General features: G+C 35.1%; 6 protein-coding genes, 1 long non-coding RNA gene and 1 other non-coding gene across 10 annotated transcripts in view; 2 read left to right on the forward strand and 6 right to left on the reverse strand.

Moving 5' to 3' along the window:
- LOC136799562 (uncharacterized) overlaps positions 1–2,688 on the reverse strand; it is a 4,610-nt gene extending 1,922 nt beyond the window's left edge. The window contains exons 1-2 of the long non-coding RNA XR_010845535.1: positions 2,256–2,688; positions 763–2,058 (exon numbers count right to left, since the gene is read on the reverse strand). This is a non-coding gene — a long non-coding RNA (uncharacterized lncRNA). The remainder of the gene's footprint in view (positions 1–762; positions 2,059–2,255) is intronic.
- Positions 2,689–12,542: 9,854 nt separating this feature from the next.
- Positions 12,543–14,694, forward strand: LOC136799563 (uncharacterized). The gene has a single exon (XM_067056283.1). It carries the CDS (start codon positions 12,656–12,658, stop codon positions 14,396–14,398), a length of 1,743 nt encoding a protein of 580 aa, XP_066912384.1. The 5' UTR covers positions 12,543–12,655; the 3' UTR covers positions 14,399–14,694.
- Positions 14,695–19,608: 4,914 nt separating this feature from the next.
- LOC136799564 (ERO1-like protein beta) lies at positions 19,609–29,703 on the reverse strand. Of its 2 annotated transcripts, none has more exons than XM_067056284.1 (13): positions 29,511–29,703; positions 27,153–27,272; positions 26,347–26,430; positions 25,938–25,970; positions 25,584–25,640; positions 25,238–25,287; positions 24,878–24,951; positions 24,201–24,551; positions 23,669–23,828; positions 22,917–22,986; positions 22,288–22,374; positions 21,906–22,036; positions 19,609–20,082 (listed from the first exon to the last, which is right to left on the reverse strand). In XM_067056284.1, the coding sequence occupies exons 1-13, from the start codon at positions 29,622–29,624 to the stop codon at positions 20,007–20,009; spliced, it is 1,407 nt and encodes a 468-aa protein (XP_066912385.1). In that variant the 5' UTR covers positions 29,625–29,703; the 3' UTR covers positions 19,609–20,006. The 2 variants fall into 2 exon arrangements, with proteins under 2 accessions (XP_066912385.1, XP_066912386.1); XM_067056285.1 differs by lacking the exon at positions 29,511–29,703 and adding an exon at positions 28,476–28,838.
- Positions 29,704–29,933: 230 nt separating this feature from the next.
- LOC136799565 (sister chromatid cohesion protein DCC1-like) lies at positions 29,934–31,669 on the reverse strand. The gene has a single exon (XM_067056287.1). The coding sequence runs from the start codon at positions 31,204–31,206 to the stop codon at positions 30,070–30,072; it is 1,137 nt and encodes a 378-aa protein (XP_066912388.1). The 5' UTR covers positions 31,207–31,669; the 3' UTR covers positions 29,934–30,069.
- Positions 31,670–31,685: 16 nt separating this feature from the next.
- On the reverse strand, positions 31,686–32,522 carry LOC136799566 (biogenesis of lysosome-related organelles complex 1 subunit 5-like). The gene has a single exon (XM_067056288.1). The coding sequence runs from the start codon at positions 32,520–32,522 to the stop codon at positions 32,079–32,081; it is 444 nt and encodes a 147-aa protein (XP_066912389.1). The 3' UTR covers positions 31,686–32,078.
- Positions 32,523–49,467: 16,945 nt separating this feature from the next.
- On the reverse strand, positions 49,468–53,854 carry LOC136799632 (uncharacterized). Its single transcript, XM_067056355.1, has 3 exons — positions 53,808–53,854; positions 52,754–53,577; positions 49,468–49,511 (listed from the first exon to the last, which is right to left on the reverse strand). Exons 1-3 carry the CDS (start codon positions 53,816–53,818, stop codon positions 49,468–49,470), a joined length of 879 nt encoding a protein of 292 aa, XP_066912456.1. The 5' UTR covers positions 53,819–53,854.
- Positions 53,855–55,823: 1,969 nt separating this feature from the next.
- The window catches only part of LOC136799567 (probable inactive serine/threonine-protein kinase bub1), an 18,192-nt gene continuing 3,401 nt past the window's right edge, over positions 55,824–70,614 (reverse strand). The window contains exons 8-32 of one of the 2 annotated variants that reach the window (XM_067056289.1): positions 69,862–70,001; positions 68,550–69,535; positions 67,987–68,178; positions 67,772–67,822; positions 67,550–67,606; positions 67,383–67,427; positions 66,913–66,957; positions 65,548–65,598; positions 65,058–65,114; positions 64,574–64,684; positions 64,324–64,374; positions 64,028–64,075; positions 63,798–63,842; positions 63,449–63,502; positions 63,214–63,255; positions 62,838–62,882; positions 62,477–62,687; positions 60,921–61,108; positions 60,510–60,613; positions 60,147–60,251; positions 59,165–59,254; positions 58,288–58,442; positions 57,728–57,896; positions 57,279–57,391; positions 55,824–56,869 (exon numbers count right to left, since the gene is read on the reverse strand). In XM_067056289.1, the coding sequence (XP_066912390.1) occupies positions 56,698–56,869; positions 57,279–57,391; positions 57,728–57,896; positions 58,288–58,442; positions 59,165–59,254; positions 60,147–60,251; positions 60,510–60,613; positions 60,921–61,108; positions 62,477–62,687; positions 62,838–62,882; positions 63,214–63,255; positions 63,449–63,502; positions 63,798–63,842; positions 64,028–64,075; positions 64,324–64,374; positions 64,574–64,684; positions 65,058–65,114; positions 65,548–65,598; positions 66,913–66,957; positions 67,383–67,427; positions 67,550–67,606; positions 67,772–67,822; positions 67,987–68,178; positions 68,550–69,535; positions 69,862–70,001 (3,327 nt within the window). In that variant the 3' untranslated portion in view covers positions 55,824–56,697. The remainder of the gene's footprint in view (positions 56,870–57,278; positions 57,392–57,727; positions 57,897–58,287; positions 58,443–59,164; positions 59,255–60,146; positions 60,252–60,509; positions 60,614–60,920; positions 61,109–62,476; positions 62,688–62,837; positions 62,883–63,213; positions 63,256–63,448; positions 63,503–63,797; positions 63,843–64,027; positions 64,076–64,323; positions 64,375–64,573; positions 64,685–65,057; positions 65,115–65,547; positions 65,599–66,912; positions 66,958–67,382; positions 67,428–67,549; positions 67,607–67,771; positions 67,823–67,986; positions 68,179–68,549; positions 69,536–69,861; positions 70,002–70,614) is intronic. The other variant, XM_067056290.1, reaches the window with a different exon arrangement.
- LOC136799637 (U2 spliceosomal RNA) lies at positions 58,715–58,907 on the forward strand. The gene has a single exon (XR_010845538.1). It is a non-coding gene; the product is annotated as a U2 spliceosomal RNA (small nuclear RNA).

A 70,614-nucleotide genomic window follows, 5' to 3' on the forward strand; every position in this document is an offset into this window, starting at 1 on the left:
ATCTCGTCCATAAATTAACTAAAGCCAATTTCCTGCACATTAACCAACTTTACCAGCTTGAATGTTTTAAATTAATTTTTAACGAAAAACATAAACTTCTCCCACCTAATTTATCTGAAATCTTTGACCTTGCTAATCAAATCCATGAGCAGGGCACTCGCCAAGCTGCTCTTGGTGGCATGCATATTCACCATCTTAATCGTTACTTTCCTATCAAAGCTCTCTCCTGCAGATTTTGGAACATACATTGCCTTGACACTTTTGACATCGAACAATCCAAATCAGTCTTCACTGATAATCTCAAAAAAAAAACTCCTGGAGCCCATTGAGGGACCTTACATTTTTTAAATTCTCAGCTAGGTACTTTTCACGTTTTATATAATCTCTTTGTTGAATCATGTCTTACATCTTTCTTACTCTCTTGGAGTATTTGTGTTGTTTGCTATCATTTTGACATAATTTGATTTTTTGTTTGTTTGTTTTGTTTTTTGTTTTTTGTTTTCTTTTTTTCTATTATTTTATCATTTTCTGATATAAATTTTTTCCTTAGATTTTAACTCTTTTATTTCTGTTAACATTTACTGTTCCATATTTTGTATTTTCATTTTCATTTTCTTGGAACCAATATTTTGATCTTTAATCATTAATTTTTCTTGCAAAGTGTACATAGCACGAGAGCCACCAATGGTTAAAAACTTATGTACATAGTTTCTTTCTTTATGTTATTCAATTTGAAATAAACCTAACCTAACCTAACCTAACCTAAAATTGAAAATAAATCTAGTTGTACTCCTTATTGGTCTGAGGATTTCATTCTTCTCAGAAATTGCTAAAAACTACAGACTGGTGATAAAGGGAAACCTGATGCTGAACTAGACAAGTTTAAAGAAGAGCTGTTGACATCTACATGTCGAAAAAAGATCGAAATTTGGATGAGGCATCAACTCCATCATCAAAACCAAGTATTAAACTCATCTGATAATGAGATGAGTGACTTCAGGGAGAGTGAAGAGGTAGGTCTAGAAAATGGTGATGATATCATTTAACACTTTAGCTGACTATCTATTGTTACACGCTTAGTTTTATTTACATTGTTAGACAGATTTCTTTACATTTTACCTAGATTTTTGTTTCGATACATTGTGAGGCATTTTTCTTTATTTTTAGGTTCCTTATAACTTTTTGATAGGGATGATTCATCTTAGATGAAACTTTTTCAGATATGACACATTATTAGTAAAACATTTTATCTAAGTTTATGTTTTCATACATTGTGAAGCATATTTTCTTTGTATGATGAGTTTGGAAGAGTAAAATGACAAAGAGGAGGATAGCAAAATAATCAATGGGTAACATGTCACTGATATACAGGATGAATTAAACATCTTATTTAGAAAAGAATCAGATTTGAACAAAAGAGATAACTGGGTATCAGTTGCATTTCCACATAATTTGGTTAATGATAGTGATGTAGAAGATTCAGAAAGTTCACCGATCAACTTCATAAAGCCAACATCAATGAAGACAAACAAACTTTTTGGCCAAAATTTCATTCTGTTTGAGGAAGATGATAAGACATAAGCCTTTTGACAAGAGATGAACCAATGAAACTTCTTTTATATAGGCTGATCTTTTCATAAGGCCATTTTGAAAGATTGTCTACACAATTCATCTCCACATAACAATTATGTCTGATTTTCAGAATGGTTCAAGGACTATAACTGGGATTTGTAGAACAATTTTGATAAAAATACTGCTATGACTTTTTAGGTCATTATTATCAAAAACCTCTCAGAAATGACTCGATTTTCAACAAAACATCATAGTATGTTCTTACCAACAAAACAACAAGCAAGCTTCAATTGGGTGACTTTCAATGGCCTGCCACTGATAAAAGAGCAATATTAATCTTGATATTCATATATTACCACCAGAAATATTTCTGTTTGCACATTCTCAGTTCAACTTTTAAGCTCCTTGGAAGCTTATCCAACTCTTTGCTTCCATCAAACGTTTCACAACAACATAATAAAGCAGTGTCCTTGAGTGTTCTGCAACCTAAAGGAAGAAATGAGAATCAAGTGAAGAATTGTTCAATTTTTAAACTATTTTTTTAGAACTAGCTAAATTCTAAAATAAGAGAATAAAATATCACATCCAATCTTTCTTTTCAACACTAAATCTCTCAACAATTAAAAAATCTTCAAACAAGATGGCATCAATGTAAAGTGTTTTATAAAAAAGTTGTTGCATACCTGGTTTTAACAGGAGGACTTCAAAGTGATCATCATTATTTGCATCACTGGATGTTTCATTTCCATTCAATGTCCATTTAGAATTTCTCCCTCCATTTTCTCTGGCAAGCCAACTAACTGGATTTGGGGGAAAGAAATATCGCTTTCCATTCATCAGAGCTTGAGTGCGCCCTGGTAGCAAAGCAACCCAGAAATGATTTACAAATGTCACAAGTTGAAATCCTTCATCTGTACGGTTAGAAGGATTTATCTCAGCATAGAGAATAGGATTCCCTTGAAAATCGATCCAGTATAAGAAAGCCACATCGTCCGTTAAATTTTTAAATTCTACTTTTGATTCAACATTACTTTGCTTTGATTTGATCTGGTTTCCACGAATTTTGAACCTTGGTCGAAAGCTAGCTTCCATTTATTTATTAATTTTTTAGTTACTGGAAATCAAAACATGATGAAAATCTATGAAGTATGAGGTGAAGAGAAAAAATACTAAGCACAACCATTGACATAGATAAAGTTCTAAACTAATAGTATAATTTAAAAAGATGTAGAGTATTACCTTATTTGCAAACAAACTCAGTAAAAACATACTCACTTTTTCTGAAGACTTTTGGTGGTATTCCCAAGGCAATAAAAATATTTTGTTATGAAAGTCAACCATAGCTTCAGCCAGGTTTCAGGTTTAGCTCCCCCCAAAAAATTGCCTTGTGCTAGGTCCCCTAACACTTAAGGTCCATTCGAGCATCCATCAACACACACATAAAATTTTTTAAGTAGAGTAATCAAGCACACACTGTAAGTTTAATCTCTGAGCAGATTCCATTACTTTGTGCATGGAACAAGGCCATGGCGCAGCACTTTGATCTTTTCACCCAGATTTGGGATGAATATAAAATGAGCTTTTGAGTGAGGTGATTAGTTGTTAGTAAAACAAAACAATTGCACCAAAATCAACAGTCAATCATATACATATACATTAGAGCCCAGTCACTTTTGCCTTTAGTTTTCAAGCAATAGGCAACGCAGTTTTGGCAATGTAAGGCCAATAAAATGATGAAAGATTTTCTTTTAAGGGGGCAAACCCTCACTGGGAAGCTTTCCCTGCTCAAAATCGAACCTCTGTTTGCTTTAATTCTCTTTTTTTTTTGCTTTATCTCACGCAAAATAGACATCTCAAGTTGGCAGGTCTGCAGGACTTTGTAGCTTAAAAATAAGACCGGACCTTTAGAGACTAAACCTTTCCAATTTCTTGCCAAAGGCACCTAAAAGAAAGAAGAGACTCTAAGCTATCAAACGAACTATAAACGAGCTCCTAACTTCTTCTAGATTCAGAGATATAAGCCTTTAAAGTTTGAACTAGCGATTTTCTTTAAAAACCTTAGAAAAAAATGGCTGTGGCACTTTAAGGATTAACCAATAAAGGTTTGCTTGTGAAAGTTTCATGACAACCCATGGTTGCAGTCTTTTGTACGACAAACATTTTCTTTTGTCTTTTTTATAGATTTCTTTTGTTTGTGTCTGATAAAACCTGATTTTGATCAGAAAAAAAATTCAACTACTTCCACTAAACTGCCCAAAGACCTATTGACTGTAGTACCCTCCATTTTCCTTTGTACCAATTTCTGATTTAAAAAAATCGGAAAACTGGGCTAAAATTGATTGGATTTCATTTGGAAGTTTTTATCTCACGCAAAATGGACATCTCAAGTTGGCAGGTCTGCAGGGTGCAGGACTGTAGTCGACCTTTAGAGACTAAACCTTTCCAATTTCATGCTGAATGTCCCAGGAAAAATGGGAGATTGTACCAGTAGTCCGACACTTTCTAATCCGAGAGAAAAATGCCTGACGTTGGATTTGACGAATACGTCAGTATTCCGACAACAATTTTGTCCGCAGACAATGAGTAAAAAACGAACATGTAAAACGAAATATGAATTGCCGAAGAGGAGGCACATCTTTTAAGCAACCGCGTGCTTATAAAAATCAAAGTTCTGACTTTGAGGTTGGGCTCCTAAACCTGATTTTTCTTAAATTTTGGGAAGCTTATTAGGATTAGCCTTTCAAGAGTCAAGAAATTGGATTTAGCTGTTTTTACGACCCTTCTTTTTTTGGGAAGGGGGCTGGAATTAAAGTTTGTGATTTACAATGATATTCCAGGATTAGAAAAAGTTATACCTGTTATCTTTTTTCTTTAAAGAATCAACAAGCCATCAACATCGATAAATTACACAGATTTACTCAGAAACTTTTAAAATTATCTGCCATTGAAGCTGTTCCGAAATGAACCAACCAGGTTATGTATCAGAATTCCTATGGAAGTGCTTTTCAGAAATTTGTAAAACAGCTAAATCGGCAAAAAAACTTTTCCCAGGGGTTTGAGGAAAAACAGAAACTGTTACCATTTGTTTTTTACTTAACCAGATATTTAAATTTGGGCTCAAAAATACTTAAATAAGTTAATAATATTCAATATACTATTTGCATCTCTCAGAAAATAAACACTTACAGAACGACATCGTTTATCATTTGGAACACCCCCGTATTTGGACCATTCTATCGGGGTGCAAAATAGGGAGGAAACTAAGTAGCACCCTCAGTGCAAGATTGCTGCCTCATCTTTATTCGCCCGCACGAGAATGCGAGCTAATCATTTTTTTCTCACGCGCTTTAGGGGAAAAGGAAATAGACCAGCGGCCGAGGTAGTGAATTGTGTCACTTTGTAAATGATATGGTTTGTCAACTTTTGATGCCTAGATCTCGAGATATTTTGGTTTAAATATTGAAAATTATCGATATTTTTTGCTGAGTCAGCAGTTTTTCAGCATCTTTACCCACCTTAAAAATGAAATATCTCATGATCAGAACATTGAAAGTTAACAAACCATACCATTTTCGGATACTTCTAATTCAGGGCTATCCAGCTGTGGGAATGATTTTTTCTGAAAATGCTCCCAGAAAAATGCTGACGTCATCGGAAAACGCCAAAAACGTCAATTTTTTGCCTTAAAAATGCCATTTCTCGGCACCAGGTGGTCAAAACTTAACAAATAACCCCATTTTCTTTATCTACTATTCACACTGAATCCGCTGGTAGCCTCAGATATTTGATTTTCAGAGTTCGAAAAAACCGTTAGTAAAGTTCTATTGATTAACTAAAAATCAATTCACTCAAAAACTGCAGGAGATTCGAAGGGTAAATTTTTTTTATCAACTCTACACCCTATTATATTAGGAGAATAATATCAAAAATTTGCCCTGATCTATTTTTAAGGTAACCTTTTTTGAATCTTGAACGCTGGTCTAAAAGTGATCGATATTCTTTGAAGGAAAAACGTCAGAAACAAACCCAAAAACCAATAAAGATGTATTTTGCGTAATAACTAAAACGTGAAACGTCAGCTGTTGTATCATTCCTTGGTTCTCGTTGTCACAAACGCCGGTTTAGCAAAGCCCTTAGGATGATAAAGATGGTATTGTTGATGCTCTCAAACTTTATTTTTAAGGGGAATTCGAATAAGTTTTCATCAACCACGGGAGTACATATCATATCGTAAATATCTTTTTATGCTTCAAATGGTATAAGAGATAGAATGGGACTTCTTCACCAGAAATAGTAAATAAATATAGTAAATAAATAGTAAATAAAAGCTTAGTAAATAATAAATCTTCAATTGTGAGAGTTTCTTCAGTAAGTTTGAAAGCGATTTCAATTTAATTTTAATCGAAACCGGGAACTTATTGACCTACGCAGTAAAACGTCAAATTGAGAGCGTCAATATATCATCAGTGTGTAAGAATGGAAAATATATAAAAAAAAAATGTTGCTTGCTGTATTTACGAATTTGAGGTCAACATGACGCGCCTTAGAAGACCAAATAATAACTGCATTTTCGAAAAACAATAAGATTTCTTGTTTTAAACCTGCACGAAATCCCTCTTTCATACTCAAATCAACCCTTTAGCAAAATTTGAGAAATTTTTCATAAACTCGCAGAGGAGTAGATAAGCTGAACGCATCATAAGCCCTTTTGATAGAAAAGGGGAAACTATAGACTGAATTAATCCCAAAGAACGAAAAATTACCACTTAAAATGGATTAAAACTAAAGATATGACAGATTTTATGTTTTGTTACGTCATTTGGGCTCTAAATGATGTCATCGAATGTGTAATCAGGTGTAATAAGAATAATAAATAATAATAATGTAATAAATAATAATAATATATACAAGTTCAAGGCACACGAGGGCCTCTGAGAACCGGATCTTGATTACAACTGTCTTGTCTCAAATCTTTTCGGATGTTTTTTCCAAGCTTCGTTGAGTCTTTCTTTAAAGATTTTGACAGTCTTTGCCTCTACAACATATCTTGGTAATCTATTCCAGTTTGGTATACTCCTGTAAAAGAACGAGTTGGTTTGTGCGCCTCGGAATCCATCTTTACCAAAATTTGGTATCAGCTCATCATTGTGTCTCCTGTTAGGACGTGTTCGAGTCGATAATTTAGTTGGAAGAGTATTTTTATCGTAGTAGTGGAGATGTTTGTATACTTGGACCATATCACAAAAGAGTCTCCTGAATTCAAGTGTGGGGAGGTCAAGTATGCGCAAGCGTTCTTCATAAGACATATCTTTGCAGATAGGCACGAGCCTTGTGGCGCGTCTTTGTACACCCTCGATCAAATTAACATATTTTCGAAGTTTAAGTGACCATACCTACTGAGCATACTCCAAGTGCGGACGGACAAACGAAGTATATAGTACTAGGAAGATGGATGGATTCAGATGTTCAAAGCTCCTGTTAATCACTCCTAGTATTGAATTTGCCTTCTTTACCTGCTTTGCAATATGCTCCTCGAATGAAAGTTCTGAGTCGATCACAATCCCAAGATCTTTCTCTTCAAAAACATGTTCTAGCTGATTTCCATCCAAACAATATGGATAGGCATGTTTGATGTCAGAGAATTTGCCAATAGTTAGTACGTGACATTTGTCGGGATGAAAATTTAATAACCATTCTTTCAACCACTTGACTAGCGCGTCTATATCCTGTTGGATGGAAATAGAGTCTTCGATAGTATTGACCTCTTGGAAGATTTTGGTGTCATCAGCAAAAAGGAGTATAAACGATGATATCACTCTTTCAGGAAGATCGTTGATGTAAAGAACGAACAATAACGGTCCAAGGACACTGCCCTGTGGGATACCACTAACCACGTGATCCATTGTCGAAAATGATTTATTTACTTTCACTGATTGGGTTCGTCCATTTAAAAATGATTTTACCCAAGACATTATCGGACCATCTATGCCGTATGCTAATAGTTTCTTGCATAAACGACGATAAGGTACAGTGTCAAAGGCCTTTGCGAAATCAAAATAGATACTATCAATCACTTTTCCCTCCGATGTACTTTCACAACACGTATCCAAGTAATACAACAGTTGCGTAACGGTGGATCGATTTTTGATAAAACCATATTGCTTGTTCGATAAAAGACGTTGATCAAGAAGATGCTCCATAATATGCTTTCTCACTATTGACTCCATCAACTTGCATACTATTGATGTCAAACTTACAGGTCGATAATTTACTGCAAGATTTTGAGCACCTTTGTTCTTATATATGGGTATTACGTGAGCTTCTTTCCAATCCTTCGATAGAGACCCTTCCTTTAGTGATGTGTTCATTATTACTGCAAGAGGTTCAGAGATGTAGTCAGATAACGACAGTAGCATCTTAGGATGTATTCCATCAGGACCGAATGATTTATTTTGATTTAGATGTTTTATTTCGATCTGGATCATTTCTTTTGTTATGTATATGGATTTCATCGATTACGGACTCAGTTCTTTTCTCAAAGTCCGATAGCTCCCCAGGAGGCTCTCTTGTGAAAACACAGTAGAACTGACGTTGAAGTATATTCCCCTTTTCATGGTGTTAAATAGGTATTTACCAACCTAGTGATTGCTGATCCTTGCTTGACCGGATGCAATATAAACCAATATAATAAGTCTTCCCAACAGAAGACTTGATGAACACAATCCAACTTGAACCAACACAAGAATCAATATGAACGTTTACCATTTACAGATTACACATAAATCCCCACTGGCTATCATATATTATTGTTTATCACTTTGTATTATTCATCTATAAGGTAGAGATTAACACATGGTCTTCATGTTTCAAAGAATTTTTGTCATTTGGTGCCTCAAGTTATGATGATATAAACCGTATAAAACCGTAATAAACTTTTCACTCTACTGTAACTATATCTTCATTGACCAAATATATGCTCGTGATGATTTCCGATCCAATGAGGGGTCAATCATTCCTTAAATCCTTCTCAAACTCTAGATATTGTATTTTTCAGTTTTTGATGACGTCATCGGACTTAAGATGCCTCAATTTGAATATATTTAATTTCGAAAGTCTCTATATACCCACTCTTACCCCTCCTAACTTATTTTCCATTAAAATTCTCGATCCAATGAGGGGTCAACAACCTCCCAACTCCTTTTCAAACTTGAGATATCGCATTTTGAAGTTTTTCCCAAACTTGTGTTGTGACGTCATTGCGTCCCGTTCTAATGTTGTCAACGGTCAATTCATAAATTTTGGAATTTTTGTGGTAACGGGTAGCTTATGCCCCAAAGGTCCCAAAAAAACAAAAAACGTCAATTATTTCCACTGGAATGTGGGTTTTTAAATTTGCGCAAGATTTGCACTGCAACGACTTTTTCATAGATTACCATATCTGTATACTCTTACGGTTATGGGAAGCCTGTGATAGACGGAGATGTATCTTAATGCTGGGCTAGCGTTACGTAAATTTCCGTATCGTTTCCACTGGTTTCCACCCGTTTCCATATCGTTTCTGTGTCGTTTCCACCCGTTTCTGTGTCGTTTCCACCCGTTTCACCTTTTAGTTACTACGTGTATTTTGCTGTTGAGAATCGATCCTGTGAATATGAAAAATTTCCGCTTTGTGTTTTTTTCGGAACGCTGAAAAACTCTAATTTCGATCTTCCCTTATTAAGGTAAAAGGATTGCGAGATTTGGGTTAGCAAGGCAGTTTAAAAAGCTGGCAAAATTGTAATCCTCAAAAATCAAAGTTCCAGCCTCACTGAAAGGTGGTGCATTCTTTTTGTTATAAGAAAAAAATCAGTAATAATAAAATTTTTGAACAAAGGAAACGTCATCGACATAAAAAGTCTGACAAATTTACCGACTCACAGACTCAATTCTACACAATTTTCGAGTCGGTCGGGCGACGCGAAACAAAGAAATTTGTGTGCCGCCCAATATTATCTCAGTGAAAAACTCTTATTCAACATTCGACCCTCTAAAATCTTTCGTTTTCGGACTAAAGTGACGTCGGAAAAAGACTTCTAAATTGTTAATTTATTTTTTAGATTTGGACTATTTTACTGTACTGTTGGACTAGAAAGTGTCGGACTAGTGACATGCACCCGGAAAAATAACAGGATTCCAGAAAAGTATGGCAAGAATCTTAGTGTGGAAATGGGAATCTTATACAAAACAACGGTACACCCCCCACTCAGGTCTGATCTAACATCTCAGACATCCTCTGCATCCTGCGTAGCCTGGGAATCAAGCGTCTCTTTTATAAAATCGAGAAACCCCGTTATTGCTACTAAGTTAATGCCATAGACTTTTGTTAAGCAAAGGAAAATATGAGGAATGATAAAATTTATTAAAAGTTATTTTATATTTCGTATATAACTGAAACATCGAATCTCACACACATGTGAGGAAAATTTTGGTAAGGGATTTTTTTGTTTTCTCACAAATAAAATATAAGCTTGGATTCCCAGGCTACATCCTGCCTGCCTTGGGAGCCGGCCAGGAATTTATAGCGGCAGTATAGAAAAAAACATATAATTACAAAAATATTAGTCTCTTTTTATGTTTTATCTTTATTTTGTTTATATTTTCAACACTCTCTTTCCTTGACCAGACGATCTCAATCGAACGGAATCGACGATCGAACCAGTCGAACCAAATCGAACGCAATCTACCGATTGAAATTTGATTGTCGAACGCAATCGAATCTCAATCGAATATTACCGCAATTTTCAGATTCGGTTGATATTTGATTGCGTTTGATTGATGTTCGATTGCGTTCGATTAGGATTCGACTGCATTACAGAATTCTGCCTTACTGTGTCACAGATTTTACAGTTGAGTTCCGTAACATAACCCTTATCTTAGGGTAGTTGATCCCGACGGGAAATCAAAGGGCGTCAAACACTCTTATTTGATTTACGTTTTTATGCAATCGAACGATAATCGAATGCAGTCAAACAATAATCGAATGTAGTCGAACGACAATCGAATATTACCCAGAATTTTGACGGGAATCGAATTTCAATCGGTCGATTGCGTTCGATTTGGTTCAACTGGTTCGATTGTCGATTCCGTTTGATTGAGATCGTCTGGCCTTGAGGTGGGTTGGTCTAAAAAGCAGGGTAGCCAATTGGGGTAGCCAATTAGGCTAGGTTGTGGGGGTACCTAAATATTTTACAGACCAGAATAGAAATATCGAAAATGCATGCATCACAAGTTATTATTTAAGAAAGGGGTGTTATATCATATATAAATCATGTAAGTAAGTGATATTTTAAGTGAGAAGTTCATTAACAATTTTATTTTGAAGTTTGTTTTTAAAAACAAAACCCCCGTGCTCTATGATAATCTCATTTTCTTAACTTATGGACCCACTTGGAAGTCTTTGTAATACAGATCATCTGGCAGTGTAGTTGCAGCCTATACAAGAATTGGAATCTAAAGTCTGAAGTCGTAACTCCTTGCCAGTGAACCCGCAGAGACATTTATAGTTGGCAGACACTGACTTTAGGTTGGTTTGGAAATCGTTTTAGTTTGAAATGTAATCTTCACTTTAGATGAATACCTTTATTTATTTGGATTCATGAAAGGTTCAAGGTTTGTTTACTTTTTATTTCAAATTATTTCATTGATTTATTGAGCTGCAATAGCTGATTGAAAAACAAAGATTTTTGATAGTTATCAGCGTGGGCTTGGCCGCCATTTTGAATTTCGATTTTTTTTCTCCTGTACTCGGCAATTTAGAGGTTGTTCATAATACGCGATTTGGCTTACGCGTAACACTTGTGGCATAGAACCACATTTTACTGACCAGGGAGCATGAATCTGATTGATACTTAGATTGATCATGTATGATTCCAAAGATAAACAAAGATATAAATTACCACGTGTTAATGCACGAGGAGTAAAGAAATAGACTTTCATTATAATAGAGCTATTTCAAAGGACCTTTTGTATCTATTATAAGCTGTCATATTTAAAATTTTTGAAAGGAATTAATTGTTTGAAACATCTAAAAACATGATTTAAATTAAACAATAGATTCAATAACAAAGGATTGTTAAGATATGACAAGACTAGAGATCATATGGCCCAAAGGCGATTCCAAAGCTATTATCATCGAATTACAGCTTCACGGAAATAACAATTAAAAACATAAATAAAATCTAAACCTAAAATATTAAAAACTGTTTTGTATATATACTTTTTATTCGGGTCTGTAAATTTTCAAACGAAGCCAAGAAGGAAGACAAAATGGCGCCAGGTCTCTTGAGAAGTAACAAAGTTCAGTACCTTTGGAAAAAAGGCTATTGTGGCTGAAGTTCGAAAGGAATCTTAAATTTTATTACATGGAATCATTAACAAGATGTTGTAATAGTTATTTCCACATGAAAACAGGTTTCAGTAGGCAAAAAGAGGTATTTCATAACCTAGCCCAATTGGCAATTTCAAAAATATTTCAGCAATGGGGGGAAATGAAAAAATATCAAAACGAATCCTCTTTCGATGTTTTAGGGCTAGTTATATTGGACCATATGAATAACTTACAAACCTGCATAGTTGCTACATAGTTGCTACATAGTTGCTAACAGGACTGACAGGAGAAGCATAATCAGGGGAAGCGTTCGCGTGCAATAACTACCGCTCGAACAGGCACATGTCGATGTCTAGACTAGCTAAACGTAAACGTAAACTACAGACCATAATTTAAATTAAATATCTTATGAGAATTTGATTGTTCGTATGAATATTCTACAGTACCATATAAAAACATCAACAACTTGATAATAAATACTTTTCTTTCTATTGATTATTCATTGAATTTAAACATACAGTCATTTTGTAATCCGAACCGGAAGTCTTTATTTTCTTTAAATTTCATTTTAAAGATGGCGACATATACTTTCACTTTCGTTTTCTTCGAAGAACGCAATAAAAAGCAAAGTTGGACACTGCACTGGACAGAGTGGCTGAAGTTTCTAATAGTTTTTTCTTCGAACTGGATTTGTATTCAAACCATTTCCCGATCAAAATGGATCATGAAAGCATTCTTAAAGGTATTTTTGATCGTTTTTGGAGCTGGCGACTTTTGAATGCTTCTGAGTTTGCCACTTCAATTGGTAAACATCTGTACAGTGACAGACTGGATGAAATGAGTTTAAGCTCTTACAAACGCCGTGAAGATGAAGCTAGAAGTTTCCTAGATGAAATTAAACTTGTCAGGGCCGATTCTTCAGTAAAATCTTTATCTGAAATCAGTTCATTTAATGCAGAACTTCTTCAGGCAGACTTGGAACAGTTTGTCCACGGCTTGCAGTTCCAAACTTGTTTGTTTCCGCTGAACATGTTAGAAGGCCCTCACCTTGATTTCCCTAGGCTTCTTGATTGGATGGAGAAAAAGACACCAAAAAACTTTGAGGATATTATCACACGTTTACGTTTGTTTCCTCAGAGAGTTGATGAATTGCTAAAACTCTTGAACGAAGGGATCTACAAAGGGATAACAATGCATAAAGTTTCTGTCACAGTTCTTCCGAAAACTTTGACTGACATGAGCTGCCTTACCCCAGAAGAAGCACCGCATTTCAAGCCATTTTTGGAGAAGCCAGAAAGCTTTGATACAAACGAGTGGGAAAGTGTTGTTCAAAAAGCAAAAGATGTAATTGAGAAGGTTGTTTTGCCACAATACAAACGACTTTCTGACTTCATTGAAACCACTTACATTCATCACAGTAGACCAGAAATTGCAGCTACATCTCTCCCAAATGGAAAAGCTTTCTATGAAGCATGTTTAAAGTTCCATACAACAACCAACATGTCAGCTCAAGAAATCTTTGACAAAGGGAAAGAAGAAGTTGCAAGAATTACAGCCAAAATGGAAGAAGTTAAACACTCTGTTGGCTTTGAAGGGAGCCTAAAGGAGTTTCGTAAATACTTGAGAAGTGATCCCAAATTCAAATTCAAGTCAAAACAAGATATTTTGGATCATTACAATAAAGTTTATGCTGATATTCTTTTAGTCTTGCCAAAATTGTTTGCTAGATTGCCAGAAGCAAAATGCGAAATTGTTCCAGTTCCTGATGAAGTTGCACCAACCTTTCCAGGTGCTTATTATCTTGCCCCTCCGGAGGATGGCAGTCGTCCAGGAACTTTCTTTATCAACACCCACAATCCAACTAATCGTAATAAGTACGAAGCTGTCTCTTTAGCTTTACACGAAGCACAACCAGGTCATCATTTACAAGGTTCTTTGACAATGGAATCAGGTGAAATGCTTGCTTTCCGACGTTTTATGGAAGATCGAAATTATTATGAGCCTCCTGGTCGTTTTGCCATGAATTCCGCCTACGTTGAAGGATGGGGATTGTATTGTGAATATCTTGGTGAAGAATTAAAGCTTTACGAAGATCCATACAATTTGTTTGGTCGGCTGTCACATGAAATGTTACGTGCTTGTCGTTTGGTAGTAGATCCTGGGATGCATGCATTAGGATGGAGTCGACAACAAGCTATCGATTATCTACTTGAAAACACAGCTAGCAGCGAGGAAGATATTACTTCTGAAATCGATCGCTATATAACATGGCCAGGTCAAGCGTGTGGCTACAAAATTGGAGAAATCAAAATTAAAGAGCTTAGAGCTCACGCTGAAAAATCACTTGGTGATAAGTTTGATATTGGTAAATTCCATGATTTGATTGCTTCTATGGGAGGTGTTCCCCTTGATATTCTAGAAGAGCAAATAAATAAGTTTATTGCTGAGTATAAACGATAGATTATATTCTTTAGAAAACTGACAAAACGATCTCCGCTTTTCGAGAGCTAACGATCCTATGACGTATTGTATTGAGCTTTAGAAAACATTAAATAGTTAATTTTTTTCGTAATTTTAATTACGCCAAATTTTCTACAAAGCTATGTTATAAGTAATTATTAATTAATTATTCAATTGATAAGCAGCAGCTGTTATTATGTTAGAAGCCAATTTTGTGACTATTTTTTTTTCAATTTCGAATCAAATATTATCGAATATTTTGTGGTTTTGTTTAAAAAAATTTGATTTAAATGATACTTTTTGGAAATATTCTAATTGCAAATTCTCTTAAGCTAAGGCTACACTGATGATTTTTTCAGGCGGCTGCAATGCAATTAGCGTTGCATTGCAAGCGCGCGAGAAATTGCAAAATGTAGCACGTCAATTTTTTCTGCAATTGCTCTGCAACGCAATAAAAATATTGCAGAACAAATTGCAAGTGTCTGCAACAAAATCAGTTTGAACTGATTTTGTTGCAGAAGAATCTGCAATTTTTTGACGATGTATCTGACATTCCAATCTTATTACGTCATTCGAACGTCGGACCTTCGAAAATCGAATGTTTTGTAATTCGAATGTTTTATTTTTGAATGTTTTTTTGAAAAAGTTGTAAAATGATTGTGAGTTGTTTTTTAGCAGATAGTGACAAGATGGCTGGAAAAAAACTTTCAGATCAAGAAAAAAAGACTTTGATCATATTTTTCGAAGAAAACCCTGCATTATGGGATGGGGCCCATCCCCATAACAAATGCAAGAGAACAAAGGAGGAATTAAGGAAGAATCTTGTTGGATTATTTGACGAACTATACAGTATTGAAACTCTTGAAAAAAGTTTTCATTCGTTAAGAACTTCTTTCGTTAGGGAATGGAAGAAGAAAGTCACACACGCAGAATCTGAGGAAAAGGATATCCCGCTTAAGAAGTGGAAATTCATGGATGAAACTTCTCCAAGAGAAGCAAAGCTAAGGCAGCAGCAGCAGCAGATTTTCTTCGAGCATCCGCCATTTTTCACTTTTTCGCGCTCGGATAAAAAATGTCCCTTTAAATAACTTTCGAATGTTTTTGATAAATTCGAATGTTTTGTAGTTCGAATGTTTTGTAATTCGAATGTTTTGTAATTCGAATGTTTTTTTTGACGTTTTTCGTGGTTCCTTTTTTTAGATGGCTAGACAGCAACAATTTTCAGGCGGCTGCAATGCAACAATTGCATTGCAGCCGCCTGAAAAAACTATCAGTGTAGCCTTAGCTTTAGGTTTTTTATCAAATGATAAATGAAAATAGAAATCATCGAAAGAAATTTCGCGATTCATTTATTGTAAGGTTAAAACCCTGAATCTGTCGTTACTAAAGTTCATTCACTTTGAGTGTGTGCGATTTCTTATTTTGTCTGCTATTTCTCAGCCAATGCATTTCATCTTTCCTTTTGTGTAGTATATGCATGGCCCTTAGGGAAGCATCGGTTAAAGTACTTTTAAGGGAACTAAATTAGTTCTCACCAGAATCAAATCATTCGCTCCCTCACCAAAATTAGTTCTCGCCGAATATACCATTGCTGCCTCGCCGGAATCAACTATTTTTGTAAATTCGAAATTAACTATTTTTGCATTTTTGCTAAAAAAATATCACAACTTACATCTGAAAATGGACTTGGTCTAATGTATGGATTTTGAAAGCTGCCACCGTTTTTTATCAAAATATTGAGTTTTAGAATATACTACAGTAAGTCGGAAAAAAGTAGCTGGGAGGTTTATCTCTAGTTTAGACGGCTGAATTTATGCCCTGCCTATTATAATTGTTTGAGTAGGTGAAAAGTGGGCACAGTTTGCAGTTAAAATCTTTGCTTGGAAGTTAAAATCTTTGCTTGGAAAAGACTGAAAGAAGACATTGCATTGACGTCAAAAGATTTTTCTACAGCTAATCTTTTTTTCTTGAAGATTGAGTTTGACAACTCGATTCAAGATTGAGTTTCTACTACACCGCGGTTTCTGCCGTTATCCGGTCGCAGAAAATCCCTGAGAATATGGGTGTAATATGTGATGTTTTTTAAGAATAGGCTGCACCATTAAAAATTCATACAGGGGATGAAGGAATCTTTTCAAAAAGAAATTCTTGGAAATTTAAATAGTCCCTTGAAAATGACAAAATCTGCAAAGAAACCCTTGGAAAAAATTCACCTCAGATTACCACTTGGAAATGTTCGTCATACCCCCTTGTATGGATATGCAATGGAATGGCCATTTACCTTAAGGGAAGAAATTTTCGCCGGAATTTAATTTCGCGGTTGGTCAAATTATTTTTTTTCGCGGGAATTTAATTTCGTGGTTCATCAATTTTCGAAAAATTCGCGGGAATTTAATTTCGCGGTTGCAAGATACGAATTTGGGGGAATGCGTGAATTAAATTAAATTTCGCGGGAATTTAATTTTGCGGATTGACGATTTTGTAAAATTGCGCGGTTTTAGACCTTAAGGTAATCGAAAGTTAGTGATACAGGGGTGGAATCTAAAGATACAACGACGACACTGTAAAAGGTGAAAGTTTTCTTATAATTAAGCCATCAAACATATGTACACATAGTAGTAGTAAAAATAATTTCGATTTCACTCTCATCAAGGGTCATCTATTAAATCCAATTACCATAACTCAACCGCAAAACATTGAAAGTGTTGAAGTGTTTCAAGTTGTTTATACGAATTCCATCAAATATAACATCAAAACAACCTCACATCACAAACGTTTTGTTGAACTTCTACCATGACCTTACTATATAAAGGTGAAATCATTCTTGAAACCTTCTGATTGCAATCGATTTCAATTTAAGAAATGCCGTTACTGTGAACGCAATAGAAGTTAAAACCTTTAACAGGCTTCAAAGAATGCCATAATGTCGACTATGTCACTTTTCAAAATATCGTTTTATCAGTTCGGAAAATTCTATCATCATTTTTAAGAAAATTCGACGGCCCATTTTATCTACAGTAAATTAAAATCCGGGGGGGGGGTGTATTTAGGCAAATGGAGGGTACGGTATGTGCTGCCCTTAAGGGTACCTTTTTTGGACTTCCAAAGTCCCGCTAAGGGTCGGGAAAATAGGAAAATTTCAACTTGTTACCCCCTGAAAGATCAAAATTTGGTCAAATTTGTCTCGCTAAGGGTCGTAAAATTCCCGCAACCCTAGTATCCCCCCTCCCGGGAAAAAAAATACTCTGTATATGTGTTGATGGAGATTGAAATAAAGTATAAAAGTCACTACTGGGTGATCCATGACGCATTAAAAATTTAATTTTATACAATTCGCATAAATCATGAGGCTTTTACTTTCATAAATATTTGTCCGCTTTATTTTTTGGAGCACACCTGTATAACAAAGGCCCTTCCCAAGGAGAAACCATAACTACTGGGTGATCATCTCAATGGCTACTGGATAAATAATTTTTTTCAAAATCGAATGATGTGGTTCAACTTAAAGTTGTTTTTCTTTTCCGTTGTTTCTTTTCCGTTACTTGTCGATTACCGGACGAGTCTTCCTGAATTGTGGGTGGATTTCCGGACATTGATATACTCCGCCCCTTTCGTTTTGAAGGTTCTTTGATCTTATTTACACAGGTTATTTTTCGTTTCGCATTTTCCTTTTTATTAACAAGATCTGGGAAAACGACTTTCTTGTTTTTCCTGTTTTGTTGATTTTCGGTATTCTTTTTGCTTTTGAGATTCGAGGGAACTTTTTTCTTGACGATTGCTTGTTTACGGAAAGATGGAGAAAGCTCCTGCGACGCTAGCTTGAAGAAACAATGTAGCGCGTATAATGATGTCGTTTTGTTTGGGTTCGTGCTGGCGTTGCATCTGTTGTCCTGGCGAATGTTTCTGTTGTATGAGTTGTTGTTGTTTGTTTTATTCGTTATAAGGTAGCATGATGCTGTCGGGATCTGTGGAAGATGGAACGTGTCCCTCATCTTGATTTCTTCTTCTGCCCTTTTTTCGTCTATTGCTGAAAGTGAAAGGTACCGAATTTTAGAATATAACATAAAGGTCTAAGAAGTCCATTCATATTCAGAGGTTTACTGGTCCTTTCAAAAACGCAAATTCTTGTACGACCCTACTTTTGTTCGTTGAAGTGCCACTTCCAAAAGCTTTTATAAATGAAAATCGTAAATCTTAACTGTTTGCCTTTCTTATTCGACTAAATCTTCTTTCAATCTTAGTAACAAAACAAAAACAAAATATCAATTTTCATGTAGACTATAATCGACCATGTAATCTCACCGATTCTTATTCGAAAAATATAAGAAGATTGAAATTCATTTCAAAGAAATAACTTGTAAATGAAAAAGATGAATTATTTGCATGAAGTTGTTAAATAGATGTTGAGCTTCTAATTTTTGTATGTGTGTTTGAAGAGCTGAAATAGATCTTATCGGAGTTTTTGATTTTTTCTGCATTGTGGGATTGTTTCGGGAGTATTATAATAGAATTCCCTCGAAGAATTCCAAAGAGATTTCTATTGTAATACTCCCGAAACAATCCCACAACGCATCGCTTTTTTAGAAAAATCAAAAACTCCGATAAGGTCTATTGAAAAGAATCATGAGAATTACGCCATTTTCAAACTCTAGTCAATGCAATATTAGCTACATACAAACGAGAAAAACTTCCACAGAATATTTATAATCAAACTAATAGCTTCCCATAGAATATTTTCCATCTCGTCCCTAAAACTAGCAAAAAATGCACTCAGAGACATTGTCATTGCACTGTACGCACTTTAACACTGAGAGAATCGATACCGATTTAAAAAGACATTTTTGACAATTTGAACAAGCTCAAATGTTATGAATATAAACAAGATTTCACCTCTCTGTTGTGGTTGAAAAGCGCATTATTTTGATTGGCATGTTCAAAAGAGCCTGGAGACCAAGACTGAATCATTAAAAGATTTTTTTCTAAAAATAAAGTGTCTCTTGCGTAGGCAAAGAAAATACGTTGGTTAGAATGCTCAACTTTAAAAACAAGTTTTCTAATTTCTTTTACCCAAACTGCAGTTGGCAATGATGGCTGGTACCCAGGCTTCAAAAAATCAGTCATTCTTTCAGCATACTTAATTTAAGCCTAACTTCAAAGAGCAAAAAAATTCCCTAGTAATAAAATGTGCCAAGAAATGAAAAGACGAATAATTTCCATAAAATTGTAAAAAATATTTCATTAAGATAAAATGGAATTTTCCACCAACAATTCGAAATAAATAACAACAAAAAGAAATTTTAAATTATTCGCATAAAAAATTCTCAATTTTCAGTCAACGCAGCAAATAATAACAATATAAATATGAGTATTAATACACCTTTTCGACCGTAGCCGCCAATTGCCGCGCGGGCATTTTTTTTGTCCGCTTTATCCCACTAAAACCGTCCTAGTCCTTTTTTGACACATTTTTCTATTGTTTATAGGTGCGAAAAAAGGACTGGGACAGTTTTAGTGGGATAAAAATGGCCGCGCGGCAATTGGCGCCTAAGGTCGAAAAGGTGTATTTCAGGGGTTAAAAATTCTTAAAAGTCTTTGAAATAATAATATGCTATAAACCAACACGATTTCCCTGTTGCTCATCCATCTTCTTGAACTCCTTGACTAACGTCAAACTTTGCGATAACCTGAAAACCGGATAAAATTATTGAGTGATATTATTTAAAAAAGAAGATCTGTCTGGAGGTATTTAAATTATGGTGGTACTTCGTAGATTTTGAAGTACCTGTTCACCCCTCCTAAAAGAAGCTTCCAGCACTCATGTGAAAAAATTGAAAAGAAGCTTCCAGCACTCAATCCCGAGGGGGGGGGTTACTACCCTTAGAGAGACTTTTTTACAATTTTCTGACTTAAAATCAAAAAAATTTCATAAAATCGTGATTTTTCCGACCCTTAGAGAGACTTTGAAGGGTGAAAAAACCGACCCTTACCGTCCACACATACCCAGCACCCATTTTTGCCTAAGTGCCCGGGGGCACTAAATAATTAGAGGTCCATTTTTTGTGTTCGATTTGGGTACTAACAAAATATAATATACTAGCCGTCCCGGCGTCGTCCGAAACGACTTCTTACTCCTTTTAATACGCTCGCTTCGCTCGCTTTTCTATTTTTCAGAAACTTGTAGGGATTTGTATACAAATGTACTTATTTTGCGAGAAGAAATGTTCTTAAATTTAGGCCTTTTTCGTAAAAATTGATGTTTAAAATTTTTAAGGGGACACTAAAATTAATGCACATTAAAAAATATGGTGAAAGTATTTTTAGTTGAATTTTGATTTTTCTTCTCCTTATTAATTGATAAATTTGTCAGAATTTCTTTTTGTTGAAAACCTTCAAACAATAATGTGCTTGACTCGCTAAAAATAATGTCATGCAAATATGGTGAAAATTGAGTTAAAAATTTCTCGCGAGAGAAATCGGTCATACTTTAAACGTGCTTTTTTTTGGGTTTTTGGGAGAGGAAAGACTATTATTTTCCTCACGCAAGGATGAAGATAAAAAAACAAATAGAAATTCAAATTCAGTATTAGAGGTACTTGGCAACACCGATCACTCCAAAGACAAAGTGCTTTACGGTGGAATATAAAAGTGCCTTTTTTCAATACCGTTAACAGAGTCAACAATTATTTAACAATTAAACTCAATGCTTAAGTAAAAGCGTTTTCATTTTGCTATCTCAATAGAACAAAAAATAGCAAACATTGATTAAAAAATTTCACAATTGAATTGGGAAAAGTAATCAACTTTTCTCATATTGTCAAGTCCATTAAATTGAAATGTTTTTATCAGAGTATCATAGAAGGGAAATGTCATCGGAGCTTTATTAATCTCAAGGGTAATCATAAATATGATGTCTTTTTGAAAACTCAAATTTTATCTTCGACGTATTCCCATGTGAATCAAAATTATTTCATAACCGACATAAACTTTTTTTATAAAAACTATAAATTATGCTGATAGTGCTATTGCACAGTCAGTTGTGTTTCTCCATCAAGGAGAAATGTGCTCTCTTGAATGGAAGTGCACTTGGCGAATAGAATTGAATATACAATCAAAAAGGCGCGAAAAAAATTGCCGTGTATTTAAAAATCGCTAGCGAAAAAGTTAGTAAACATGAGCATAAAGTCAAAATGACCAAAATAATCACATTGCACTCCTAATTCATAAATTTGACCTTGCAGGACTTTTTGTATTACAATCAACTCCTATTCTGTGAATTTTCTAGTCCCGAATGACATTTGCATCGAAGTTATTAAGGTTTTTGTAAAATTTGGGATTTTTGAATTTGAAATTTTGATACAGTCAAAAAAAACATGTCCTTAAAACGAGTTGACTTTTTTTAATATTCTTCTTATAGAGGTCTAGCCACAAAACCAAAAATACTCGCAATAAAGCAAGTGGAGAACATACCACAGTTAATAATCTTCAACTAAAAACTAAACCCACTTACTTGTTAAGCGCATTAAACAGTGAAACAATTTCTGTGCGAGAAAGTGAGAATTTTTCGCCATTCACAATCGGTATTTCGTCCCAATCATTGGAGGAAAATAAAATCTTTAGTGCAGTTCCAATGCCAGTTGTCTAAAAGACAGAATGGAAATAACAGATCTTGAATCATACAACCCACCGCAAATTAATTTTTGGAAAACTTTACAACCAAGATATGAAACCATACACGTTTTTATATAAGCACCTTAAGTTCTTTAAGCATTCAGACGTTCTTAACTTTTTGAGTTAAATTGTACCATACAATAGTAATTTTTTATATGATTTCCTACTTCCATCTTTTAATTACACTAAACACCTGAGAGCCAGAAACAAATAAATTGTACCTGTAGTTTTCCCCAGACACGACAACGCGTGCATCCAACGCAGTCCATGATCCTGGTGATATTCTTGTAATGTAATCGGAACTCCTCCTGGTCATGGAGAAAAGGGTGCGAAAGATATTGAGAATTTCATACTCTCGGGTACCTAATAGCCGTCCCCCCGGTAATTAATTTTTCGAAAATTTTCGACCAAGGACATTCTTATTCCAACCCCCCCCCCCCCCGCTTGATTATTTTTGGGAAAATGTTTTTGAAAGTTCGATTTTTTGTCCCAATTCTGCTGTATTAGCCTCCTTTTCAAAAAATTTCCACCCAGGACATTTTTATTCCAACCCTATCCCCGCTTATTAAGTTTTAAAGATTTTTTCCAGCCCCCCCCCCCGCTTATTCCAATCCCCCCGGCTATTCGTACCCGAGAGTGGATAAAAATTCTTTGAAAAAGCTTTATATAAAAACCTGTATTAAGCTCGCAAGATTTGGTTTAGAACAAAGGGGAGAAGATAGTATAACCTCTCAAATGCTAGAAAATTCAATCAAACCATGTAATTAAGAGGTGCTTCTTCCTTTTTGTCAGTTTCAAGCCGCACAATCAATGATTACAAAAGAAGACTTCAATTTGGTAAAGATTTTACCTTTAAGACACGAGCTTTTTCAGTATCGCCCAAAAACATCTGCGATTCGTCGAAGGTACTCGGGCATGATCTAAAAGGCAGAAATATTACATTGAAAACTGCTTGAAAAGGGATTACTATAAGTTAGAATTACTCATAGTTTTTACTTAAATTCCATAGTGTGCAGAGGGGTCTGAACCCCCCCATTTTTATTTTACCCCCCTACATTGTGTATCCCCTTATTTGAAAAACTTTTGAATCCGCGCTATTTTCAGCAGCAGTCTATCAGTCATTCAAAACCAAAAACATTGAAATTTGTATTAAAAATTATAAGAAAAAAGAGTTTAAAATGGCGCCACAGTCGAAAATTTACTTGTTTTTTAGTTGTCCCACACCTAATATCTAAATCAATATGAAATATGATAGATATTTTGACCAAAAGTTGTTAGCCCCCTATTTTACCTGACCCCCCCCCTAAAATCTCAAACCCCCATTTCATTTGGAAAATCTCCTACCCCCCCCCCCCCCCCTATAAAGCACCTCTGGAAAAGTTGGATCCCCTCCTTATAAAAAAGGTTCACACTTTGAATTCTAAATATACAATTTTATCTTAGGAACAAATGTTGAAAAAAATTCCAACTAAAGTCGGTCAGAAATGAGCGGAGACAAAAAAGCTTTAGAATTCGAAATAGCGATTTTGTGCTTGTTGAAAAGATATTCAGGAATGAAAAATTATGAAAATGAAAAAAAGTATGCGATAAAAAACGACATACTGTGCAGTATTGACAAGCTCCATCACAATCTTTTTGACTTCGATATCTTCTTTAAGGTCTCCTGTATAAAACTCCACTTCTTTCCAATATGGCGCAGCTTTGATAACGGCACGCAATGCCAACAAATATGTGAAAAATAGATTTTTCAACCAGTGAGGACCTAAAAAAAAGGGAAGATAAAATGTTTATGAAATCTGGCTCCGACTCTTTTCTACTATACTGTTGGCGAGAGAGCCAGGTCACACCTACACACCCCTTCTCTCTCCTACACGTTATGAAGTGACATGATCATTTTTAAGAGAATTGAGAGCTTAACGTAAGAACATATATAGTGAAGTTGTATGCACTAAAGAAAATGCAAACTAGGACCAACCATGACAATCAGTAACAAAAACCCAATATACATTGTGGAAGAAAGATAACAAATAAAAAATAACACTAGTACAAAGAATAAATGACAAAAGGAATGCACAGGACACGAAAGGAAGCGATAAGCTGAAGACCGCAGTCTGAGATCAGGTGCGATACATACCATTTCCTTTCGTTGTCTCGGCATCAAAACGTCGTTTGAATTCGTCTAAATTTGGTCCAAATCTCGGTTTAGTTGAAAACGAACCAGGAAGTATATGTTTATATGTCAAATGTATACTAATACTAGCGTGTAAGCCGGACAATGTCCGATAAAAAGCACGCTTTTCTAAACAAGTTTTTGATAGAAAGTTCAACTCAAAATCAGCGTAATTGATACGACTTTTCTTGCTCGGTAGAAAGCAGTTTTCTTCGTAGATACTACTCCATATACGGTAAGCACCGCGACCTCGGTACCCGGTGTATTGTTCCGGATTCAATAATAAATCCACCCACTCTGCTTCATCGCCGTTTTCTAGAAAGAAGAATCAAGAGAGAATGTAGAGTGAACGCTTAAAGGGACATAAAAGTACTGACGAAATTTGTAAACGAACCGTATGCAGCGGGATACAAAATCAAAACAGATGTCACATGTCAAAATAAAAAATAAAAACAAGTATGGCTGACTTTGATTGTTTCAATTGTTTTACAAGTTTGTTTTGGACACGTGATTTTAATTGTTCTCTTTAATGACGCGTGGTTCGCACAATGTTTACATTTTACTACTTTAATGCCCTTTTAAACATTGAAGACCTATCCCAACGTTTTCATTGAGCCTGTAACAATCAATAATGAACATACCATCCAAGTCAACGCAAAAACTGCTGTCGTCATCATAAGTTGACCACACCTTGAATGATTCTTTTTGTTCGTCACTATGCAAAAAATAAAACAATTGGAACCAATGTCACTTGACTTCTTCGATGAGCAAAGGATCTTTTTCATTTAAAAGGATCTGTTCAGAGAGAGATAATCGGAGTATACTTCTAACATTTTAGCTATCCATGACAGAACACTTTCCAACAGGTAAATAATTCAAAAGAATTCATCCCCCAAATGACAGACTCTCCTATCTCCGCATCTTCAAAAGATAATTTGAAGAGCCTTGATGGATAATTCAAAAGGACTCCTTAAAGAACAAAGGATGGAAGTTTGGGTTACCTGATAGTGGTGTCGACGTCACCCAGTGATTCTTCATCTCCTGATGAACACTGAGAAAAAGAAGATGAAAAAGGGTCTCAGAATCAAGTTCTTCTAAGGTCAGCACGGGAGGATTTGGGACAGGGCATTGATGACGACGCCGAAGCTTCAGCCAAAGTAAGAAAATACAATTTTTCAATTGTCGGTTAAAATATATAACTTTCACATCCATCATCCATCTGCTTCATTTGTACAAAAGTTTCTCTCCCATGATGGTTATTACTTAGAGTCTCAAATACATAGATCCCTATATTGATTTTTAAGACCGGGAGGGAATGTGAGGGTATGATAAATATTATTGACTCACAGATTTGCTTTTAGTATTGGCTTCTTTGCTGTATTTGTTTTCTTGATGAGAACCAGGCTAAAAGAGAAAGGAGAAAAGAATTTAAGCAGCTGTAAAGTGTGACTATATATATTGCAGAAGTTGGTATATAATTCCGTTAATGAGACGCAGCCGATTTCAGTAACAAGAATTTTAACCAGTTTTGACGAACAAAGTTCTAACCACAATGCTTTATATTGGATTTTCCCAGAACAAACCCACACTCCTGATGCGGTTGTTAATTCATCGGCGATTCATAGATTTTTTAAATAAGAATCTTGTTTAGTGTATATGATAAAACTGATTGATTTGTATTCAAACTTTGGACATGGATACCTTAGCTCCTTGAAGTCCGGCCGGTAATTCATCCTATAATCGAAACGTAAATGAAAGATTTAATGAAGCTATTACAAAAAATGATGCTCAAGTTCAAAAGACATGATATGAATGCAATTGAACGTACTTCTAGAAAGAGCTTTTTTTGAGCATTTAGTACAAATTTTTCTAAAACAGCGATGCATTGTGGGATTGTTTCGGGGGTATTATAATAGAATTCCATGAATTCCTAAGATATTTCTATTGTTATACTCCCGAAGCAATCCCACAATGCAACGGTTTTTTAGAAAAATCGAAAACTCCGATAAGATCTACTGTACCAATTATTTGCGTTTTACATATATTTTAGAGGTTATTGAAAACTTCTTCAGGAACAATGAATTCAACAAAAATACACACCAAAACGTACCTCAGAACAAGTATCGATTGCACAATTTTTGACAGCACACTGGTCGGAGTCCGTCCAAAAAGGACATTCTCGTTTCAAATTTAACTAGTAGAAGAAGAGATGAGAAACAGTTGTTTATTATGCCGGGTAAAAGAAATTGTCAAAAGGAAGTAGTGGGCCATCCCTGGCGGGACGCAAACGTATGCGATTGGTTCTAAAGTAGATATGAGAAGAGTCCAGAATCAGGCCCGAGGATGTTTCAAATAAAAATTCAACGAAAATGATTGTTATCATCGGATGGAATTTCCAAGCAAATAAGTATACTACAACAAGTCTTGTACTCAAACACAAAAAAGATATGGCCATTTAAAGTCAGTTCCTGCGAAATCTGTTACGTTTTAAGACTGAAATTGTACACTCTGACTGACAGAATTTTGAGCTCCAAAAGCTTTTGTTTCTTTATATGTTCGAGAACAAGACTTGCTGTAGTAAGCTTAATTCGCAGGCCCCTTTCATAAAAAAGTCTAAAAATTCTATCTACACAGAAGATCCTTTGGTTTGAATAAGCAAAGCAAGAGAAGAGATATTATCACTAACAAGTTAAAGGTATTATTTTTAGAGTTCCCGTTTCATATCAGACACATGTTTCATATCAGGACAGTGTCCACCTATTGTTATATTATGCTGATCCTTCTGACCAATCTTGCTCCACATCCGTGTCAATCCAATGTGAAAAAGTTTGTGAATTAAAAGTGATGAGTAAGCAAACGATATCAAAACAAAACCTTTAAAAATCATTAAAATACTCAAACATGATAAGAACTTACTTTAAAATATCGGAAATAGTTTCTAGTGACGAGGTTCTTGAGTCTTGGATTGATATGGATAGTATTCAGTTTGTCTACATCTTCTATCGAGCAACAACAATCGTCCACTTGGCCAGACAACTAAAAAAAAAAGAAAAAAAAGAAATTAAAACATTTAAAAAAAAATTTCTCTTTAAAAAACAAGAGGAATTGTAAGGAGTACGTACTTGACACGCTTTTTTATAAGAATATATTTTATAACAATATTTATGATGAAGTTGGCCAAAAAATTAAGAATATGGTAAGAATACTACCATCGTGGAATTGGCACCTGAACCTAAGAATGCCATTATTAGAGTATTTTATCATTCATTTGCCAATTATTCCTTAGCAATGCTAAAAGGATCCACACGAATATTACATACTAGATTTTGTCTGGGTTTAGATCCAAACCTAATAATACTGTAAGAATTTTTCAGGATGATTTTTCGCAAAAGGTTAAGAATATTCATAATAAATTGGAAAAATACCGGGTGTCTCTGAAAAAACTTCCCCCTGTTTGATTCAATATTGCGAAAAAGTGAAAAAATATATTAGCTTGATTTTTTCTAAATCGTTTAGAGGAGGGTTTAACTTAAATTTTGGTATATCAAACTTTAAAATTGCTTCATTAGATCAAAAGTTATCACAAAAAGAGTAAAAAAATAGATTTCAAAAAGAGCGCAAAAAGACGAAAAAACAGGGTATCAAATTAGACAAGAAAACACTGTACTTTATTGACAGTAAAGTTTTACTTTTGATGTTCTGTGCATCTTTTTTGTTTTATTATTCGTTTTTAATGATTTTTATTGCCAATTTAGAGCTCCTTTTGGATTCATTAATGAGCATGAAGTTTAAACAAGCAACAAACTTTTATCAAAGTTTTTCCAAAAGTTTCCAAAGCTTAGCGAGTCTACTTGAGTGGAGAAGAGAAAGTTTGAGTGTCTTTTTTCTAACAAAAGATTTGATACCCTGTTTTTTCGTCTTTTTTCGCTCTTTTTGAAAAAAGATTTTTTACTCTTTTTGTCATAACTTTTGGTCTAATGAAGCAATTTTAAAGTTTAATATACCAAAATTTAAGTTAAACCCTCCATTAAATGATTTCGAAAAAATCAAGCTAATATATTTTTTCACTTTTTCGTAATTTTGAATCAAACAGGGGGAAGTTTTTTCAGAGACACCCGGTACAATTCTTATAATAACACTCCCAATCCAAATTTGGTAAAAAACGTCCAACAAAAGCCAAAATTTATGCGATTTTAATGATCATTAAAACCAAAAGACGCAAAACACATAACCACATACAAATGAAAATAGAGTAGCCTCCAACAAGATCCAATGACAACACAGAATAACAAGACAAAACCAAATTATATCGTAGCCTCCACGAGACGTGCTCAACAACATATCATTGGAGGTCGTCTTTTGTTGGTGAGTTGGCTTCAAGAGTAAGCAAGCTGCCAATACAACATGAGTTTTGAATGACCTCGCCAGTGTTGCAAACGGTTTATTGGAGTCTTTGAAGTAGTTCAATTTGATTCATTAGTTACTATCATTTTATCCAACAACACTTTAGATCTTGATTCATCAAGTAAAAATAATTTTTAAAAGCCCTAAGCAATCATTTAAACGTTTTTTGCCAAAGAAAATCTTGAAAACAAATAATGTAAAAAGTCATAGAGGTTTTCTTCCCTTTCTTGTAATTCCAAAGTGAGAGAAAAAATAATTTGAAAATAGTAATGAAAAATTAAAAAAATATCAAAGAAATTCACATCCTAAATGCAATGTTAAATTTGTAATATCTTTTTTTTTTCATTCATAATTTATTTCCTAAGGATTCACCCTTGCATTTAGAAATCATTTTTATCTTGCACTTTTTCGAATCTTCATTACTTTAAAAACACTTTTGAAATTTGAAATGACGAAAGACGTAAAAAAAATAAAACTTGAAACAGTAAACAAAGACAGCTATGTAAATTTAATAGCTTTAGTTCGAAACAAAATTCACCAATAATGCTTGTCAACAAAACGCAAACCTATTCTACTTTTAAGAGCTGACGTGTCTAAAATCGATGATAGAAAACCCAGAAGATGATCTCCTCTGGAAATCGCGTTTATTAAGTACCTTGAGGCACATTTCGTTTACATCAATATTGTACTTTTAATAAGATGAGACAGTCTACTAATATTTAGATTACTCCTGGTTACAGAGCAAACTGAATTTGGCGAAAGAACGACGATAAGATGAGCACTGCACTTCTGATTTTATTAAAGTCCAATTCCAATTAGAAATCAACCCTTTAAAATTGTTGCATAATAAAAAGGTTATGTTCCTCATACCTGACAAAAACAGCTATCATTTCCAGTGGCAGGTTTCCTAGCATTGTGAAAGAACGTTGTCACCAAACCAACACAACAACCAAACAACGCTGCTTTCCATAAACAACTCGTCATCTTCACCCTTTTCACGTTGACTTTGCTTCAATGCATGGAGATTCGATGTAATATTTTCTGTTTTTTTTACCTTTTCTTATTTTTTCCTGTAATAAACAAAGTTAAATCTGGTTATTTCATCAGATAAGGATTTATGGTAAAAAAACAAGAAGTCGTCAAAACTCGCACATTGCAGTGTTTACAGAAAGGTAAAGGGATTCATAATTAGCATCTACTAATTTGAGTAAAAACGTAGAAAGCTTAATATAACACATCACTTGCGGCAAAGGGTCCAAGGGAAAGGGTTGTTAAATAAAGATAACGAAAGACTCCTAACTATGCCATGGTAGACCATCTTCTTTGCACTTTAAATATGATAATGATTATATATGTCTGTTGTATTTTAAAAAGTCTTAAGAAATAAATAACAAAATAAAAAAATAACAAGAAAATCTCACAAAATAAATCATCTGCAGCTGTATACTTTATCTCCATTTTCGTCTTTTGAGCTGCGGGCATACTTTAGAAACAGGGAGCTCAATTTTTGGTTAGGCCCCAAAACATTGACCAAATAAGGCGTTATATCCTCCTCCTTCCATCTCGGGCGTGTTTTGAAGAGCATGGTGAACCTCTCAGCTGGACTGTCCGGTAGATCATGCTCGGAAAAATGCCAAATAACCGGTGGGTGGTTCTTCATATCAACTAGAGCCACACCTTTGAGATGCCCAAGGGAGGTAGTCATGCCGTCAGGAACACTTTCTTTCCACGCAGTCATAAACTCGTGAAAATTGAATTTCCCAAGAGCAGGTCTTAGAATGTATTCTGCATAATAAGTACATACTTGATCCTCGCTTAAACTAAAAACACGTTTCTCTGTATCTGTTTCCACTCCATAAGTTTTCAAACAATGCTCAAGAACGAATTCAGGGTAGAGCTCATTTAACATCTCGACAGTCTCTGGTAAAGGAATTTCTTTCCAGCTCCAACACTTCTCTTCCATAAGAGCTAAAATCTGACTGAAGGCTTTCTCCTGGTAATTGATCTCCAATAGTAACCATTGATTATCGACGTAAATAGCACCTAATTGCTTCAATCCTTCCATAAGTTCTTCCTTACTGGCTTGCACAGCGTCTAACAAATCATCTGTAGTCAGTTTTTGTGACCCCTCTAGAGACTCGCCAGAAAAACAATGCTCTTTGAGGATAAACTTCAATCTCCCAAGACGTGCACGAGATAGTTTGACCTCGAAATATGAATTAAAACTACTATAGACTGGAAGGTCCACCAAATGTTTATCACATTGAAAATTGTGCGTTTTGGGTGTTTGAATGTGAGGTAACAGAAGCAAGGCGTTGGAGGTGTCGGCAGCTTTGAGATCAAATGTTTTGTTTTGTGTGCATAAGACAGCTTCATCTTCACCTTCGCCACGAATGGTGAGAATGTTACCTTCTTTCACCAGATTTGCCAATTCATCTGTAAGCTCCAACAGTTTGTATTCTTCTTTCATCCACGTATCAGAGTAATGTAAACATTGGATTGGTCCTTTAGATTGTTGCACACCTGCTACTGTAGCTAGCTCGTTTATCTTCTCCATTCTCTGCATGGTTGTTCGTTAAATTTAATTTTGTTATTTTTTAAACGTAAGTTAGATGCTGAAAAAGGTGAAAGTGAATTATTAGTCTCATAAAATACACCTACGGCCTCTTCTAATACAGTTAGATGATTACGTAATGCGCCTAAGATGAAAAAGCGAGAGAGAGAGTAAAGAAAGAAGTCTACCTGCTTATCAAATGTTACTTTAGGTATAAACTTAATTCTTTTTTTTAAATCATAAAAAAAGAAATAAGTTTATACCTAAACTAATCAAAATGTGGAGGTTTGAGATGTTTTTAATTTTAGATAAAACCCTGGTAAGCTTGAATCCAATTCACCTCCTTGTATGTCTAAACGTTACATACAATAATTCATAGGAGCATAAGACAATGATTCGTGTTTTATAATAAACACTCTCAGAACAGATTGTAAAAGCTGAACCATAGTGTAATCAAAATTGGATCATATAGTTATAAAAAAAATACCAAATTTAACTTCATAATTCTATTTCACAGTATCTAAGTAATATAAAGATCTAAATAGTATAAAAATCGTCTGAAAGAACTAAAAGTTCTTTGAAATTTTCTGAAAGAAATTAGACTCAAAGTAATTGATTGAAACAACATTGTTCTGCTTAGCAGAGATAGGGAAAAAAGTCTTTTTTCAATTAGCAATTCTGACTTTCCAATTATTGAATGTTGAAAAAAATAATTGAAAACAATTAGCTTTATAGACCGGTTAGAAAAGTTAAAAAGCCAAAACTATCTATCATCTTGATGTATCATTTCCCTCTCAATAAAAATGAGAGAGACAATTCACCTCAATTTTCCTCTTTCCTACACAAAATTAACATCACTGACCCCAAATATAATCAAAAGTAGGTTAGCTTTTGACTTCTAATTGAGAATGCAACTGAGCCATTTGTTGTTCATGTTTTTGTAAAACATCTGATTGTGCTTTACTCATCTCGACCATAAATTGTTCCCATTGTTGTTCCCTCTGTGCTTTATGTTCAAGACGAACTTTCTCTAAATCAGGGCTTCGGTCATCAAGAATATCAAGCCCAGAAGAAGCTGCTTTTACAACTTCACCGTGAATTATCTGAGTCTTTTCATTTAGTAATTGAACACATTCGGGTACTAAGCCTTTGACCTTTTCTATAGATTGGTTTATCTCCCAAAACACTTTTGATGAATCGCGACTTTTCTTTGTTTCCAGCTCTTTGACCAGAAATTTTGATTCTGCGTTGAGGACAGCTCTGTGGTTCAACAACCGTGAACATACATTAAACATATCTTTACATATCATGTCAACTTCATCTGCCATTTTGAACTTTTAATTTTGTAATTATCTTATATTATCTAAGTTCTTGGTAGCTAAAAGATAAAAAGAGAATATAATTGATTTCAATTATATAAGGGAGTTAAATTTTGACAGCTTTTTTGAAGAGAAGTGCTAGAATTGAAGCAACAATTGAAATAACTTTTGAATGTTGACTGTTGAGGTGGTCAGTAATTCCTAAGTTCCTGAATCAACGCTTTTTTTCAAATAGACCTTAAATCAGCGATGCATTGTGGGATTGTTTCGGGGGTATCACAATAGAATTCCCTCGAGGAATTTCTAAGAGATTTCTATTGTAATACCCCCGAAACAATCCCACAATGCATCGCTATTTTAGAAAAATCAAAAACTCCAATAAGATCTATCGTTTCCAAATTTTCAAAGTTGTTGGTTCAACCTCCTCAACTAAGAAATTCAGATGAATTAGTGCCCATTTTCCTAAGATGTAAGGCTGGAGTTATGGCTGTTAGGTTGAGATTGGTCATAGTGTGGAAAACTGAGATTCTTAAAATGAACCAGGGTAAAGGTAAACAATAATCAAAATCAAATATCAAAATCAATACAATTAAGCTGCAGGCATCGAAATAAGGGATAGAAAGTGCATAGCAATTTTTTGATAAGCATGATTTGGCATCCTAAAATGGATCAATTTTCAATTTTTAGCTTGTAAGTAATCCAAAAACGCATCGCGAATTGCGAAATGCGATACGCTAATTCGATCCCTGAGCTGTTCGAAAGGCAATTATGATTCGCACCTTCAACAAATACAAAGCGAAAGCGACTGGAAACACACATCATAAAACTTTATATCGTAAACAAAGAAATCTTGTTGTAAGATTTGAATAGGAAAGCAAAAAGAAAGTACTTTCGTGATTTAGAGACATCACAAAGCTTTTGGGAATCAGCGAAGTTGGAACCAAATTAAAGAAAAGATTTTTCAAATCCTCGCTGAAAGAATTAAACCTTAAAAATATTTGTCTTTGTAAAATATGTATGTAAAATCTTTTATTTTATATGATTTTTATTATAGTATTGTATTCTCTGCCAGTTGGTATTAATTAGCATTTTATTATAACTATAAAAGACCAACATTTAATAAATCAGAAAATAAAAAAATAAAAAAAAATAAATAAATAATCAATTTCTATAATGAGGGGACTCTTTAATAAAGCAATTTGAAATACACAGTTTTGGAGAACACAGTTGTGTAGGTACTCTGTACCAGGAGTGTATCTCATGTTTTTCACCACAGCAATGAATTTTGAAATAAGCCGTAGATATCGGGTTCGTTTACAGAAAATTTGGAAGTAGCTGTGACGTTGGTACTGTTTCTAATTATTCTTAGATATATCTACAGGGCTAGAAATCAAATTCTTAGATTTAATTAAAAGAAAGTTTTTGAACTATGTATAAATAATTGATAGCCACCTGTTGCCTAAAAAATTTTTAAGATAAAAGACCTCATTTGAAGTTCTACTGATTTTCATTTTTATTTAATTAATAGTACTTAAGCTATGGAAACATTCTTTAAAAAATAATTCATTCGAGCAGTTATCTTACAAGGGGAGCTATTTTATTTGGAAAATACCTGGAAACTCATAACCATGGGCTTTAGGCCAAAGAAGGAGACATACACTGTTTTAATAATTGCTCTTCTAACTATCACTGTTGAATTGAGAGGACAATTTGTGTTTCAAAATATTGGCATTTACTCAGAATGTGTCAACAAAACTGAAAACAGAACTGATCTGAATAGGGTTGCTGGTTTTTTACGGAAATTCTACAGAGAAAAATGGAAGTCAATGGCAAAAGAATATCCTCCAAGATACAACAGTAACTTCACTACACAACACTTTGACTTTGATGTTTGCGAGGACGAACAAAAATTATTGCAAATTATAGAAAATCTAAGTTTGAGTGAAAAATACTTTTTTCGTGATAAAAATGACACTTTCATGACTTCAACAGTTGGTGCAATTTTTACATATCTGCCAAAAGAGATGACAGTCCTATTGAAAACGTCCCTACATGGGCTCCCTATTTTAGACACATATTACAAAGACGTCTTAGAATACGAGTATGGTTTATCCACCAAATTCCTAAAGAATTTTGTAAATTCTTTTGAGTGGAGAAATATACTTCTTGTATCAATACAAAAAGAAGGGACAGAGGAATCGTTTTATAATAAATATTACGAGAAAGCAAAACAAACATTTATCAGTGAAAGATTTTGCTTACATTATACAAGAGTTTTTGATACACAGAACCTTCATAACACAACAATTTTCACAAAAAGCTGGTTTTCGGAAAAGAACCCTATACTTATCCTGTTTGGAACAGAGGGAGAACAAGTAAAGTTTCTCAAAAATAATTTGAATCTCAAAAAACTAAACACAAAAATAATCGGGCAAGATATTAATTTATATGACAGAATAATATATAATAGCTTGATGACTTTTCATAACCTGATAATTTTAATTGATCGTCACCGAGCACTACTTGGATATGAAAACCTGGTACCAAAACAATATGCTAATTGGTCTGTGGAACTAAAAACTGGTGTCTTTAACAAAGTTATGTATCTTTATTCATCATACTTTTCAAACGTCAATTATGTGTATAAAGAGTCAATAAAATATGGAAACTATGAAAAATTTTACCAATATCGCAAAGAGGCAGCTAAATCAACATTTTCATTTTATGAAAGGAAGCTTATGACCATTCACAAGGAACAAGTATCGTTCTCATGGGGTGTACTAATGAGTGCAGATAACTACAACATATACAACCAGTTTTTGATACATTATTTACCAAGGTTAAAAATATTCCTCAAAAGTCAACCTACATATTGCCCTAACTTGAGTTGCAAACCAGGTTTCTTTAAAACCTTTGGAAATGTGACGGAAGGCTTTTCATGGAAATGTCAACTATGTCCTTTAAATCACGTAAAAGTAAATCATGGGAACAATGAAACCTGTTCTCCTTGCACTGGTGAACTAAATATTGACAATGGCAAAAGAACTGAATGTATTGATCCATATACATATACCAACTTGGATGTTTTCAAATCTGAGAGGATTTTCACCCTGGCTTTGTGTATCATTGGAATCATTCTGACCTGTACAACACTGATTCTCTTTATTGTAAAGAGAAATACTCCGTTGTGAAAACTTCAGATTTCTTACTTTCCATGATACACATGATTTTAATTTGTCTTATATTTGCTGTAATGTGCATCTTTCTACTAGCACAACAAAATACAAAAGCCTACTGTACTTCTAGACTTTTTGTTAATACAATCCTATACACTACCAGTGTGGGAATTATTCTCATTAAGATGCAAAAACTGCTGCATGCTTTTCAAAGCAAAGTGCGTTTGACAGCATCACAAAGAAGTCGAATGGTATGGGTGCAAGCCTTCACTGTTTTATTGTTGCTGATCTCAATTAGTGGAATTTTACTGATCACCATACATCAAATCCCTGTAAATTTGATAGATGTTAAAAATTCTTTGAAAATGACACGTAAAACTGTTTGTAATACACATTTTCATATGAATATTATTATGGCATCATTTCTAGTGATACAACTGCTATGCTCTGTTCAAGCATTTCGAGGACGAAACCTCCCAAGTGTTATGAATGATGGTATTTTGTCGACATACATGACGTTCATTTTAACAGTTGTTTTCAGTGTAACATTTCCCATTGTCAACTTCCAGCAAGATGTAGACAAAGAGACCTTCCAGCATGCTGCTTTAACTTTGAATAGTTTAATAATCACTTTGTTGATGTATGGCCAAAAAGGAATGAGAACTTTGCTATATCCTGAGAGAAACACTAAAGTGTATTTCCAAGCCCAACGACTACATGAAATGCAAATAAGAGCAAAAGACAAGATAAGAGTGGACACAAGAAAATACACATGTAACAAATCTATTGACAAGTAATTTTTAATTAACATTATATTATCTAGAATTATTTAATCCAAGTAATGTGAACTTCTCTGAGTACCCAACTGTCAGTCCATTGTTTCTATTGAAAACTTCAGTTTAATAAGATTATTATTATTACAGAGATTTACAAGTTAGGCTCACAGTGTTTAATAAGGTTGTTAGAAAAAATTCAAGAGAATTAAATACAAAATTAATAATCTTACCTTACTTATTGAAAATAAATTATAAATCTGTATTTCTCATTGTTAAAAAACTCTAATTTCTGACAAATAACTGGCACTATATGGTTTTATAAAGAATATTATACTTAACTCATTATCATCCTCTTATTCTCTTTTCTTCCAATTTGGTTTGTCCAGTTTCAGTTTGTCATTTTGTGATCCCAAAATTAAAATATTATTTCCTTTCTAAGCTCCTAAGAGAATTGAAAGTGAACAATTTATTCAAAGATTTTCATGGTTATTGGCAAGATGAAAATAGGCCTAAGCTGTTAATATCATCATATTTTCCAACTTAGGGACTGTATAGTGGAGAGAGAAACATTGAAAATAGATAATGGTATTTCTTGAATATCAATGATTCTTTATCTTTTAATCCTGAAGAACTTTCTGAAGCTTTTAACAACTTTTTCTTTACTATTGCAGGTAAGATATGCTCTGAAATTCCTTACGCTTCATCATTTCTCAGAATGGCTGAAGAATGACAATCGAAACTTCAATCACTTTCTTCCTTTTCCAACTTCCTCCAAAGTTATTTCATCTCTCAGTGAACATAAAGCTTCAGGTCCGAACAGCATTTCTTTTCGAATTATCTCCTCAAATCTGAAAAGTCTTTCTTCAATCTTTGCAGATATCATAAATCTTTCATTCTTTACTGGTATCTTTCCTAGTCAACTCAAAGAAGCGAAAGACATCCCCGTCTTAAAAAATAAGGGCTCACTCCATTTGATGCTAAAAACTACAGGCACATTTCTCTTTTTTCAACCATCAACGAAATTTTCCAAAAACTTATGCACAAGCAGCGAATAAATTTTCTTGATCATTCTAACTCTATCTACCCTTTACAGTTTGGTTTTCGTACGTTCCAATTATTCAACTGAGACAGATCTTTATCGATTTGAAAAAATCCTTTGATACCGTCGAACATTCAATTCTACTGTCAAAGCTCGATTTTTATGGCATTCGTGGCAAAGCTCTTGACTGGTTTCGTTCTTTTCTTTCTGGTAAATTACAATTCATGTCAGTATCTGGTAAAAACTCTTATATATATTGTTTTCATTTTATTAGGTATTTTTTTAAACTACTTTTATTTTCAATATATCATGATAACGTTAGTGAATTATGTGGGGTCCATTTGTTTCTGAGGCCCGGAATCTTCGAGTTAGAAAACTTTGAGTTAGCGATTTTCGAGTTAGCTAAACTATGACGTCATAAAAGTGCAAATTATGACGTCACTCGACTCTAAACTCTATATTTTTTTTTCCAAAAATATTTTTCGAGTTAAAATTAACTCAAATTTTATTTTTCAAAAAAAAATTTCGACCAAGTTTTTGAGTTAGCTAACTCGGAATTTTTTAGAAAGAGTTAAAGTAGGTAAAGCAAATCCAAAAAAATTTGAATGGTTTTATCCAAAATTTGAATGTTTTTATTCATAATTCGAATATCTTTATTCAGAATTCGAATGTTTTTATTCACAATTCCAATGTGTTTTTTCAGAATTCGAATTTTTTTTTCAAAATTTGAGTGTTAGTTTGGAAATTCAAATCCTTAGCTCTACCACGATCGAAGCTCCAAAATACGCATATGAACAAAAGGAAAGAAAACAAAAAAACACTCCAATCTCTTCTATAGAATGGAAGCTAAGTACCTGGAAAAGATAAACACAAAGGCCACATAGTATCGAATGAATGAATGCCAGTGAATGCCAAGCAAAGCTGAAGAAAAGTTATTGGTTTGTCTTAACATCTTACAAAGGAACAACAAATGGAAACTGTGTTAAGGTACACCTTTTTTCCGATTTTTTGTCAAAAAATTGTTTTTCAGTCAAAGTGGAAGAAAAGTTACTGGATTTCATTTTGGTAAAATCGCGATCTTAAAATCTTTTTTTGATCCAGAGTTATAACCATTTAAATTTCAAAACAAAGTTCGTCTTATGATGGATTATTTACTCAAATAATTGTCTCTTTCGGAAACAACAAAGACAAAAGAGAGAATTCAGCTGATGTTTATTCTCACCTCTATTGAATAGTAATATTTTTGACACATTTCACTGATTACTCAAATAAACAGCAATCATCTTGTTAAAAATTTCAAATTGATGTAGAAAAAAACGAAATTTTACCACACCATACTACTTTTAACGAAGTTAAAGTCACCCATAGCATTTAGATATCGACTTCATTCTTTTTTTATGAGATTCCCAAATGATCAAACTTAAAAAAGTGTCTTCTTAGGATTTTATTTCTAATTTCTAACCGAGTTGTTTTTCCTCAATTTACAGATAACTGAAAAAATCACATTTAAATTTACTTTTTTATCGACATTTTTACAGAATTTAGGATTTAAAGAGTTAAAGTAAATTCCAAAAAAAATTCCAAGACACTTTTTTAGTTCGATCTATTGGGAACATAGTATCGAAATTATTTTTTCAAAATTCAAAAGCTATGGGTGACTTTAACTTCTTTATAGTAGGTAAGGTTAAAATTCTTAAGATTTTAATTATATCCTGCCCAGTTTTTTAAATACAGCTGAAACTTTTACCATTAGAAAGAGAATATTATTGGCTTTCAGAAAATATATACTTTTGATATATAAAAATTTATTGTTCTAAAGATATGATCAATTTAAGAGAATGTGTCAAGAAAGGTGAACACATACCTTAAAAATGCAAAAGTCTACCATCTTGAGAACTCTTAGGTACGTCAATAATAGCCGCATAAATTATGTTGGAAATGTAAACAAACAAACAAGAAAACGAAAGTGAAACGCATCCTGATTATGCATTCGATTATTGCTGCCATTTACAATAACATTCTTCCACCGTTGACCCAGAATGTAGAAACAAATGCGAATTTCTTTTTGATTGGAAAAGCTTGGCAAACTTCCACTTTTGACATAAAGAACACAAATGATCAATGTAAATTGAAGTGGTAAAAATGTAAGTATTTTTTAACACTTTCCAACACATTTCGATGAAACAAATGGAAAAAAGGTGGCATAAGTGACATAAATGGTGCTGAAACAAATGGATCCGTGATTAACTAATAGAACTAGAATTAGAAAATTCGTGAAGGTTTTAGCAAACTTTAAAGCTTTAAAAACTCATACTCCAATTTTCCAAAATCTTGATGCAATAAGCACAGAAATATAAAGGAAACCTTTTTTTTTTTTAGGTTGACAAAATTAAAAAACAAATCACAGCCTGGGTGAGTGCTAATAGAGTAAATTGAAAACAAAATCTTGCAAAATTGGTCAATAGCCCTGTTAACCTACTTTGGAAGCGCACTAGAATAATATATATAGTGAAGATATGTAATATCTGTCATTTTAGAAAAAGAAAAGTATTGATATATAAATAACTCAAACTGATAAAAACGAAAAAAGTTAAGAATATTTTTGTTAATTGTGTGTATTTACGATTTTTTTGGTATTTTTTATTTTTTAATCATTCCGAAACAGAGGGTAATTTAGCAAAAAGTTAAAGGGAATTTAAATAGTGGTATGTGAAAGAAAAACCTAATCCAAATAAAGATAGAAGAAAAGTAATAGTGGAGAAACAATGAATTGCAAAAAACTTTTTTGATAAACACACTTCCGTAAGTTCATCAAAATACATACAAAATGGGGACAAATACAAAAGCAAACACATCAAATAAATAAAAAAAAAGAAAAGAAAAGAGATACACAAACAAAACAAAACCCGAAGTCCCAGACTTGTGACTGGCATAGTGACTTTCCACGTGTTTAAGGGCCCACACTCAGTCGCCTTCGGAAAACATAGCAGAAAAAGGAACTGACCAGCAGCTTCCAAATAAATAACAGACAACAAACAGACACTACAACAAAATACAGTACAAAAGGGCAGAAAGACACACCGTACCAACTATCCCACGTACACTACAGGTGAAACAAACATTTGTAACAAACACAATCTTACATAAAAATAGAAAAAATCACACAAAAACTGAAAAGAATAGAATCGTAAGTTGGCCGAGAACTCGGTTCGGCGTGCCGCGACGGGAGGACTGCACAGGGCAAAGAAAAGTAGGAAATGAATACCTCCGATGCTAATGCTAATTCTTTAGACAGAAAAAAAAAACAAAACAAAAAAAAAAACAAACAAACAAACACACATACAATACACAAGAAACAATTTCACAATTTGAAAATATGTAAAAATTCTTCGACGGTTTTCCCATACTTCATAAAACAGTCAGGAAACCTGGAAAAACATTTGACAACTTGCTTCTTCAAGAAAGCGTTTGAAGCACCCGGTTTCGCATTCGAATGAAAAGCTCAGTGACTCTAGGAGTCAGATCTTCAAACATGAGTGTGCTACGTGCTATCCGTAAAATTTCTGAAAAGACGGATCCATAAAAAATGCACGATGGGATGTTACTGTCGGCATGTGGCATCCTTACAATGAAGAAGGAAAGGCATCTCTCTTATCAAAAAGTTTATATCTAAAAATATTGTTTTCAACGGTGATATCTAAATCTAAAAACGATGCATGGTTTCCATGGTGCTTCAACTTTGAGATCTAATTCTTTAGGGTAAATCTGTTTGGTAGCAATTATGAAACTCAACTCTGTCATTTAAGGCACACAAAATCATCAATAAATCTACCTACAGAGTGGGAAGTTATAGGCACTAGGCGAACTAGCAGAAAATGAGACCTTTGACATACTCAGATTCAAAATGGTACAAAAACAGATTTGCCCAAAAAGGAGCAGGATCTATTCCCATGGGAATTCCAATGCACTGTTTAAGGATAGAATTGCCAACTTTGAAAAAGCAATTTTTTATCAGAAAGGACACACACTCAGACAGTGAAGTACTAGTAAAGAACCTATCATCCTTCCCTTTTGTAGTCCAGTATGCTGAAGTATTTGAAAAACCAAGTTTATTTCTACAACCTAAATCAAACACAAAGTTAATAATTTTGGTTAAAATTTCAATGAGAAGATCGTGTGGAAGGGTTGTGTACAGTGTTGCAAAATCGAATGTCGAAATTCGTTTTGCTTTTTTCTTGGCATTGATTCTGTTAAGATGTCCAATAACAGGCGAAGAATTTTGTACAACCCAGAACTTATTGAAACTAGAAAAGAAACGAGATTTATGATGGAATTGCTCAACATGTTTGTATAGAACTTTGAAGACCATGGATACAGCACGAGACAGCGGTTTGGTACTACATGATTTGGAAGCAATGATGAAGCGGCAACCAATAGGATTCTTATGCATTTTAGGAATCCAATACATAATGGGGAGAGTTTTCATTTTGTCAGATAATGATAATCCAAATGTTTTACACAAGTTTTCGCTATTTTCTAAAATGGAGTTCAAATCAAGATTAGAAGCTGATAGGTGTTATTTCCAGAGATTTTTCTCTAAGTAATCTTAGAAACATAAAACTTTTTACAAATCAAAGCAAAGTTCTTAGATGCTTTGTCGATTGTGACAATGACAAATCTTTTCTGTAAGGTTTCCAGATATGCCAGCACTTCTGGATTCTTTAGAATAGGTTTAGTGTCATGTATTTTCGTTTTCTTTTTGAGTTTTCTAATCTTTAATTCAACTTTCGAAATAATTGTGTCCCTCCAAAATTTAAATGCCCTAGCTTTGAATTTAGTTTTTTGCTCTAAAGTATCAATGCATTCATCTAAACTAGTAATGATATTTTCTAAAGCTCTTTTAAAATTTACACGTTTTGGTTCACGGTAGTTGGGGCCTTTTGTTAAAAGTTTACGTAATTTAGAGTTTTCTACAATTCTCAAATCACCAGTTATAATGTGTTGGTGGAAAGGATCACAAAATTCTGAATTCGAAATAATTGTGTCCCTCCAAAATTTAAATGCCCTATATATTGTGAAGATCAGAGAGCAAAGTGTTGAAAATACTAAATAAAATAAAGATGAAACATAAAAAAGGACTAACATTTTTATAACTATACGTTTTTTTCTATTTTTTTGAATTTTTCTAAGTATATAAATCAAACCAATCAAACATTCTGTCAAGAAATGAGAATTTTATGCGAAAAAGAACCAACAACCCAATAGACATAAAGTTTAAAACGGCAAGCAGAAACACAAACACCAAAAACCACTCAAAAACCCAACAAAAATGTAATGCAATCTGGAGTCCCCGACTTGCGACAGGCTACTTTTAAATGAGTCAGGGTTACTTAAAAATTTAGCCGTTGAGGCAATCAGAGTAATTTTAAGGTTGCACCACAGAGTTTCTTAATATCAATACTTGCTACGGAAAACATCAGATGTTTTGATTTCCAACCCCTACCACAAATAACGTAGACCGTTGCAATCAAACTTGATTTCAAAATATTCAACCCTTCTCCCATCGCTCGCTCTAAATATTCCATTGTTGTTTCGTCAGCTTTTTTCATTTTTGCTACGGCTCGCATTTACATTTAAAAAATATCAGAGATAATTTCTAAACTTTTTGACCAATAATCCTGGAATTTTTATCTCCATAATATAAAGCGACAGAATAAAACCCGCCGTCTGCAAAAATATGTGGGCTGCGCAAGCAACGGTTGTTTCAATATGAAATAACAAATCTGCAATGTTTCGGTGCTAAGAAAACAATAATAATGAGGTTTCCTTAATCTCATGGGTGTTTAAAGTTAACGTAGTCCTCTAAGAAAACAGCTATTTTTTTTTAGAATCTTCCTTACAATCTAGTTTTTCTATTTATAAAAAGTAGATTGCTGACGTGTGGAAAGGAATTTCGGCTTGACTGATCCTTTTGTTTCGATAATAACATCAAAGCGGGAATTAATTTTCTTCTCGTTTCTTTCTTTCCTTTTTCTTTCTTATCAGTTCACGCTTTCCCTTGTCACTCTCAAATCGTGGTTAGCTCAAGCGGTTAAATCGTCGTCTCATATGCATGGGGCTCCGAGTTCGATTCCGATGGGTGTCCAATTTTTCAATTCTTCAATTTTCTTTTTTTATTTCTTTTTCTTTTATAATTAAGGTCAATCAAACAAGTAACTAGCATATATTACCTCCGCTCTCTGTCTAAGGTTTAGATAAGCTATGATAGCATTACTTAATAACTTTTTTAAGTTTTTTTTTCTTCAATCTTTTTTTTGCCACAAGCGATTATTCAAGGCTGAGATATAGAAGAACGGGTATAGGCATTTGGGCCTGCGTTTGCTGACTGACAGTTTCAGTTTCACTATCACTACTTTCACTTTCACTTTCAGCCAGCGAGTGAGCGAGCGAGCGATTCTTTGTAAGAGAATCTTCAAATAACTTCTTTCAAAATCATTGAACTTCTCGTTTTATACTTTAAAGGCAGAATAATAATTGATTTCCGGGTCAAAATGTTTGACAATTGATCCAATCGTTTGCTTATCTTTCTTGCGTGGTCGTTATTTGAATTTCAGTAATCAATGCTTATAAAATACGGTTGTTATAAGAGTATTAAACTCCTCACTAGGAGGGAACAGATCATAGATTCGAATTTAACGCGTAATTACTAATAGCAATTAACATTACATAACGCGTCGATATCTCTTCACTCTAATGAAAATGTGATACAAAATTAAAGTGATGAGAGAATCACAAAAAAAATCAAGAATTGAAAAAATTGGACATCCATTGGAATCGAACTCGGAGCCCCATGCATATGAGACAGACAATCTAACCGCTTGAGCTAACCATGCTTTGAAAGTAGTGAGAGAAAGCGTGAACTGATAAGAAAGAAAAAGGAAAGAAAGAATCGAGAAGAAAATTAATTCCCGCTTTTATGTTATTATCGAAACAAAAGGATCAGTCATGCCGAAATTCCTTTCCACACGTCAGCAATCTACATTTTATGAATAGAAAAACTAGATTGTAAGGAAGATTCTAAAAAAAAATAGCTGTTTTTTCAGACAACTACGTTAGTTGCACTTTATAAGCAGTTGTGTGATCTCTGTAATCTGTAGTCTGCTAATTATTTAAGGATAAAGGAAATATTTTTTCTCTAATCCACTGTAAATGGACTCCCTAAACACATTTGAAGATTAGTTTTCTTGGATTTTCAGAACAAAGGAAGGGGGTTTTGGTATAAGTCATTTATTCAGCTATTTTATTCAGAATTTATTCAGCTTTCTTTTGCAAAAGAAATTATAATGTCTTTTCGTTCTTTCAAAAGTTGAAAATGAATACTCCCAGGTGCGCTTTTTCAAACTTCTTGTTCACGGCACAGGAAATTTTTTTACCGGGCGTTACTAAAATCAAAAGCGCTAGCCACCCAAGACAGCTATCGACCTGAATTTCTTTTGCATTTTCCCTGCAATAGTTTGGTTTTCGAAACATACCACGTTAAATTGCAGTGTCGTGAAGAGGTTACAAGATGGCAGGAGGTTTTTGCACAGAAGTCTTCAAAAAATGGAACTTCAAAAATGGAATCTGGAAAACTACTAAAGGTTGAAAGATGAGTGACCACTCATTTTTTTTCTGAGGATAAGGGCTTTTCATTAAACTTGGTTTGACATTTTGCAAATGAAAAATTTGACACCCATCGGGATCGAACTCGGAAACTCATGCTTACGAGACAGACTCTCTAACCGCTTGAGCTAACCATGCTTGGAGAGTGTGAGGGAAAGCCTGAACTTATAAGAAAGAAAATGGAAAGAAAGAAACGAGAAGAAAATTAGTTCCCGCTTTGATGTTATTATCGAAACAAAAGGATCAGTCACGCCAACATTCCTTTCCACACGTCAGCAATCTAGTTTTTATAAATATAAAAACTAGATTGTAAAGAGGATTCTAAAAAAGAAAAGCAGTTTTCTTAGACCACTACGTTTATTTCTCTCTCTGGAATGTTCCGGAGCTCTTCCGGTGCTTCAGGAACAAGTGATTTTTAACACGTTTTTAAAAAACCATTTAAACATGGTTACAAAAAATTAGAGCTAGCCTGATATGAAGGAAGAAATTTTGGCGGGAACTTAATTTGGCAGATTTTGGCCAAATCCACCAAATTTTTTTTCCGCCAAAATTTCATCCTTCATATCAGGCTAGCTCTAAAGCTCTAAAACAGCATCTAATAACATGAAACCAGAAAATGATTCTTTGATGGGAATCAAAACTATAAACAGATAAAGTGCACTTACAAACAGTGAGGCTGGAACATCGATTTTTGAGGATTACGATTTTACCAGCTTTTTAGCGATTTTTGCCTCGCTAACCCAAATCTCGCAACCTCTTTATCTTAAAGGATGATCGAAATTAGAGTTTTTCAGCGTTCCGAAAAAAATGCAAAGCAGAAATTTTTTCATCTTCACAGGATCGATTGTCAACAACAAAATACATCTTTTGGTCTTTGGGTTTGTTTCTGACGTTTTTTCTTCGAAGAATATCGATCACTTTCCTTTTCCCCTTGAGCGCGCAGGAAAAAAATGATTAGCTCGCATTCTCGCGCGGGCGAATAAAGATGAGGCGGCAATCTTGCACTGAGGGTGCTACTTAGTTTCCGCCCTATTTTGCGCCCACCATAGAATGGTCCAAATACGGGGGTATTCCAAATGATAAACGATGTCGTTCTGTAAGTGTTTTATTTTCTGATAGATACAAATAGTATATTGAATACTATTAACTTATTTATTTAAATATTTTTGAGCCCAAATTTAAATATCTGGTTAAATAAAAAACAAATGACAGCAGTTCTGTTTTTCCCTCAAACCCCCGGGAAAAGTTTTTTTGCCGACTTAGCTATTTTACAAATTTCGGAAAAGAACTCCCATAGGAATTCCGATTCATAACCCGATTGGTTCATTTCAGAACGGCTTCAAGAAAGTCATAATGGCAGATAATTTTAAAAGTTTCTCTGAGTAAATGTGTGTAATTTATTGATGTTGATGGCTTGTTGATTCTTTAAAGAAAAAAGATAACAGGTATAGCTTTTTCTAATCCTGGAATATCGAGGTTCCAGCTACACTGACAAACATCAATATGTCAGATCTAACAAAATTAATAACGGCACTGTCATCATTGACAATTAAACAAAGGATTTTCTGTAAAGAGTCTTGTAACATTCCAACAACTTCCATCGAAATGATCTGTCACAGCTGAGTCTACCATTTTTAACACGGTCAAAGGATTGAGCCGAGAATGCTCACAGAATGCCTGCGCAGGTGAAAAATTTAATCTGTCAATCAACTTCTGAAGCAAAGAGTACGCAAAGCAATTCTAGCTTTACGATAGTGCTGCGGATCATCAGTGGATATTATTCAATTATCAATATCCCTCTATTTTCATTCCTAGAACTTTTGCAAAAAAAAGAAAAAATAGGCGCTGTGGTATAGTGGTCATTGACCTTGGTTGCTGCACAGGCGACTGAGCCAGTGCCATTTTGAGCACTAGAACAACACCAAACCAATTTTGAACGAGGCCAAGTAAAAAAATCACGAAATTCGGGATTTTTGTAAATATGGCTGATCGCGAGAGAAAATGTTTTTATAAGAAAATTTGCTTGAAAAAGAAAACAAAAAAATGGACGACAAGAAAATATTTACAAAAATAAACAGGTTAGTAAAACGCTGAAGTTCTTATAAAAAAGACGCTATTTTGGTGAAAAAGCGCGTGGTTTTGAAAAGTTCAAATACCCCTGTATCATCTCGGAAGAGAGTTACAGTATTACCTGCAAGCGGAACTCTAATTTTTTCTTTCAAAAGATCGTTCGCGCACTGGTTCCGAATAGCGATCGCTTTAACGACTTATTATTCCAAGAAGAAGCCTTCAAATAAAGTGAAAACAAACTGAAAGAAGAACTTCAAGCTTGTTTACGAGATGGTGAAAAAGGATTTATGTAAAAACCAAAAGTAAGTCAGAAAAGAGAAAAATAAGTTTGCCGTTCGTGCACTGGGTACCCCCTCTCTCTATGTAGCGTTTTTTTGCAAACTTCAAAAAACTGATTTTTGTCTCGCCTTTGCGGGACTTTGGCTTAAGTGCTTGTGTGCAGCATAGGGTAAAAAGTCCAAATATGCGTTTCCTGTAGTTTTTGTATCAAGAGTTAGGTCTATTGTATATTGTCCCACAAAACAAAAAGGATCCCCCTCAAAAAACAAAACAGGGATTGAGCATTATCAAATAACTTACACCTAAGCTGTGAAGGCAGAAACCACAAAGAGGTAAGTACATACTAACGAGCAAAGATAACAAAACAAGACCTGGTGAAACCAATAAGTTGCATGATAAAGTTGTTGGATAAACACTGCTGAACTGCTCACTGCTTTTGCCTTTTTTTGCTTTCCTGATCCTGATCGTTCGACTCCAGTTGTGTATAGTCGGGTTCAACTTGCTGGTAGACGCGTAGTATAATACGCGGTTTTTTTCTAAGTAAATACAGATTTGACCCGACTGGTTTGACGATAAAATGCTGACAAAGCGATTTTTAGTACAGAATGACCAATGATATGGAGCCATAGGCTGCACGCATCCCCTCTGATATGATTTGATATATTTTGTATAACAAATTAAATTCTGGGGATGCGCGCAGCCTAATGGAGCCCCGAAGTGCTATTTAGGTATGCGTGTCCTTCGGTCCTTCGTGTCTATGCATGGTGAATAGAAGTAGGCACAGCTTTAATTTACCTTAAGGGGGTAGTCACCCGGGGGGGGTACTTAGGCAAAAATGGGTGCTGGGTATGTGCGTGCCTTAAGGGTAGGGTTTTTCACCCTCCCAAAGTCTCTCTAAGGGTTACCAAAACAACAAAAGTCAAAATCAGTCTCTCTAAGGGTCGGTTTTTTTCACAAACTCGGGTCAAAGAAAAGTGAAAAGTCAAAAAAGTGAGAACATTTTTAAAAAAAGTGAGAAAATTTTTCGAAAATTGGAGAAATTCTTTTAAAAATCGAATTTCTTTGGCCCATTATAGAAATTTTTTGTGAAAAAGTCTCTCTAAGGGTTGGGTTTTTCTACACTGAGTCTCTCTAAGGGTCACCTTTTCACCAAAATTCAGTCTCTCTAAGGGTAAGGGTCCAGAGGTCTGGCACGCACATACCCGACACCCATCAATCCTAGTACCCCCCCCGGGGGTAGTCATATGAGATTTTGAAAATTGGTGAAAAATTTATCAATTTCGGGATTTAAGGCTTTTTAGTATCCTTTATCCTTCCTGAACATACCCTGAAAATTTCAAGGCCGTAGCATAAATATCTGCCGATATATAGGGTTTCTTATGAGCCCTGGTATACAATTTTCTCCTTAGCAACGGTAAATCGCATCCGTTGCTAGGGCCTCATTTCCGTATGGCTGCTCTAAACCAATGTCAATTGAATACTATAGCCGACTTCCTGACCATGTATATTTCTAGTGACTATGTCTAAACATAGCATCATGACATACCAAATGAAAGCTCTTTTTACGCCCTTTTTGGGCGTCTAAGTCAATACCGCCTTTTTTCCCCGGGATTTCTAAATATGACGTAATTAAAGATGGTAACCGAAGAAGTGGTATTTTCAAAAACATTCACATTTGAGGATTGTGCAAGGGCCCGAAGGGCCCGCAGTGCAATCCCGATTTTATGAATAAAATCGAAGCCAACGATCTAATACTGGATTACGCCCTTTTCACGCTGAAAGTCTGAAATGTCATTGCGAAATTATGTAAAAATTAACAAGTCAAAGACTTTTATTTTTAAGATTAGCCAATTCGGGGTGAGAAATAAATTTGACACAATTTTGATTATTTTTGGTTCAGATACATATATTTCTGAGTAAAACTAATGAAGAAAAACACCAAGACATGGCAACTAATTGCCACGACCTCGTCCACGTCCGCGGAAATTGCCACGACCTGAAATTGAGAACAAATAAAATAATATACTGTTATATTAGGCTGATGAAGGGGAATAAGGTGGGCGGGCAGTATTAGATCGTTGGCTTCGATTTTATTCATAAAATCGGGATTGCACTGCGGGCCCTTCGGGCCCTTGCACAATCCTCAATTTCATTTCATAAAATCTCCGCCCGATCCAATACTGGATTACGCCCTTTTCTCGCCTTCAGTCTGCAAGTCATTGCTCAAAGCCTCTGTTTAAAGCGTACTATTTATTAGAGAAAAGTGCTGATGTAAAATCATTTTCCTCAACTAAATCTTTTTTGTATCGCTTTTCAAAAGTGGTTGAAGTTGACCAGTGTGCTCTTTTTAGAATTTCTTTCATTGGAACACCTTGAGCATAAGCTTTTGAAGTTGAAGCCGACCTAGTAGAATGTCCCTTAAAGGTTGAAGTATCTATCCCTGCCAAAAATAAGGTTTTTAACACCCATCCAGAGACGGTAGAAGAAACTACTGGTTTATGGGGGTTCACATAGCTCAATAACAATTGACCTTTCCCCTCTCTCCAAGTTTTTGTTCTTTCTAAATACAAATCAATGTTTTTACAAACACACAGATTTTCATCGTCCTTAAAAGGAAAATATTCAATTGGAGGTCTGACTTTTCCTGGTCTGTCAACCTTAGTTGGTTTGCCAAATGAAAAAATATATTTTGAGTGATGCTTGACCAAAAATGCTGTGTCAAGGAAAGTTATTTCATGCGCTCTGGCTGTTGAAGTTAACGAAAGGAGCATTGTTAATTTGAAGGTTAATAATTTGTCACTGGCTGTTTTTGAATCAATAGAGGTTAAATATCTAACTACTACATCTACATCCCAAATAAAATTGTATTTCGGTTGAGGAAACCTTTCATTATGAACACCCTTGAGAAGAGAAGAAACCAAGGGATGTTTTCCAACCGGTAAACCATCAATAGGTTGATGGTAAGCAGATATTGCGGACCTGTAACCAGCAATTGTACTATGTTCAAGGCCACTCTGAAAAGAATCAGTTAAGAACTCTATGATGAAATTTAGAGGGCATCGAAAGGGATCAACTTGTTTTGTACCACACCAGCTATCCCACTTACCCCAGGCCGATTTGTAATGAGATCGTGTCCCTGGTCTTCTTGAGGCAGTGATGAGCTCTGCAGCTTTCTCCGATAATCCCTCTGCTTGGATTCTCTCCCTGAAACTGTCCAAGCCACCAGTTGGAGGCTTTGGTTCTGTATTAGAGGGTGTATTATGTTTTGAGGGTTCATCAAAAGGTCCCATTGGTTTGGGATAAGAATAGGATTTTGAATGGACAATTGAAGAAGTTGTGGATACCAGCTTTGAGTCTGCCAGGCTGGTGTTATTAACAAGATTGTTGCCTTTTCGGCTGACACCTTCCAAAGAACCTTCCCTATTAGACAAAATGGTGGGAACGCATACCCCCTTATGTGAGTCCACTGAGTCTGAAATGCATCCTGTCCCTTGCTGTAGGGATCTATTTTCCAAGAATAATAAAGAGGTACTTGGTGGGTTAGTCTTGAGGCAAAAAGGTCTGTACACGGTGTCCCCCTTGCTTTGCAAAGTTCTCGAAATATCTGAGTTTTTAGTTTCCATTCGCTTGAGTCTTTCACTGATCGTGATTGGCGGTCTGCTTCCACATTCAGGCGCCCTGGAAGATACTCTACAGTAATCGTGATCTGATGCTCTAAAAGGTATTTCCAGATCTCCTTGCTTAGGTCTGTTAACAGTTTGCTGTGGGTTCCTCCCATTTTCTTCAAATATGTAAGGGCTGCTATATTGTCCATCTGAATGTGAATGGACAATGTTTGTGGAAAAAGCCTGTGGAATGCTAGTATTGCTATTGTTTTGCAGCTTTCAACTCTAGTACATTGATATGAAGATCCTGTTCTGGTGCTGACCATTGACCCCCTGTTTCCTTCCCCTTGCAGTATGCACCCCATCCTTCCTTGGATGCATCTGAAGATATCAAAAGTTGAGGAGGAGGTAAAACTAGAGAACGTCCGTTTGTCAATTGAAGGTTTTGACACCACCAGTTCAGTTCTTCCTTCACCTCTTCTGATAAGGAAATCATTGAGTCGAAATTTTTGTGTCTCGACAGCTCTTTTATCTGTTGGCTTTGAATAGCCCTGTACTGAAGAGGTGCAGGGAGAACTGCTACTGCTGCTGAGGACAAGAGGCCAAGAAGTTTTGTGAGATCCCTTATCGATACCTGAGAAGATTCCAGCATATTCTGACACTGGGAAATTATCTTTTCCATTCTCTCTGGTGGCAGGCTCAATTTTAAATTCAACGAGTCCACTTCCACCCCCAAAAATTGAATCTGATGAACTGGTTCTAGAACTGACTTCTTCATGTTGATTCTGAATCCCAGATGTTGAAGTAAAAACATCAAAGTGTCCCGGGCCATTCTTATCTCTTGAAGGGAAGACGCCAGGATTAAAATGTCGTCCAAGTAAACTATTAGGCGGACATTCAACCTTCTCAATAGGGCTATAGGAACTTTCATCACTTTTGTAAAGACTCTGGGTGCTGGAGCAAGGCCGAAGCACAGGCAAAGAAATTGGTAAATTTTTTGTTTCCACTTGAATCTCACATACTTCCTGGATTCTTGACTTATCGGGATTGAGAAATAGGCGTCCGAAAGGTCTATCTTGACCATGAAGTCCCCCTTTTTTAGAAGTTCTTTGAGTAAGGACAAGCTTTCCATCTTGAAATGAAGGTAAGGAATGTGTTTGTTTAGGGACTTCAGATTTATCACTGGTCTGTTCCCTCCATCCTTTTTGGAAACCAGGAACAGAGAACTTAGAAATTGATTTTGGTTTTGAAAATGAATTGTTTCTATAGCATTCTTTTCCAACATTTGCTCTATCTCCTGATCCACTAGTGATATCTCCTCTTTTGACATGTTTGGAGATTTGGGAATTTGATTTTGCCTTGGAGTTGAAACAAAGGGTATTTGATATCCTTGAACTGTTCTCAGTATCTCTGGATCTTGTGTTAGTTTTTCCCAATTTTTCAAATAAAACTTCGTTCGACCTGCCTTTGGCAGGTTTTTGACTAGTTTCTGAGGAAACAGTGATTTTACTAGAGGGTGCACACAAGAAAGGTCTTGTTCTTCCTGGACCTGTCTTAGTGGAGGAATGGGACTCGGTTTTGGAGGTACAAAACAAGTTGATATTTTTTGGTTTAAGATAGGAAATTTTCTTACCTCTGAATGAGAAGCCTGGTCTTGAATGCCCTCTTCCACGGCTTGCTGGAAAAGAGCCTCCTGGAAAGGGCCTTTTTGAACCAATTGCAGGGAATCTGGGTCTAGTTGACGTAGATGATGATGCTTTCACTCCAGTAAATACAGATTCTGACTTTTTGATAGCTTTGGTGTCTTTAATCAATTTGGTTTCGAATTCTTCTCCAAATAAATGCTTGTTATCAGCCTTGTTAAGCTCTTGACTTTGGTTCTTTAAGATATCTTTTACTCTTGATGAGGAGTCAATCAGTGTTGACAAAATATTCTCTCTTCTGTGATAGTTGCATGAGTTTTGGATCTGAGACAGCAAAAGTATTGTTTGGTCAAGAAGATGCGAGAGGTGGACGGTTGATTCATCCTCAGGATTTCGGCTTTTTTCCTGGTCAACTGCATCCCAAATTTTCAAAAGTGGTCCAAAGACCAAAAACATTTTATCTTGAATTGTCTTTAATGTCTTTTCTGATTTAAGAGTTATTGATTTGTTATTATTTGACAGTATCGTGCGGATGTAGCTGTCAAGATCAGGTACCTGTTTTAGATTTGTTGGTACAGGATTTTCCCAAACAATGCTGTCTTTGATATCTTTATCAGCTACATGCAGTTTGATATATTTGTGGATGTATTCTAAAAGATTGTTTGGGAGTTCCCATTTCTCTTCAGCCGCCTCTGGATCGAGTTCAAATCTGTCAGTAGGGGCTGGAGGTTGTTCGTTGATGGGCTGGACCTCATCAGCATGTTCTTCTACAGGTTCCTGAGGAGCTGCAGGGACATTATCTCCATTACCATTTCTAGGAAAGAGATTTTGAAACATTATTTTACCCTTTATAATCACTGAATGAAATAAAGGATTTTTGATTTTTTTTTTTTTTAAACTTTATCGAGTAAAATAATGCCTTCAATATGTTGGGGCAACACTACCCTTCATAGTCACTGAATGTAATGAAGGTAGTTAATCTGCTAAGCTTAGATGATTTTGGATTCATAAAGGAATGTATGGAATTTTAAGTATTCTACTTACTCTGCGTCCATCTTTATCAGCGCGAATTGGCGAAAGAGGCTTTGAGCAATGACTTGCAGACTGAAGGCGAGAAAAGGGCGTAATCCAGTATTGGATCGGGCGGAGATTTTATGAAATGAAATTTGGAGGCAGTCAGCTGTGTGGTTTTTGACATGGAAACTGAGCTTATGTATTGTTTTGGATTGAATTATGATATTATTGAATGTTTCATTTCATTTCTCACATCTGGGAAAGCTTTGGAAGCCTATAATTTGAGTGAAAGCAACAATTTGATTCTGCGAACTGATGTTTTCGAGCAGTAAAACTTGTACACCGAAAAAACTTTTCAAAGTGATGGACTATAGACTATGAACCATGGTATGAATAAAGTTTGAAACAAGGAACTAAACACATTCAATGATGTATCCATTATGAGTCTTAAATCCAGTGGAAATCCAGTCTTTGATGAATCGTGGCACTCATGGCGCCAGGAGGCAATCCTGGAAAATTGAGTAAAACTATGCATGATTGACGTTCAACCTGAAGACACGTTTCCCTAAGAGATCAACACTGAAATTCAACTGTAAATGATATAAACAGATTTGAGAGAGCACAAGGATGATATATTTTGTTGGCAATATGTTTTTTGACGAGAAAATGCACTTTTATTGACTTAAAGCCATGTTTACGCGTTGTACGCAGAGTTGACGCAAAATACTTGGAGATTCCCGGAGCACGTGGAAGGCCATTTTTTTCAAAAAACTTGGACTATTTTAGTATTTCCAGTACCTTTTCAACATTAAAAGTAATGTGTCAATCCATTTTGGTCAACCACAGCAAAAATTTTGTAAAACGGTCTATGTATCGCAGAAAAATTGAGAAAAACCTCTATTTTTAACTTTCTGCGCCGTTTTTTTCTCAAAACACGTTTTAGGGGGTTTTCCCGCACCTTGTCAGCCTTTTCTCAGGATTGAGAAAAGCTATTGACTTGAAATTTTCAGGGTAGTTTTCCATTATGGTAAGCCTCAGGATGAATGAAGCAGTTTTTCAAAAAAAATCATTTTTTGACTTTTAAACTGAAAAAGTACAAATTTTAGGTTCCAGACCCCCTGGCTTGAAATTTTGAAAAATTTTTCCACTCATTCTGGAGACTTTCATAATACTAACCTTCACCAAAAAACAATTTTTGAATAGCTTTCTTAGCTTTTCTTAAAAGGTTGACACAATATTTTTATAGCTTTTACCCCCTGGACGATATTACCCCCGTCTTTGCTATTTTTAGAATTTTTTTTTACTTTTTCATATCCTTTATAGTTGTGCTACAATTGTGGAAAGTTTCATTGAAAAATATTTACTACTTCACAAGATATAACAAAAAGTTTAAAAAATGACATTTCAAATTTCTCATATGACTACCCCCTTAACTGGATAAATTTTGGCGGGGATTAAATTTGGCGAATTTGGTGAATTTAGCCAAAATTCGCCAAATTAAATCCTCGCCAAAATTTCCAAATTTGGCAATTCACCAAATTAAATCCCCGCCAAATTTAACAAACATAGAATTATGTGAAAAATCACAATTTTTTATTATAATTTTGAGTAATTTTTACTATTTCAGTGTGACAAAATTTCCAATTCGCCAAATTAAATCTCGTCAAATTTTATCCACTATCCACTAAGGTAATTAGGAGTGATGGGAAGAATTTATTTATAATTCTTCAATTCTTCATGAAAAACGGTAAAACTCTCTTGATTTCAGCCGCGTAACTTTTAAAAGGTATTCAATTACACCGCTCCTGGAGTTTTTCTATTGTAGAATGATACCCACCCACCAGCTAGCAGCACCATTGAGTTTAAAGCCCGAAGGGCTTAGAGTAGAGAGTTTAATTACTCATCAATCTTAATTTGCAAGCTTTTTCACATTGAATTGACACGAATGTGGAGCAAAATTGGTCAGAAAGAAAAATATTCGGCACAATATAACAATAGGGAGACACTGTCCTGATATGAGACACGTGTCTGATATGAAACGGGAACACACTAAAACCTTTAAATGATATTTGTGTTTCATCATCAATTACTGTACAGTTTGTCCGTAAAAAAAGTGGGAGCGGAATATATATTAATTAAAAAGAATGAGTGGCAAAGATGCTACATAAACTCTTGCATGGAGAATATTGTTTTTACTCAAAAAGATGTAAACCAAGCTTCATCTATAGATATTCAAACCAAGTATTATATGGGTATTATATGGGTATAGTATGGGTTTTGAGGAGTTCTATTAAAAGATCCTGTTCCACGCTCATTTCCAGACATTCTGTATATACTTTCATAAAATAACAAAAAAAAAACATAACTAACATATAATATATGTGAATTAACAACAGTAAAATATTAGAAAAGATACAGGTAAAAAAATATTCCAGTCGCCAAGAATGATGAGGGTTCAAACGGTGAACAAGGTAAAAACATTCTTTGCTGAATCATTTGCAGATATCTGAAAACTTTTCTCCTCGATCTCGATAACATAAGATAATTCATCGTTTAGTCTATTTGGAGACTTTATACTTTTGAAAGAAGTGCAGTCAAAATGCTTTATATTGGAAGGAGTTTGAAGGCTTAATTTTGAAATTTAAATATTACAGAAAATTTGACATTTGCTACTTCCAAATAATGCCCTATGAGTACCTTTTTGTGAAGATGAGCAGGTGTTGCAATTTTTCTTATAGTCATTTGAATGGAAATTAGTTTAGCCGTTACTGTCAATCATCCATCAAACAACACCGTAGTGGATCCAGAACGTTCATGAATTTGTTTATTCCTTCTCATACGTATAAAGAGGAGAATGGGCAATTGTCTCCGTTGCAACATGTAACTTCATTCTACAAAACTAAAACCCAATGATTCACCACTAGTCGTCTTCCATAAGCAAGTCTTCTTTCCGCAGAATAGCCGCATCTAATTGCTCCAAGAATGAAGGTTCGGATAATATCTGTTGTAAGTGATTGATTAATAAGTTTATTTGTTCCGCACCGTTGATCAAAATTAAGAATATTTGCATCCAGAGTTGTTCGTCCCAGTCCCTAAAATTTGAATGGAACATAAATAATGTCGATATTTTCAATAAAAACATCTGTAAAGACCAGGTAAATTGTTTTACACTTTTATGAGAGGCTGGGCCGGCTAGGCGGATCAACTTAATGTTTTGTATTAAATCTGTCTATTGACCAATTTGCTAAATTAGATTGCATAAATCAAATATTCCTCTGCCTCCAACCCAATCTTGAACACCCCTACCTCAATAATCTCGCAGTCCCTTTCAAAATAATTAATAGCAATGGGGAACTTTTGGTCACTTTCTCCCAGAAAGAAAAGGATCCCCCAAGAAACCCTCAATTACAAATAAAAGAGTGGTTTAAATTAAGTCTGATTAAAAATAAAATGTTCATGGTTTTTTTTTGGATTGCCCCAGAGAAAATCTAGAAAGCGAACCTTGGTGGGATGTTGCACATTTTGGTGATTTGTTTTTGATTATCATAATAAGTATTGAGAGGATTTTGAAAAATCAGTTCGTGGATGATACCAGCTGCTGCATAGTAATCGACCTGCAAAATGAAAATAGAAGTTGCTTCCAAGTGTGAATTAGAGAGAGATTTGAACAGTTGGAAGTATTTTTAGAGGGTCCCCCCTGGGACCGAGAATTAGTTCAAATTATAGAAAGATTCGAATAAAAGAAGCTCGAATAAGCCAGGGTTCACTGTAATATCGTGCATAATCAAGGCAGGAAGTGAAAAGTTTCACCCTCCAAAAGGCTGTAACAAACAATTGCCAATCTTATTTTGGCATGGCCAGGAGAGAGATTCCTGAATCCCTATTTCCCGAGTTGGTGTGCAATCTTTGGAGGTTTGAACCATTCAGGAAGCATTGCATCCACATCTTACCTCGGGACCCCAGTATTCTCCATTCTTCATGGAAGGACATTCATAGGAATCTTTATGACTTCTTCCGTACAAATGACTATCAGATGGCAAAAGTGCCAAGTCGACGCTATTCTTGAAACTAGTCATCGTTAAACAATGCGTTGATAGCGCACCATCTTTCAAATTCTCCCTAAAAAGTAACATGTAAAGTTTGAAAATCTGCTCGTTTGAAAAAGAAGAAAACGTACTCTTAGGTACATAGCAAAAACAGAAGGGGAGGAGAGGATGCGAATCCAGCTTTTAATAAACGGAGAGGGGCAAAAATGCCGGGAGATGCAAGTTGTGCTCCTTAATACCCCCAAAATATGGTTCGGGGGTTGAAAGGATCGAAAATTTGACAGACAAGGGTCGGCGTATTAGGCACCTGAGAGTACTTTAATACAATGCGAAAACTAAGAAAGCACACTGAGATAAAATGTCTTTAACGATACTTTACTACCTTGAACCTTCCACAACAATCTTTTCATGAGATCCGCAAAGAAGGCATTCGAAAAAGGTTTAAATGAAATTTATCGTCTCACCTGTCACCAAGGAGGAATTTAGTTGGTCGTAAATCACAATGTACAATCTTTAGTTGATGTAGCGTCTGAATGGTTTTTAGGATTTCGTAGACATAAAGTAACGCAAGTGGTTCATCAATTTGTTGTGAGTGTCGTTTGTAAAGTTTGATCAGATCCTGGGAAATAGAAGAAACGCAAAGGGTCAGGATTGGTTAAACACTCACCTTTCATCAAAGAAAATGGAAAAGACATCGGCAAAACAACAACCTCATGTTAACCTCATCACTGCAATGTGATTGAATTTGTAATAAAGTTTACTGACAATCGTGAGCTAGTGATTACCCCTCCTATTTCAAATCTGACTACCCCTCCCCCTCCCCCTGCAAAGGAAACCACAAGTCTTTATGATTCCTTCCCAGCCTGGCTGAAAAGCGAAGCCATCCTCGGTATCGCTTCTCGGCCTAATGGCTAAGATCAAGTGTAGTATCTGTTCTTATCAGTTTAATATCTGATACGCCTTCCATAGTGTTGGCTCATATATTAATCTGATTTTTGTCTTCGGGTCAAGGGAGCGAGGTTTACCTCACCATGACCACGGGTTGCCTCGGCGGTGCACTACAGTAGAGCGCAGCCCATACTTTCTTTGATAAAAAATTGAATTCACTACTTAAAGCTTCTGGCTTCCAGAAAATGTTCATGAAACAATGTTCATGATAACATAGGTTTGGAGGATATTTTCAGGAGTCGAACCGGACTCGATAATTATACCCCTCCCCTCTCACCGGTTGAACCCCCATGACAAAACTGTAGATTTACCCACCGGACACCTGCTACTCCTGGTCCCCTCTAATCCCATGTAATTTCTTTGGAAGAGCCCAAAAGAACAAGAAATACATACCATGAGCGTCCCAGTGTTATAGAAATCGGATTCGTAGCATGCAGCGTTCGAATACATGTTCACGTGATTGATACGAACAAAGTTTTGATGCTACAAAAAAGAAGAAAAAATTTTCCTCATTATTTCCATGTTAGAAATTTTATCTATCATCAGAAATAGCAAGACTCCTATTTATAATACACAAAGAACTGTTTCGAAGTTAACAGAGTTGTGTATCTTATCATTAATATGATTTCAGTATAATAATATAAATAAATCTTGATCAGGTTGGAAATCCAAGATCTCATGTTCGAGGAGAATTACTCCAAAATGTTTCCTTAAGACATCTTTCATAGGAATATAAGAAGATTTCGATGGTTAATTAGTAATCAAAACGTTACAGTACCGTGTTACAGTACTGTATTTCAGTTTTTTTGTCCGAGGTTTTGCACTCGTTTCAAAATTTGAAATATCTTTAATATTTTGATAGCGTTAATTTCTTAGATACAATTTCGATAGATAAAAAGTCTATCTACAATCAGTGCCATAACATATTGGCACTTTTCGCTAATTTACCATTTTTCGAAAATTGAAGTTCGAGCGAGAATGTCAATTTCGGGCCCTCAACTTGATTTCAACGATTATTTCGATCTGGGAGGGATTTATTGGTTTCTAGGCTATATTTCAAGTCCTACTGGACCATTTTTGAACTTTTGAATCCTCACATCCTAAGGTCCTAAGTCTTAAGTCTAGCGTTAAAACTCAGAGTTAAAACTCTACCCTTCGAACCTACTTTAGAGCACTTGCAAATCGATTGTGGTTTCAAAACACCCCGGTGGGTTTCCTTTTTGTGCCAAGTTTTTCGTCACTGATTGTAGACATCAAGTTAATTTTTATAAGCCTTTTACGATTATAATATACGCCTTTTTGTGATTTTCCAGTTTTTATCTTAGATGTGAATATTGTTACTGAGGGTTAATGGGATTTTGTTATATTCAGTTACCTCCACAAGGGCAGCATTCGCCATTCCCAATCGCTTGTGTATGGTTGAAGTAATGTAAAAGTCCCATAGATGTGCGTTACTATGCGCAACTGATTGATCAACCACCTGAAAGAAAAAAGTTGAATGTCCTTCTTAAAATCCCCTGATCGCAATGCTAACAATAGTGTGGCGAACAATGCTGAAACCCCTCCCCCTAAAAAAAGCCGAAGAAAAGAATACTTTCAAGTAGATTGATGTCCATTACCATAGACCTTTGGCAACATTATGCCACAGCAATGCCTATTCGTGTCACAATAGTCCTAAAAATAGTATCAAAACTTTAGAAATCACTGATAGCGAACAATGTAAGAGCCATTCACATACCTTTAAGACAAGAGACTTGTTATTTTCGGTGTATCTTGCTTTATAGATACTCATGCCACTCACTCCACGTTTGAGATGTTTGTTGATTTGTATGTGTCGAGGCCCTACAAAAACAAGTTCAAATCAAATATTAAAAGCAAGTTATTCAAAGCTAAAACTATATAGAGTTGCCTCTATCTAATTAGATTATCAAGGGACTTTTAGAAATTTGAAACATTTTGAACAGTTTCGAATTTTAAAGAGTAATACACTACTCCCTAGCGAGGATCAATGTTTTAGCTCAAATTACAGAAATTATCGAATTAAAGGCTCGAATTAGAGAGACTTGGATGAAATAAAAACAACTCGCCTGAGGTCTTCTTACAAACAAGTATTGTAAAATAATTCTAAAAGCATGGAAAAACGACTTACCTAAACAGATATCGGTGCGCCCATTCAAGTGCGATAGAGGTCCATTAATATGAAGAAAACTATTGTTTGTTGTGATTTCATGGGAGATACTTTCCACGAAATTGTTCCTTGTTTGTTGGTTGAAAGGGTCACATGCTAACGATCTGTTCTCTGATTGGTCAGCAACTTTGTCTGAATCTTTTCGCGATCTGAAAATATAAGATGTAGGTTAGAATTTAATATATAATATTGTCGAACGTGCTAACCGCACTTGCTCAACTTCAGTATCTTTTAAATTACTCGTAGGCCCAATTGTAAACATCAACAGAAAATTTTTGACATGAAATAACTTATTTCTAAATAGACCCTAAAATGGAAATTTATTCACCAAAGGAGCAAATGTGCAAAATTTCGATCAGATCAGACCATTTTCAAAGTGTCCAGCCTACCCAAAGTTTTTAGCCTCGTTTTGGCGAAAAACTCGTGACCATGCCCCTAAAAATCTTAATTTTAAAAGAATGAAAAAACACTCCAAGATATTCACCCAAGGAACAAGTGTGCAAAATTTCAGCTGAATCCGACCATTTTTGAATTCTCCAGCCTAACCCAAAGTTTGAGGTGAAAGACAGAAGGGCATTTACAGATTCTAGCTCAACTGAAGTTGAGAATATGGTAAAGTTCGAACTAGCAATTGTTCGCCCAAAAACAACAGCCACATAAAATAAAAACTACTCTCGGGTATCTAATAGCCGGTAAAGGAATAGATAGCCATGCCTGTGCCAGACCCAACGACTATTGGCATTTGCCGTATAAAGCAAACGAAGAGAGGGTATACCAAGTTAACATATATGTAAGATACATTGTAGCATATACGCGAGTAACGAGTAACTAAATATTCCATCTTTTTTAGGTAATCGCTAGGTACAATGATTGCCTATTAAATGCTTATTGAATATACCTATTATCAAGGCTCGTCGGCAGTATGGTCAAGGCTGCTAGGGCCTGAAACCAGGTGTTTAAGATTCAAATTCCCCTGCTCTTTCTAATTTGAGTCTGCTAAATGACGTGCCCTACGTTCCCACGTGCCCTCATCAATTTCCTGTTAATATTTCAGTTCATAGATAGCCAAGGCAGCTGGTCGTGGATCCCATAAAAACAATTGAAAGACTGTCTATGGCCTAGATTACTGGGCTATCGATGAGTTTCAAGCCGAAGGAAGCAAGAAAAAGCCAAGTTTTAAAACTTGCACCACATTTCGGATGTCAAATTAAATCTAGCACTTTCTTGGTAGGGGGCAAACCTTTAGAATCTGTAGCTTCTTTTGTAGTCAGTTTTTAAGCCATAAAAACTTTAACCACTGGCCTCCTCTTAAAAAGTATTTAAATCCTATCTACTTTCGAACCAAAATACAAACAGATCCTAAAGGTTGGTCCCTACTATAAATGTTACTTCCGATGGTTTGTATAAACACTACGGGGTCAGCCCAACTTCATGTAGGAATTAAGTGGCTTCAAATTATACACAGGAGACTCAACTCTAGCCTTTAGCTATAAATTATATCTATCAGACACTCTCACCTTTCACTTTCACCACTGCACTCTTGAATAGTACTCAAATTGACTGATTCTTGTTGTCGCGTCGTCGTCTCGTTGAAAGCGCTGATGTTCGCACCGAATGTTACGTGACCGATAAACGTACGGGCGGAAGGCGTTGAAACAGGGCGGCTTAGGTGAGAAGAGATTGGAGCTTGCTTGTGAGACATATCCAGCCCAAAATCTGTAGCATCAGCTTAAATAAACAAGAGGATTTAAAGTTTAACAAGCTGTTAAAGAAGAGATAAAACTTTTGATCCTGTTGCATGACGTTTTCAATTTTGATAATTTTGATTCTATTGTTTCTTATTAGCAGTCCCAAAATGAGAAATAATGTGTGCCAAACCTTTAGTTTGTGAACCAATCTTGGTTTCGCTGAACATGTCGACTCCTAGAAGAAAAAAGAAAGAAATAAAATTAAAGTTACTGGTTAAGTTTAAGAACTACATTTTATAAAAGTATTTTTCTCGAAAATCCAGAAAAACATTTTTCCAAGATCACCACTAGGAATAACTTAGAAATCTAAGCTAGATTGATTTAGTCTGATGTTTAGTTGTGGCAGTATTCCAAGGTAAACTTCAAAAACTGTAAATATAGAAATATCTTTACTGTACCGAAAACGCCGTATTACCATAAGCCGTGTGTTTGTAGTTTTGTGAAAACGGGCTTAGTTAACTAGGCTAAACTGAGAATATAGGTTGGATACCAACACTCGCACTTACTTTCTTTTTGTGCTGGTTTGGAAGCATTGTAAATTGTAAACCCTGAAAAAAAAACAATAGCAAAAATCTCAAAATCAGCCGATTTAACGTGATCAGTTCAGAAAATCAGCTAAGTGATAATTGCGCCCTCCGAAAATTTATGAAGGATAAATTATCATGTATTTTCTATATTCTTCCTTGTAGTGTAGTGCTGGAAGATTGATAATAAGTCCAAAAAAGGATCCAAATTAATTACCTGAGTTTTGTTGTGATTTAGAGATTATTTCCTCGTCTTGAAAGATTTGAAAAGCTAGAAAAGTTGATATGCATACAATCAGTACCGTACGATACCCTATATTTAAGGACCCTATATTTTTTAGAACTGTCCTTGGACGTCCTTATATTCAAGGACCTGATTTTCATTTAATCCAATAGATTGGAAAATCGAACAACACCGCGACCTAGTGAGAAGAGATATCTGTCCCTATTTATAGGGACGTCCTTAAATATAGGGATTCGCGCCGTACTGACAATGAGATATATTGAAAACTACCAAACTTTATTTATAAGCAAACTACACTACATTGAAAAAAAGTTTTTATTACCTGAAGGAGGTTTTTCGTCAGCTTTGTCTTCAAATATCGGAAAACCTAGATGACGAGGAAAAATAAAACAAAATGTTTGTCGAAAAGTTACTTGTATGCATTTTCATTCATTCCTTTCTAAAGAAGTTTCAAACATAATGGACAAGTCCACAGTCAACTGAAGTAAGTGAGAAAACGTTATCGTACAAATGTGGTAGATCGATAAAGGTATCAAAGGAAGTTGAAATTACCAGAGTTCTTCGAAATAACATTAGTTTCATCCTTGAATATTTCGAAACCTAGGGGAAAATACAATGCAATATATGTGCAATATCTTTATGATAAGGAACAAAGTAGATGAACAAAGCTAGGTTTCTACTACATCAGAGTCAAAATGTTTACAGAACATATTGTGCACAAAAATTCCCAATTGTAGATTAGCAAGGTCCAATCGTATTTGGCTATTTTTGGGTCCCAAATCGCCCAAATTACGTTATCAAAAGTCTCGGTTGATTTTTTCATTAAAGTTTGAAAAGGAAGGGTTTACCTTCTTTTTGGTTAAAGTCTTTCAAGGATTGCGCTGGGTTGTTAAACATATCTGAAAATATGAAGAAATAATAATTTGAAGAAACTTAGTCACTTTCTTTGTAAATGATAACAGACAAATAAGTAGCAAGCATTGTCTTCATCAAAGATGGACATAAATAGTCTGAAATATTAGCTTTCACACAACTGGAAATCCAGCACTGTGAGAAAAAACTCCGAAAATAGCTACATATACATAATGTTACACTGACCGTCATTCATCGATTCGTTTTGGTTGTTTTGATCATCGTTGAAGATTCCAAATCCATGGGATGATTTTTGTGATAGTTTTTGAGATGGCTCGTCTTGAAACACCGAAAACCCTGCGCAAAAAGAAACAGAACAAAGATAAAAAGTCATTAAAGATGTAGGTACTCGATAAAATTACTGATGTGACACAAAAATGTCTATTACTTTAAAGGGGAAAACTTAGTCGGGTAAAACTTTTCGTCAGGTAAAATTGAAGTCGAGAAAAACTTCATCACTTTGTAAAAATATTTGTTACAACTCCCTTGAAGTCGACAAGAAGGGTTTTTTGCTTGACACTTGCGTAAAGATTTCGCCACTTTTCCCCAACCAATTTTTCCCAACTAAAAAACAGCGTTCATGGCTTGGCCGTACAAAACCAAGCAAAAACAAAACATAGAAATGAACTGTTTGTAACGGAGGAGAGCTTGACTATTTCAAACAAAATACCTTGCGCTGGTTTTGTAGAAATCTTTTGACTTGGCTCATCTTCAAAGATTGAAAATCCTGAAAAAATAATAACAGATGCCGTAAAAATTATAAAGCTGTACTAGAAAAGAGGAGAGAGCCTAAAAGCACAAAACATTTGCTTTAATGCATTTTCTCCGGGTGACGTAAATTATCAAGTCCTTTGTTATATACCTTGCAAAGTTTTAGCTGAAAATTTTCCAGTCGGTTCTTGGAAGATGGAAAAGCCATCTGAGATTCAAACATCTTGGTATATTTTCGTAAATCGTACAATTGAGAATTAAAACTCAAACTATTTTGACACTTTAGAAAGCCCAACTGCAAGGGAAAATAAAATTTGACACCTTTGAAACACACCGCCCGGCCTCATTCGATCCTTGCCTCCCTTAATCTGGTAATAGAGGGGCGAGGAAAGAAATTGCTAAAGGAAAAAGTCAAACAAACGTTCAAATAATGTAAAGTTTGTCTGTACCTTGGGAAGAATGAATCTTTTGGCTCGGTTCGTCTTGAAAAATTGGGAAGGCTGCAATGAAAATCAAAACTGATCAAAATGAAAAGAAAGAAAATTCCTCAAATTGAATTAACTGGTTTCAAGATGCAACTAGAGGGCTGATGCATTTTTTATCAAGATAGCATATGTAACTAATTATGATTGATTGATACTTGATCTCTCGCAACGGCAGATTCAAGACAATAGAGCAAGTACATCAGAAACTTGCGAATGCAACGCTCGTTAAAAGACAATAATTACAATTACAAGTCTCTTCCTTTGACAAGTTTGACATAGTCTAAAACCGCTGTCTACCCATAGTGTGCAAGGGGGTTCCAGGTCCCACCTGAAAATTCAGGTCCCACCTTATCCTAAAATTCCCACCTTCAGCCCAGACTCCCAGATCCCAGCTAAAAACAAAAAAAATATACTAATTTGAGGAACAAAACAAAACTTCTTTACCATAATATGAAGATGCAATATATTACATATGTTTAACTTTCCATTTGCCTATGACCTACATTAGGGGTAGAACTGGGTAGAAACCAATCAAGTAGTCAGACGGCTTAGAAGTAAGTGTGAGTCGTTAGATATAAGTTTGGCATGAAATTATGGCTAATCCTCAAATAAGAAGTTTTGGGGAAAATTTGTCCCGATAACTACAATATTAGTATAAATAAGTGAGGATTCGCCTACAACCATAACTGCAGGGAGGGAGGGAGGTAAAATATCTCATCCTGTCAGCTTTCAGTTAGAGTGTCGACTTGAACAGGGAGATGTGATGGCCATTTTGAACATGACGTCACATGGCTATTAGCAAAGTAGACTCAGTTGGCGGAGGGCACTTTTCAAACAAAAGTTAAACCGCAATTTAACCTATGTTAAATCCAAAATATATTAATATGTCTATTATATACATTTATGAAATATATAAAAAAAATATATCATAAGTCATAAAATCTGAAAATAAGAAACTTTACTTTAACTTTTTCCAAAACACCCAAAGTCCCACCTAAAGAAATTAACTCCCACCTTAACTTGTTTCTCCCACCTAAAACCTGGAAAACCCCAAATCCCACCTGAAAATTTTCGACCCAAATCAGCAAAACCCCCCCCCCACTATTCTGGGGGGGGGGGGGTGTGCACACTATGCTACCCGAAGGTAGGGGGTGCCACTCCTTTCCCTGATTTTCTCTACTTACCCTTAATCCGTCTCTTCAATTGCTGAGCATCAAGCAGAGAGGCATCAAGTACTATTTTGAGAATCTTTGGTATGACCCGGCTGGGGATCGAACCCACAACCCATAAAAATATCAAGGACTTAAATCCTATTTGATAGAAATGTACCTTGTGATGGTTTGTCAGTTGGTTCGTCTTGGAATATTGGAAAAGCTATAAGTAAATTATAATAAAAATACAATATAAAGATAAGGAGATAAAATATTGGAATATAAGGTCAAAGATCTCAATATGGGTTGCGTACATTTACAATTATATCTTGGACGAAGACTTCAACTTCAGAGTTTCAGCATTAAGGAAGATTTCACTATATCAAAGAAAGGAAACTAATAAAAGAAGCTTAATAAAGAAGCTTAAAGAAGAAATTCTGAAAACATAGATCCAAAAATTTTCTGGCGTGTAAGAAGAAACCCAAGAGTATCGCTTCAATTGTAAATAAATAAAGAATATTCTCTTAATTGTTAGGGCTTGAAAACACAAGAAGTTTTTTTCACGTTGGTGCAATACAACATGCTCTATCCCACCAACACATGAAAAAAAGAAAAGAGAAATGGGGTGGGGACAAGAGAAAGCCGTACCTTGCGAGGGTTTTTCAGTTGGTTCGTCTTGGAATATTGGAAAACCTAGAAGGAAATGACAATGAAAATCGGTAAATCAGGGTAAATAAGAGAAGAGTGAGCAAAATATTAGAATTTTTCAAGGTCAAATATGTAACCATGGGTTGCGTACATTTACAATTATATACCTGACGAAGGTTTTGAAGACAGTTTTTGGCTTGGTTCATCTTGAAATATTGGGAACCCTAGAAAATATGAAAATGAAAAAAATTAGATCATTATTTATTATAAAGTATGAAAAGGTCAAGCGTATGAAATTGATCTATCAGGCTTTGAAGATAGTCTTTAGAATTTTTCTTTGACAAAGATGTTCTCATTTTCTCAACTTCAAGAAAAGTTCTTTCAAATACCTTGAGATGTTCCTTTCTCTTCGCCTTGATCATCATCGAAAATAGAGAATCCTTGAAAAAAACAAGAATTAAAATTGATTAAAATGTGATTCGGGGTCACATTCAAATCCATGCACAATGGAAGAGGAGGCTTTTGAGAATTTTTTGTGGCTCACAGATTTGCATTGTGAAATCGAAATATAACTCAATAATGTCACTTTGAGCAACAGTCTCACCTGCTTGTTTCTGCATGAGCTGTAGGTTATTTTTCATGGAGTATTCGAACCTATCAACATCTAAAGTTTCTTGGAACATTTGTTTCACATTCTCAAGTGTCGGTGAAGAAGTTGCACCTAAGGTTTCGTTGCCAACCAAAGATGATGTTGCACCTAAAGTTTCGTTGCCAACCAAAGATGAAGTATTCCCTCCTGTAAAATAATTCAATTAGAAACAATTTAAAGAAGTGCTCTTTTAAACTTTCACTCTTTCTAGGTAAATATCATTCTCGAGATCAATCGTTTCGGTTATGATGATTTTCAATAGCCTCAATATACCCCGTCTCAATAAACCCCGTCTCAATAAACCCTGTCTCAACAAACCACTGTCTCGGAGAGTATTTTCCAAACAGTGTGGAATAGAATGATGGAAAAAATATAATATTCTTTTATCTTTAGTCAATCAAAGGTGGGGTACCAATGCTTTGTTTTTTTTCACAACTCATAAAACACAGTAGAGATTTTGATTTAGCCTTAATGGCTCCTTAAAAGGTCTATGATTAGAGTGCGTGTTTCAACTTTACCTTCGACTTTCATTTTGAACATCATATTATTGATGGAATCACACGAATCGTTTTTCGAAGCGTTCTGTTGTCTTAACATGGAAATCCTTGAAGTATCATTTTCGTTGAATGATTGGAAAGCTCCTTGTTTATTGATGTTGGTAAAGGTAGAAGATGTATCTCTGGTTTTATCCAGATCGTTCAAAATGTTGGTGGCGTTCATTGGCGTCCGATAGGGTTGACCGCCCGTTACTCCTTTCCCGAAGTGTGTGGTATCATCCAATGCATTCAGTTGACAGGTCACGTTAGATCTTGGTTGCGACGAGAATGTTGAAGGTTTATTTGTTGAAAGGACAGTGTCGTCGATGGCTTGCAATAAGTGTGTTACGCCTGCTCTAGATTGCGTAGTCGATTGAGTGCGTCCAAATGGTGTAGTATCATTGAAAGTTTCTTGTGATGCTGATTTTGCGTTTTTCGTGTCATGTGGATCTTCCAGGGGAGGTGTTCTTTTAAATTGTTTAGTTTTATCCAGCTCTTGCAGCTGGCGAGTGATGTCTGTTTGTTTTCTATGCAAGGGGATTGGTCTACCGAATTGAGTTGTGGCGTCTAGTTCTTGTAATTGGTTATCGATTTCACCTTGCTCTCTTATTGTTTTAGCAGTAGTGGGAAATCTACCAAACTGTTCAGTCCTATCCAACTCTTGCATCTTGCATGTCAAATCCTCTTGGTCTTGGAGATTATTGGAGAAGATTTCAGTGATTCCCGTAATATCTGGTTGTTTAGTTTTCAGTGACCCAAAATAACCAGTACTTTCAATGGGCGAGTTGAATTCATCTTCGAGGTTCTGCAAAATATCACCAATGGTGTTGTTCTTAGCACTGGATGGTGTACGGTTAATTGCTGGTTCTTGTGGTGTTCCTGGCAGTATTTGTTCTGTCGGTTCTGGTGTAAGGGATCTTGTTGCTGCTTGGTGACCAAAGTCCAAGGCTGATCGCACTATTTTTGGTCTAAAAGTAAAATGTTCGATATGTTGCTTCGGATGGCTAAGATGTGTTAAAAGTAATGCTGTATATGCCTACATATTCGGAAACTTCGGTTAAAACGCTATCTTTGAGCTGGCTTAAATAAAACACAGATAGCTAAAATAACTTTGTATATTAGAAACATATTTTTCATTGATTTTAACGAGAGGAATCCCTTAGATGGAAAATGAAGCCCTTATTTGCGATCCAAAATGCTTTACCCACGACGTTTTCACACAAACACCGGTTTGAAAGTAGAATCGGTTTAAAAAGCGTACCTAAATGAGTTAAATAGAATCGACTTGTAATACCTTTGTTCAGCAACAGTATCTTTCTTCTTGAACATATCATATCTTGGGAGTTGCGCTTTGATTTCTTCGAATGACATCTCTCTTGTGCCCATGTTAATGACATCTCTGCAATATTTGTGGATCACTTTCGGATCGTCAATCTATACAGAAGAAGTTGATTTGTTTTGTGTATATTTTTGAAATATCGTTTGAATGCCTCGGGTAGCTAAACAACTGGAGAGTACGCGGGATGGAAGGGGAATCTTCCGAAACTTAATAACTGAGAGTTGGTATGAGTGTTTTGAAAAGAGATTGACAATTGGAACATTCAAAATCTTTGAAAAGCAAGCATATCCCATGTAGAAAATTTATGTACTATTTAGTATTTTGAAAGAAAATAAAAATTAATGCACGCTCATGAAACGGGCGGATAATGCTCAAGGGTTAAAAATCATTTTCAAATCAGTCAATTATCACAAGAGAGGTCGAATGTGCTTTGCTTTGCACAGATCTTTACTCAATGGTCATTAAAACTTTGTGTAGGTGATAATCTGGGCGAATTATAGTTGTTCCCTCTACATTAAGGCGATGGCCGAACGGTCAAAGGCATCAATGTTAAAAAGGTTCGAATCACCACTCCTTCAAATGCTCGGTTATTAGATAGCCAAGACGGTTGGTCGAAAAACTATCTGAAAGTCTGAGATAACTGGGCTATCTACGCAAAATATCGACTCTTATTCATCTAGCTTAAGGTTTAAAAGCCTCTACACCTTG

The sequence above is a fragment of the Clytia hemisphaerica genome, unplaced genomic scaffold, assembly GCF_902728285.1.
Source record: "Clytia hemisphaerica strain Z4C2 unplaced genomic scaffold, Clytia hemisphaerica genome assembly, whole genome shotgun sequence".
Classification (NCBI taxonomy): Eukaryota; Metazoa; Cnidaria; class Hydrozoa; order Leptothecata; family Clytiidae; genus Clytia; species Clytia hemisphaerica.

Excerpts from the sequence above, each read along its gene's own strand:
- LOC136799565 (XM_067056287.1), bottom strand. The coding sequence starts at position 31,206 with ATGCAGAGAATGGAGAAGATAAACGAGCTAGCTACAGTAGCAGGTGTG.
- LOC136799564 (XM_067056284.1), bottom strand. The coding sequence starts at position 29,624 with ATGACGAGTTGTTTATGGAAAGCAGCGTTGTTTGGTTGTTGTGTTGGT. Across the intron at positions 23,829-24,200 it reads CGAGACAACGAAAGGAAATG|GTCCTCACTGGTTGAAAAAT; the intron begins GTATGTATCGCA and ends CCTTTTTTTTAG. Across the intron at positions 22,987-23,668 it reads GAGCTTGTCAATACTGCACA|ATCATGCCCGAGTACCTTCG; the intron begins GTATGTCGTTTT and ends TCTGCCTTTTAG.
- LOC136799632 (XM_067056355.1), bottom strand. Across the intron at positions 49,512-52,753 it reads ACCAGGCTTCTCATTCAGAG|GTCGTGGCAATTTCCGCGGA; the intron begins GTAAGAAAATTT and ends TCTCAATTTCAG.
- LOC136799566 (XM_067056288.1), bottom strand. The coding sequence starts at position 32,522 with ATGGCAGATGAAGTTGACATGATATGTAAAGATATGTTTAATGTATGT.
- LOC136799563 (XM_067056283.1), top strand. The coding sequence starts at position 12,656 with ATGGATCATGAAAGCATTCTTAAAGGTATTTTTGATCGTTTTTGGAGC.